The 60,948-nt window shown below is 46.7% G+C and overlaps 5 protein-coding genes across 7 annotated transcripts; 3 read left to right on the forward strand and 2 right to left on the reverse strand.

Moving 5' to 3' along the window:
- Nucleotides 1-1,165: 1,165 nt before the first annotated feature.
- Nucleotides 1,166-5,933, reverse strand: LOC112902320 (ankyrin repeat protein SKIP35-like). Of its 2 annotated transcripts, XM_025971341.1 has the most exons (6): nt 5,599-5,933; nt 5,382-5,484; nt 5,241-5,290; nt 4,475-5,130; nt 3,894-4,326; nt 1,166-2,459 (listed from the first exon to the last, which is right to left on the reverse strand). In XM_025971341.1, the coding sequence occupies exons 3-6, from the start codon at nt 5,268-5,270 to the stop codon at nt 1,665-1,667; spliced, it is 1,914 nt and encodes a 637-aa protein (XP_025827126.1). In that variant the 5' UTR covers nt 5,271-5,290; nt 5,382-5,484; nt 5,599-5,933; the 3' UTR covers nt 1,166-1,664. The 2 variants fall into 2 exon arrangements, with proteins under 2 accessions (XP_025827126.1, XP_025827125.1); XM_025971340.1 differs by having other exon boundaries at nt 5,241-5,484.
- An 8,018-nt stretch (nt 5,934-13,951) lies between these two features.
- On the reverse strand, nt 13,952-18,268 carry LOC112872446 (putative protease Do-like 14). 2 transcript variants are annotated; one of them, XM_025935521.1, is made up of 9 exons: nt 17,990-18,268; nt 17,129-17,308; nt 16,906-17,033; nt 16,203-16,414; nt 15,811-15,892; nt 15,378-15,520; nt 14,886-15,006; nt 14,615-14,707; nt 13,952-14,335 (listed from the first exon to the last, which is right to left on the reverse strand). In XM_025935521.1, the coding sequence occupies exons 1-9, from the start codon at nt 18,195-18,197 to the stop codon at nt 14,219-14,221; spliced, it is 1,284 nt and encodes a 427-aa protein (XP_025791306.1). In that variant the 5' UTR covers nt 18,198-18,268; the 3' UTR covers nt 13,952-14,218. The 2 variants fall into 2 exon arrangements, with proteins under 2 accessions (XP_025791306.1, XP_025791307.1); XM_025935522.1 differs by having other exon boundaries at nt 14,042-14,335; nt 16,203-16,330.
- A 16,677-nt stretch (nt 18,269-34,945) lies between these two features.
- Nucleotides 34,946-36,809, forward strand: LOC112902378 (F-box/kelch-repeat protein At2g44130-like). Its single transcript, XM_025971434.1, has one exon. The coding sequence runs from the start codon at nt 35,049-35,051 to the stop codon at nt 36,180-36,182; it is 1,134 nt and encodes a 377-aa protein (XP_025827219.1). The 5' UTR covers nt 34,946-35,048; the 3' UTR covers nt 36,183-36,809.
- A 6,015-nt stretch (nt 36,810-42,824) lies between these two features.
- LOC112902377 (heparan-alpha-glucosaminide N-acetyltransferase) lies at nt 42,825-45,691 on the forward strand. The gene is made up of 13 exons (XM_025971433.1): nt 42,825-43,022; nt 43,278-43,415; nt 43,611-43,692; nt 43,777-43,853; nt 43,951-44,066; nt 44,184-44,301; nt 44,383-44,499; nt 44,641-44,732; nt 44,816-44,882; nt 44,958-45,039; nt 45,112-45,203; nt 45,308-45,451; nt 45,545-45,691. The coding sequence occupies exons 1-13, from the start codon at nt 42,825-42,827 to the stop codon at nt 45,689-45,691; spliced, it is 1,470 nt and encodes a 489-aa protein (XP_025827218.1).
- Nucleotides 45,692-52,202: 6,511 nt separating this feature from the next.
- LOC112903065 lies at nt 52,203-58,983 on the forward strand. The gene is made up of 3 exons (XM_025972273.1): nt 52,203-52,732; nt 52,986-53,235; nt 58,287-58,983. The coding sequence occupies exons 1-3, from the start codon at nt 52,569-52,571 to the stop codon at nt 58,782-58,784; spliced, it is 912 nt and encodes a 303-aa protein (XP_025828058.1). The 5' UTR covers nt 52,203-52,568; the 3' UTR covers nt 58,785-58,983.
- Nucleotides 58,984-60,948: the final 1,965 nt, after the last annotated feature.

The raw sequence follows: 60,948 nt of genomic DNA on the forward strand, positions 1-60,948 counted from the left end.
CATGGAGAAGGGGGATTCTATCTATCTTGTGGAAGGTAGCTAGCCTATGTACCTTTAAACCCAACAAGCGTCCCAATCTAAGTCCATGACGGCCCACTAGTTGAGTTCCGCTCTTCTACTGCTCAAAAGCTGGCGAGGGCTTTTCCTTCCCTTCCCACCCAACGCAACATGCGCAGGAGCCGAGCCCATCAGCTGTACGCTAGGAGCCTACTAGGATCAGACCACACACATAATAACAGTTTTTAATTTCTTTTGATCTGAGGAAACGCACATATAATACGGGTTAGCATATTTTTTCCTTTTCTCCTAATCCATATAGTGCATTATAATACACATTTAATGATTTCATGTAGTTTAAAAACACCAAGCATTTTCAAAAAAGGTGATTCAACAATTTGCAATTTAACGAACATTTTAGAAGGCTCAGCATTTTGATTTCACTATATCATTAGATAAATTAGTTCGGTATTTTGTTCATCTATCATATTTTAACATTTCAAAACTTAGTTCAACAATTCATTAAGGCTGAATCAACATTTCAAATAAACTAGCTCAATATTTATTGCAAAAATGTCGAAATAGTATATTTAAAACATTGTACTAGTTTATTCTAAATGTTGACTTTTAGAAAACAATAAAATATATTCATGTCGGATACTATGTTGTTGGATTAATTCTTAATAATCCAGTGGTTTAAACGGATTCAAAAAATTGTTGACAGTTTGAAAGAAAAATGTATTTTAAGGTGGGAATCCAAAACGCCCTACATATTCACCACGTGTGCCTGTTTCATTGGTTCCTGTGCTGGGAGCATCTCTGCTCACGTGTGCTGTGGTGCGGAGCCGCGCGCGTGGATACATACACAAGAGCTCTAGGAGTCTGAGCTTTAGAAGCCCAAAAGAGATATTGGACCGACCGGCCCAAGTCGCCTGGGCCAACTGGCCCACCTTTGGTCAGCTGAACCTAGAACAATTCGAGTGGAAAACAAGATTTCAAGCCAAATCCACCCACAGAAGGCAGGTGTCGTTCGAACGGGCAAAGGAGACAAAAATCGAGTGAGACAGATTCCTTGACGCTTATTTCTCCTGTGTAAACATAATCGAGCCAAGCTATTTCATTTCTAAGAAAAACGAGATCAAAAAAACAGAACGCACAAGAGACACAATTTGAAGCTATCAAAGTTGTCCATCAGAACGAAGTTTCACATCACGCGACCAAGGCAACCTCCACTCAAGAAATATACTTCCTGTCTCTTTGTTTATGTTTATGGAGCCAGGACAGATGGCCAGTCCATGATATAAAAATGAGTCGTTAGTCAAAACCAGCAGCATGGCGCCATAAGAGCAGACTAGCGGTGTACAACACTGAAAACTCTGGATTACTTGCTCAAGGCTTATATCATTTTTTCATCGACGATTATAATCCCAGTAAAACACTCGAAACATGCCTCGACAAGAAAGCGCACACACCATTTCCCAAAATTATATACTCTCCGAAGAGCGCCTCCAGGAGAGCCAACTCAAGAGGATCTCTCAGGGTGCTAACGTCTTCAGATGTCCCCCAAGCAGAAACACGGTGGCGGCACTTAAGATGGTGCACTGACCTTGATACTTGCTTTTTTGCTGGCATCAACAGATGAGGTTCGAAAGGAAGCCTGCCTGCCTTCAAGTTTGAGTCATGAAATGTGGGATGTGGTGCTCCAAGATGGCCAAGAGCTCTCTGCTTTGGCTACCCCTATCCATTTGCCGGCCCTCGAGCCTGCTTGCAGCCTCCACAAGCTGACCTCTAAGCCTTTGCGGCAGAAGTTGCCCACTGGAATTGATGCATTCCTTGTAGAGTGGCAGGTAGGCCATGGCAATCACCAGCTCAACCGGGAGATCCCTTAGGCAGATTGGTGATTCACCCCTTTCCATTATCCTCATGAAGTTAACAAAGTGCTGTTGTGCATATTCGAATCCTGCAGAAAAAGCTGCCTCACTCCAGTGCTCGTTCATGAAAGACCTAAGCCTTGCATCCACAGCCTCATCTGCAGATTTTGCGATACTATCTGCCACAGCATATGTGGCAGCTGGGTCATTGAGGAAGTCCGAGCGGAGAAGAAAATCCACACCATGCAGGGAACCTGTGGTCCTCTCACCAGCAGCCTTGATGATTTCAATGCTGAGGGGGGCAAGAACATGTTGCGGGACAAGAGGCACAAGATAAGCAGCCACTGCAATCTGGCTACTGGAGGTGGCAGCAGTAAGGGCTAAGCAAAGCTCCATTTCTCGACACCCGTGGTTAACAAACCATTCCACCACTTGGAGGCATCCACGCTCAGCAGCCCGCATTAAAGGGCCAAGAAAGCCAACAGCATTACCTTCTTCAACCAAGCATCCCATGGTTTCAATCTTCCCATAGTGAGCGGCAAAGCCAAGGGCTAGATCCACATCAATGTCCAAGCTGTTCCTTTGAGCAATCTGAACAGAAAAACAAACAGTTAAACACATTCAAATGCTTCCAACTGCCATTGATTGAATACATATTTGCACTAAGTACAGGATAAAAATTAAGACCTCATAATGTGCAGAAATAGCTTCTAAATTAGGACGTCCATAATGTTAGTGCTTATGCTTACACAAGAAATGAAAGGAAGAAATCATCTAGTATATAAAGTTTTGGTTTTTCATATACAATGCTAAACTGCATTGCAAAGTTTTATTAGATTTTTTACATAGTGCACGTGCATCAGTGTCTTAATTTGCCCTGCGATGAGAGAAAAGGATACTCCACTTCTATGTTAGTTGTACTTCGCCTAAACGGTTGTTTAGCCCATTTAAACAGTGTTTAAACACTACACACTAGCTAGCCATTTCCGTGTAATCAGCCATTTAGCCAGTTCGAATGGACGTCTAGACCAATAATTGGCTAAACGATAGGTGGTCGACTGTTTTCATGATTCTAATTTGTTTGGGACCATATCATGGGTCAATGATAGTCAGCTCCATTCAGGAGCACCTTCCATCATGGGACTAATACGCTTGCACAACAGAAAATTGGTTGGTGTACCTATCCAACGAAAAAGATTTCCAATCAGAGTGATCATATCCTTAATCACGATTACAGGTGATGGCATTTATTCATTAAATTTCAGATGTTCTCTGAGTTAAGCATAAGACTCTGCACCAGATTTCCCAATGTGATTACCAGCATATTGACGATCACCAAGAATATCGATCAGCTCAGTCCTTAGTTAGCATCCTACCAACTATTCCTGTATCCCATAAATGTACGTAAAGAAATTTTCCACGATTTTGGAAGGTTCATAATTTAAAATAGACCATGCATGAACACTGGAGCAGATTACGCGCCATGTATGATGCAATGTAGTTATCCAAAAGTAGTTTCAGCCAATATAAAAGAAAAGAAAAGATCTGAATTACTAGCATAGCGGATATAACATATATGTTGCAAAGAAGTTTTATCCAACTGTGACCTGGTGAGATGGGGACCATTGTGTGGTGTAAGCAATTAAAACCATTTATTAGGCTGCATCTATACTGTGGGTTTAATAGAGATTAAGATCAGTGACTCTGGTTGCAAACGATATCCGTTTAAGAGATTGACATGGTCGCTCATTGTACAAGTGGTGTCCATAAAACTATGTTATTTGAAATCCAAAGAAGTACATGCAAACACGACTTACAATCAAATGGAGTAGTAAAGTTGTTATTGTGAAATTCATTTCAATTGATGAATCTGGAAATATATTGATTTTAGGCTCTCAATCTGTATAATTAACTATATATTGATGGTCAAAATTCCAAAACTCCGACCAACACATCTTACAAAACGACTTACATTTGCAAATGGAAGGAGTTAGCTAAACTGTATGAGTATTCTTTCATTATTACCTGAAGTAAGATCCGCACGAGTTCAGTGCTTCCATAACGTGCAGCTTCAAGAAAGCATTGGTTCACATTGTCTGCACCACCCTCTACCAACAACTCTAATAGCCCTTGTATTGCAGCTGCAGATATTCCTGATGCCCACCCTTGGTCAAAGGTGGTTGAGAAGAGTGTAAGAGGGAAGCATGCAGCATCAAATGCCTCTGTAAAATCCTTCCCAGTAAGCTCATTATCAGCAAGATCCAGAAATGTCTTGAAAGCAGACAACTGAAGCTGAACCTCGATGACAGTGTCGTGGTTTCCTTTACCCTTGTTTTCTCGCACACGTGAATGTAGCCCAATGCACTTTAGAGCCCATTCTGTAAACTTGTGCACCTTTGCACTAGCTTCTGCCTTCAATACCTCATCGCCTTGGGATTCTTGAAGTCGTTCATGCAATCTGAAACACAGAACAAGTATTCACAGTTGCTCAAACATGTAACATGTAAATTTGAGTGGAATTTTTGAATTCAACAAGTCTCCTGTAATTCTAGAGCACGATATTATTGTCAACATGCAACCATTGAAGGTGCTTCCAACAAACTTACTTTTGACCCATGAAGCTCACAGCATCAGCAAGGCTAGTCGACCGTCCCCTGCATGCCGATACACACGATGCGAGGAACGACGTCCGGAGCGCAGCACGTGTGAAATCCTTCGCGCCCTCGAACACAATCCTCTTGATCAACCCCACAACAGCATACAGCTCGTCCCTGTCGCTCAAGAACCAAATTGCATCCACTGCCACGCAGAGCACATCATTGAGCCCCTGTGTATCAGCCTTCCCTACCAGCCCCTCAGCACTCTCCCAGTCTTGTGAGGTCACCGCGTGCTGGAACAACCGGCAAAGCTCGACCCGGTCTTGCCTCGAGAGCTTCCTCTCCTGCTGCCTCTCACTCTCTTTGTCACTGTTCCCAAGCTCCAAATCTAGCTCCTCCCCAAAGTCGGAGCTCACCGATCTCGACTTCTTGCCCACACAACCCTTTGAGTTCTTGGAATCCTTGGGTTGCAAGGGGCTCTCCTTGGAGCTGCCATTACTGGCACCATCAACCGTGGCGCCTTGGTCGGCAACGGCTGGCTCATCCACGTCCACCTCTGAAGATGCTGGTGGCTCCTCCCGCCTCAGATTCTTGCTCTGAACCCCGGATTCTTGCTCCTCCCTCCTCGAATTCTTGCTCTGAACCTCCTTGCCCTTGGATCCAATCTTCTTGCAACGAAGGAGCCACCCATTAGGCTTCCAAATGAAAATTATTGGGGAACCGAAGAAAATGGAAATAACTCGAATCTCTACCTACGAATCGAATAACTACTCACCTGCGAATTCTTCTTCCTCTCCACTTCCATCTCCTACCCCCGATCCAACCCTGGGGAAATTCCTCCAGAAAATCACGCGCACGGATCGAGGAAACCAAATAGCCGGAGCCAATGAATGAGCACGAAACAGATCAAACCCACTTCAGGGAACACCAGGCGGATTCAGCGCAGCGCCGCGGAGACCCGAATGGACAGCAAATCCGTCTCGGCGCGAATCAAGAACCGCCCCAGCAACAGCCGCCACCTGCAAGAACAGATCGAAACCAAACGAATTAGCGGGCGGAGGAATTGGATTCCAGACGGGCAACAAAAAGGGGAGAACCAATCGAAAACGAGACGCGCGGATTCGTAACCATACCAGAAACCGATACACCAAGAACCTTTTTTTTTGTTCTTTTTCAGATGAATTAGAGGAGAAGCATAGGAGAGGAAGAAAAGGGGAGCAGTGTGGGGATGGTGATGATGATAGCAAGTGTGATAGGACGAATTGACGAGCTGATATCGAAAGGAGGGGGAGGAGCCACCGCCCGCCTGCCTGCCTGCCTCGCTCGAGCCCCTGCGACTCCGGAGCTCCCTCTCTCTCTCCTTGAGGGGGGAGGAGGAAGAAGAATACGCTCTCTCTCACCTCTCTCTCTCCCCTCTGTCGCGCTCGCGCACACAGACACACCACCACCACCACTCTCCTCCCTCTCTCTCCCTCCACTTTTCTTTCAGCTTTTTTTAGGGGTGTTGGATTCGGCTGCTCTGCAATTTTTTTCTGTGTGACATTGCATTGCAGGCCCGGTTTTAACTTTTTGAGACCCACTGAAAAGTGGAGTCCTTTCTAGATAGTGGAAAGCTCGTTTAATCCTAGAGGTACAAAACCTTATTATGCTTACTGTCATTGTGGTGTCAACCTAAATTGCAGAAATGAATGTGTACATAAGACTCCATTTCGAAGGTTATTCAAGATTAATTTTTGTTGAGGGAGTTTAGCCTCACATGGCTTGCATCAACCAATGCTGATCTCAATAACAATGCACGTTTGTTTTATCAAGATCGTCCCTTCCAAGGTACCTAGGTTGTCTAAGGAGTTGCTAAGTGGTTGCTTATTCCAGTTCATTCGCATCAAGAATGTCCTTGTTGCTGCTACTTGTTTTGTTAGTTTTCTACCAATTGCATGCATGTGGTTACTTCAAGTGCTATTTTAATTGATATATGCTGTCCAATATATGTGATTTGAGGCACTAAAAAACTATTTGTGTGTTTAGCATTCTATCAATCTTCATTGTTCTTTAGTGCCACGTCCGCATCGATCTGTTATTCTCAGTTACCACTGTTACTGCTACAAAATCTGAAATAATTGAACTTTTTTCGTAACATGACTTTCTTTCATATCAAAAGTAATCATCTGTTCATTTGTTGTCACAATAAATTCTTGTATGACAACGTAGAGGGCAGCTTTGGCCACACTTATTTTGAGGAGCATCTGTTCTTCCTTTTTGTTTTTGCTAGAGGTCGGAATAATTTACTTTTTCCATGATTCGAGTTGTTCCTCGCCTTTAAAATATAAGGTTTTCCTTAGTGCAGTTGTTGTTAATTATTAAGCTGCACTTAAGAACGGCATCTATCACAATCCTAGGTTGCATATACAAAAAAAAGCAACTGGCCAACGTCTAATGTTTCCCTATTTGGTTGATACTTAGTTAACCAACCTATGCATTGTTCTAAGCAACTCGCGGTTGCGTTTTCCGTCGACGTCTCCACCCAAAGGAAGTAAACATTTAAAATCGATGTCACAGAAAATAAATAATTCTGTTTTTCATACTTAAACCAGCTTATATTAACATTTTTCTTCACAGGAAAGCAGAAGCATCCAATCATCAAATCTGGCGCCCATCAGTTTAATATCGTGGTTAGATACACGAATCTCATAAAGTGTTGCCGCCAGTAGCCCTCGAACGGCATAAGAACACGAGGTGGTGACCAGGTGATACGATGTGCCCATCGGTATGTGCCTGCATTTTCTTTTCTGAAAAAGTATTTGTGCTTGCATTTCTCTGGAAATTTGGGTGTGGAATATGTCGAGACAAAAAGAAATAAAACAAATGGGGAAAAAAATGTGCAAATGGGGCTACGGGAGGGAGGAGGCGTTTTTCCTGCTTTACTTCGCTCTCATTGGGCTCGAGAAAGCGAGAGTCGCATCCCATCACAGGCGGGCACCAAACACACGTCCCTCTCGCGTGTGGGGCCCCTCCTTTCTTTAGGCTCCCCCTGGGCCCACCCCAATAATTACACTGCCCCTCTTTCAGAGCCTGTCATCGTCTACGGCCGAGCTGCTGTGGCGCGTCCTGCGGTCAAAATCAAAGGGTGCAAATAAAGCAAAATTGGGGGGGAATTTTCAAGAACGGAGTACATCACCTCAAATTCTTAATTGGATATCTATAGTATATCTCTATAGATTAAAGTTGTTACTACTTGTCGTCACGCGAGTAGCTGATATTTGAAGGGAGAAATGGTGTAGTACCAATAACCCTACAAAAGTTTTGTGATTTTCGTAGAAGTTTTGCTATACTTTTGAACCAGATGTTGGAATTCAATTTTTTTTATACGATGTGCCCAAATGTTTCCAATATATCAACCAGAAAGATCAAAAGTTTAATTCCACCATCCGAAAAGGTGTCACTTTTTTTGGCTTGACTTGAGGAGGTTATTTTGTCAATAACATCGTATCATGAAAACGAAATAATATAGATTTATCCTTTTGAACATAACGATATTCCATTGCAATATCGCTTGGCCACAAAAAAGAACACAAGATGTCTTTTTCCCCACAAGCGAAACTAGTAGGTTTCAAGTACCCTAAAATAACTTTTAGAAATCCACGTATATATTTTTCTTTTCCAACATTTTCTCAGCTTCGTTGTCAGTACAGTTGTTTTTGTCCCTTGCTGAAATACTCCCACACGTACATCATACATGTATTCCGTTTTTCATAAATGCTTTCCACACTAATACTACAAAACTCGCAGCAAGTTGGCATGCAACACGGGGAGGGGAGAGAGAGAGAGAGAGAGAGAGAGAGAGAGAGGGGACAGCGTCACACGGGCGCCACAGAGAAATCCCAGCTTTTGGTCTGCTGCGCCACGGATCCGAAAATCTACGAAAATCGCAAGGCCAAGTAAACATTTTGTTTTCCTTTCCCCAATTATTTACTGAGGCCTGGCCCGTGCCGCTCGCTGCCGAGGCATATTTTAAAGCGACCCTGGCAGGTTGGGTGGGGGAGAAATAGAATGGGAATCCAAAATCCCGCGTGTGGCGCACACAGGCGCATAGAAATCCAGCGAATTTTGTCGGCGAGAAAAGAAAGATACTTAGGATCTGTTTACATCTGGTGGTTAAACTTCGATTCCATCGCATCAGATGTTTATATACCAATTAAGAGTATTAAATATAAAATAATTGTAAAATTAAATTAATTGTATAAATGAAGACTAATTTACAGGACGAATCTATTTAGCCTAATTAATATATCATTAGCGCATATTTACTATAGCATAGCATTGCCAAATTATGGACTTGGATTCCTCTCGCGAATTAATCTCCATTTATACAATTAATTTTATAATTAGCTTATATTTAATACTTCTAATTAGTGTCCAAACATCCGATACGATTGTGACTAAAATTTAATCCGGGTATCCAAACACCCCTTAGGCGGGTCCACTTGAAACTCTCTAGACGAGGTTCCTGTGTGATGCCAGTTCGCAGGAACTCTTTGGTCTTGGCCGTCCATTTGCAAGGGTTTACACGGGCCGTGACTTCGTGGTGAGTCCATGCCATGCCGTGCTGTGCCATCCTATTTGAGTAAGGATGGTTATTTGAGTAAGGATGGTTAGCTGCAGACTTTATGATCTGTCTAGGAGCACTCCAACTTCAGAAAAATAGCTTCACTCCACCAACTTCAGGTTTTTTCAGCTCCATTCCACAAACTCTAGGAAAATAAGAAGTTGTTCTACATGCTTGGCTGATTGGTTGGCCCCAGCTCCAGAAAAAGGAGGCTTTGCTCTTTCTTTTTCTTTTCTTGGACGAGCTACAATACAATCGTGTACCGCCGGCGCCACCAGCCTGGTGAACATGGTGCCGGAGGCGTAGGCCTTGATGACGTCGTTGGCGACGGCGAGGGAGCTCTGGGACAGCGACGCCACCAACAAGGAGTCCGTGTAGGTGAGGCTGAACCCGCAGGCCTTGCTGGTGAGCGGGCACGTTGCGTTGGGCGCCTGCGCGCACAGAAGCGACGTGCTGGGTACCGGGCAGTACGAGGTGAGGCAGTCAGGTTGAAGGGCATTCGGGTTGAAGGGCATGGAGGCGGGGCAGCCCGCGCAGCAAGCGTAGGGGATCCACGTGGCGTCGTTACTGGTGTCCACAGCAAGCACAGGAGCTGCTGCGCCAGCGCGCACCACGCTGCCGCCCCAACGTGATGGGCATGTATGCGCGGCCCCGGACAGGTCCAAGTACAGAAGCCGCGATGCGTCACGCGATACGCATAGTTACTAGGACCGGACAGGTCATCGAACCGCTAGGGTGTTCGGTTCAATGGTTCATTGGTCCAACCGGTCGAACCATCGGTTCAAAACGTTCAGATAGAGTTAAGTTTTCTTAAAAAAACAAAAGCCACAATGTGGTGTAGCAGTATGTTTCTCCACTCCAGACCCCAAACCTGGGTTCAAACCCCTCTCCCACCTATTTTTGCACGAAATTTCCCACCCAGCGCACTCGTCCCACCTTTTCTGCGCTTGCGAGTCCGAGGTGACCGCGGTTCGGAAGCCGGTTTTCTACCGGTTTTTCAGAAAAACTGGGTGGTTCGAAAGGTTTAACCTGGTTCGATTGCATGGCTGATCTTTTACGTGGACCAAACCGGCGGAGGCTCCGGTTCTCGGTTTAACAGATCGGACCTCCAAATAACTGTAGCACTACGTGGTCCGCGAGGAACCACGCCCATGATAGGGATGCTGCCTCGAGCCTAGTGGCGAGCACTGCCCAAACGCGACCGGCCACCTGGCTGGCCTGAAGGGCGCTATGGTCGGCCAGGGCCGGCGGGATGAAGGGAGTTCGGCCCTTGAGGAAGGCGCAGGGGTTGAGGATACCATGGATTTGAAGAAATTGTAAGAGAGAAAAATAAAACTTGAGAGGGATTTATAAGGGATTACTCCACAATACTAGATGAAGCAAGACTAAAATGAAGGCCCGGAAGGGAGAAGGGGGAAAAAGAAAAAAAGAAAAGACGAGGAGCCGAGGAGGGAATCGGAGGAGCGGGGGTGGTGTGTGCGCTGGTGGCGTGGCGCGCAACGCTGTAGATTCTGCTCCCGTCCGCTGCCGCCTGTCGCGCCGGGGCTTCAGCGCCCGTCCGCGTCGCCCTCCCTCCCGCCCGATGTCACCCCACCGCCGGCCCCTGCTCTGCCCGCCTCCCCGCCGTTGTTCTTCCCCCTGGGTTCTGCAAAAAGGCGAGGAGATGATCGCCGGACGACGGACCGCACACCTGGCCCCCGGCGCGACGGCGAAACGGTGGTGAGGGAGAAAATAATTATTAAAAGGCAGGCGGCGGGTCTGTCTGACCGCCCCATTGTTCCGTTGATGCTAACCACACTCGCCATGGCTCGCCGACACATGGGCTCCGGCAGCTTAATTAGCTTCGGTTTCGCTCTTAACCCTGGCTTAGCTTCGGACGTTTCAGTGTAACTAGCGCTGACCTGTGATGAGCTGAAGCTGAGTGACAAGGTCCAGTCTCTGCGATGGTTCTTGTGGTCAATGCAATTAGGCAAACCATAGGTAGGCCATGCTACAACCTACTTCCTCCATACAAAAAAAAAACAACTCTCATTTTTCGAGAAATCAAACAATTTTAAATTTGATCAAATTTATACAAAATAGTATTAGTATTTATGTTGTAAAATAAATATTATTAGATTAAACGTGCAATATATTTTCAATCTAAATCTATTCGAAGACGTAAATGTTAGTAATTTTTATATAGATTTGATCAAACTTAAAATTGGTTGACTTCTCGAGAAGCGACAGTTGCATTCTTTTAGAAACGGAGAGAGTGCAATACAACTAGGGACGGTAAAGAGTTTTAAATTTTAATCTAGATAATCTAAGAGCCGGACTCTTTAGGTTCTAATCTTATGCAATTTTGAGCTAAAAATATACCAGAGCCAAGTTGGATTGTGAAGAGAGCATTAGGGCCATGATCCGTTACCACCCCTAGATACAACTCGATCAAGTTTGGTGCGGTGGCAAAAGAAAAAAAACATCCGATTTCTGCTAATGGATCGAAAGCGAACTGTTGGAGTATATGATCTTTTGGCCTAATATTTACAATTAAAGAATTAAAAGTCAACGATTAATTGCTAGGAAGTTACTGTGTAATTCCGTAATGAAAGAGGAAAAAAATTTCAACCGTGAAGTGGTGTGGTGTGGGGCAGATGTTTTAAACTAAGTAATGGACATTATAACCACGATTCATTTACAACGAATCACTCTTATGATTGATTCTGCATGAGTTAATTGCTATTACTCTGTTTGATGGCGTTGATAACGTCCAAGTGCATCCTCTCGTCCCAGACTCTCATGCATATCACCCGGTATCTTCTCCTCTTTCAAACACGCGAATACACCTCTCTTCCTCCCTCTGCTGCTTTCCTATATTTCCATCACCGGTGCTGCGAGCACATCTCCCGCGAGAGCAGCTGCCTCGGAACCGTTGCCCGCTAAAGACCCTGCACCTGATAGCGGGGCAATCAGATTTTTGGGCATACGTGACTGCTCACCCAAAACCGTGACATCTTCACCGGCATACTGTTCACCATCCGTCCCTGCGCACCAACTCCGTCCGTCGACATCGTCATCCGTACCTCTTCGTCGCCTGTGTACGACTGCTCCCTAAAGCTGTGCAACTACTTCCTCAACGAGTACGACTGCTTAATCAACAAGTACAACTACTCGGTGCTTTGATCGACTACTTCATGAATCTGTGCAACTACTTCCTCAACGAGTATGACTGCTTCATCAACAAGTACAACTACTCGGTGCTTCAATCGACTACTTCCTGAAGCTGTGCGACTACATCTTCAACGAGTAATACTGCTTCCTCAACAAGTACAACTACTTGGTGCCTCAATCGAGTACCTCTTAAAGCTCGATGGACTACTCCAACAACTCGTACAAGGACATCTGCACTGCACCGATTTCGTTCGACTACTTCAGTCCAGTCGAGCATGTGTGCTCCGGCCGGTAACGGTGCATCCGGTGCCTCCTGTACTGGACCACCTCAGGGTATAGACTGATACTCCTCTATTTTATTGAATTTATCGTTAAATTCTTGTTAACTTTGAACACGTGCACATGCCTTGTTTCATAAAATTATTAATAAATTGTATATATAATTTCGGAATTAAAGTATACCTGAAAATACCTATTTATCTAACACGAACAAGATAAAGCTCGTGGGGGTTCTGATTCCCTATGTCGATGCCCACTACTGTTTAGACTGCGATGAGCTTCAGGTCGTTAGGTGTTTTCAGCAGTCCTTTTCGCATCATTTCCTGTCTATTTCCTTTCTTCACATTCACAACTGTAATTTCACAACCTACACAAAAAAAAAATCGTGCTTCCGCCCGCACTTGCTCTCAAAACCCTCACGTCATTGCTCTCAAACTCTTGATCTCGGTTACGCGGTGCGTTGTGTTCTTGGTCAGAAAACGGGTGCAGTCGAGAAGCGTAAGCAGAAATCAGCCGTTCCCAGCTGAAGATTTCGTTTCTGAATGAAGTCTTTAGAAAAAAAACTGGCCGATCTCACCTCGGCTCGGTTACAACAGCGACTGGTGCTGCTAGTTATTTCTCTCAATGATTGCTGCCAATCATGCACCTACATGTCACGGCGATCCCAACCACGAGCCGTTTTCAACTTGCTTCACCTAGACGCTCTAGCATGACAACATACACACACCGCACTATTAAAAAAAAAAGAGAAACCAACATAAACTTCCTGATTCATCAGCACATAAACCTCCCGGTTACGTGTACACCACACATGACATGTTGACATGACAGCCCCCCAGACACATAAAACTAGGCGATTTTGATAGCATTTTTATAATTTTATTATATCAAGTATAGTAGAGAGATTCCCTGGGCGAAAAGACGCAGAACCGATCAGCTGCTGGTACGCCATACAGGTAGGCAAAAGTGTACATCGACCAGAGAACAATATAGCTAGCCCAATGATGAAGCATGAGAGGGACGTCCCAACAAAAAGGCCATGATGCTGCCATCCAACAACCAATGGGGACGGGCCTAGGGCTTTGGGTGCTGGACACCACAAGGCAGCAGATCTCCGTGTGCGCCTCAGTGTGTGCGCCGTGCCCGCAACAATGCCCAACCTGAAAAGAAAACCAACGAGCAGACGTGCTCCGTACAGCACTGCTCCCAAACAGACATACAAGCTGATCATTTGGCCGTTGAAGTCCTCGCAGTGTCGAGTGCAAGACCAGCTGAATTCACAGATTCCATGAAATCTCTTGACCTCGATGAAGTAGACTGATAATTACAGTGTGAGCTTATCCAGTTGCTGTTCGCTTTACTATGCAGTTTGCACATGTAAGGAAGCTATGAGAGAATGGAAATTAACGGCGGAAAATAATATTGTTACAGGAAAAATAAAGAACTGGAGATCATGAACCAACCACCATCTTTATTCCAAAGAAATAAGACGAGAACCTATTGATTATCGATTTGAAGAAATTAAAAGCCGGTACATACCATGACTGAAGATTGCACCAATATCTATTTCCCATGTATTCTTGTTCTTTCTTTTTGGGTGGTCCTGTCACCCATGCTTAGCTACATACAAAACTCAGATGGAATGTATATGTAATGAAAATTGGAGTTCCAATGGAAAATCCTCCTATCAGGTATTAGCTCAGCTTCCCAGCAGAGGATCATCTGCTGGCATCGGCCTCCTCTGGTATCACAGTTAAAGTCGCTGTCACATTGTTCGCTCTTTTAACAAGAACTTTAAATGGCACTCCCACCTTGTCCCCCATGATATCAATGATCTGCCCGTAAACACTTTATTAGCATGTTTGTACAAATATAGAAAAAGAATATAATCTTGCTCTATAACCAAGGATTTGAAAGGAGAAGAGTATGAAATTAAAAAAAAAAACTAAGTGCCAGTCCACTATTAGCACTCAGCATAACCAGTTTTTTTAATAAAAATTCAAATAAGATATTAGAACCCAATTATATGATTAATACTTTCAGGGAAAAGAAAAGTACTGTTGTGAGCATAGAAAATCGTATAAGCACACATCAGCAGTAGTTATCGTAGTTACCTCTTTGATGCTTTCAACTGGTCTGCCACCAAATTCAACCACCACATCCCCAGGTCGAAATCCTGCCTGCTCAGCTGGAGATCCTGGTGTAACCTGATTGAAAATTCATAGTGTCAGCAGACTCAGCATAGTTCAGGAGTTATCAGGATCATTTCAACAAAGAGAAGCATGCCAAACAAACAGTCATAATTCCTTAAAAGAGCACAATAGGTTATAAGAAATCAACATCTCTTCTATAACAAACAATGTCATATTATTTTATTAGACTTACCATAGGAACAAGCACTCCTTTTCTTACATCTGGAAAAGTACTTGATTTTTCTTTGAGCTGTGAAATGATCATGGGATTCAGGTCAAGCATCTTTAAACCAAGCCATGGCCTCACAACTCTCCTGCATTGCATAATAGACAAGCATAAGTAGCTCCCAGACATGAAGGTAAAAAACATGTATAGTAAATTTAAGTCATCCAAAATAAATCTACCCACAAAGGGTTAGTATACCCAGGCTTACTTTCGCAAGTAACTTACTAATTATTCTTTTTATCAGATGGAACACAAGTTGCAAACCCACATGACATTTTCTATTGCCTTATTCACACAGATAGGTTAGCAAATGAATTACATGTTTCGAACTTCCAATCACCTGATTGGTCGAAGAGACATCATACCCAAAGTATACAAATAATTTTCAAAGAGAAGATAAAAACAAGCTAATACCATGATAATAATAAATTGAAAGCAACATTTTGTTGTAAGGCATACCCATTTCTCTTGAAGTTATCCACTATTTTAACGACAGAATCAATTGGTACTGCAAAACTCAAACCATCAGCATTCCTGACTTTCATCACATTAACTCCAATAATCTCACCATCAAGGTTCACAAGAGGGCCACCAGAATTCCCCTGCAGCATACAGATGTGTCAAAAAGTTTGTTCGATAAATATTGAGAAGACAAAACAGAAGATGCAAGAAAAGTGAGAAATCATAAAAAATGTATATATGCATGCCATCACTGCAAAATTTTAATATTTATTTGGATTTGAATCTACATAATTTTTTTCAATTTATCAGGATATGATGAGGCATAGACATAGTTAAACAACAAACATTAAAGAAGACCTAGAAAAATAAAAAATTTAAATATTTTGCATACTACTTTCACATCTTAGCAACACAAAGAAAATGTTTTTGCCTGATTAATGGCGCAATCTGTTTGCAGATACTCCCTTCGTAATCCTCCAAGACCCAGATCACTGCTTTTCCGGTCAACACAACTAAGATAAAGAAAACAAAATCGATGTAGACAATATTAGTCCATAAAAATAAACTCTATACTTGCAAATGTACAAGAAACTAGTAGTCTTTATCAGTGTTTTTAAGCGTCCTTAAGGCGTCGCCTAGGCGACAAGGCGGTGGTGGCTCGCCTCGCCTAATGTGTCGCCTTATCCCGCCTTAGCCCGCCTAGGCGTCGCCTAGGCGATAAGGCGGTGGTGGCTCGCCTTGCCTCGCCTTAACGCTTTAAAAACCATGGCCTTTATGATAAGTAATCAGATGTAAGTTAAATAAAAATGATTTAGGTCGAACCTGACAATACCAGCTGTAACCGTGTTCTGAAGAGAAAGTGGACAGCCCAAAGCAACAACCCAATCACCTGGTTGAAGTCTAGATGACGATCCAAGCCTGGCAGCCGGTAATGGGGTCTTAGATTTAATCTTCACAACAGCGATGTCAGAGTGGCGGTCAGCATTAAGGACAACACCTTCAAATTCACGACCATCTTGTAAAGTTACACTAACCTGATACAATATACAACCTTTTGTGAGAGAGGTGAGTAATTATCCATTCTGCTGTAGCTTGGGGATCCAGGTCACTGAGTTTAGAACATTAACCCTAGTACTTAGTAGATAAACTATTGTTGATTAATCTATGGTAAAACGAAAGATAAAGGATTAAGTACATTAAGTTAGCTCAATTACAATCATAAGACAACTTTGAAATAAAATTCAGATCACAACTGTTCTAGCTAGGTAAGAAATAAGAAAATAGTAGCATCCACTACTGCCTCCACGGATAAATTTAGATATAACCAGACTTTATCTAGTGTCCGAAACTTTAAAAAGTACGAGCTACCAAATTTAGAAAACTAGTTGTTCAAGGTATTGAGTAGTCTAATTTCATGAATCATGCTTGACATTACTGATGATTAGTGGTTGAAAGTAAAATTTACAAAGTCAGCATGTAGGAGGCAGTTTGAGATAAACAGATAAGTTAGTGCCAAGTTAGCAACCTTTCCCCTCACAACTGCTTTTGTGCTCTGAAAATCTGCAACAACATGCGCGCATGTCAATATCGTCCCATCCGGATCTATTATAGTTCCTGATCCAATGCTCTCCTCCAGGCGCCACCCATGAGCATCTACAAAAAGCAATTCCAAAAGTTTACTGCACATAGCTACAACAACGATCACGAATTCAACAGATTCCATCACACAAGAATGTTGTCAATGTCACCTTGCATACAAGAAATGTTTACAACAGCAGGACCAACTGCAGATGCTGCTTTGGCAATCGAATTCCTTCCTAGACACCCTGGGCAACATCTTGAATCATCCGAGCTTCCAGCAGAACCTTGGCTGCTTAAGTCAGCAGGTGAAACCGATGCAGACACAAAGGAATTTAGTATTGGGAACCCTACAAGAAGATTTCAACATAGTAAAATTTTCAGCATTGAGAACTGTATCATATATCAAGAAGATGATGATTGGTTCAAGTATAGGGGGGAAAATCTACATCATTTCTCATAGTTACTTAGGGCATATTAAAGCTACTAACTGTAAGCACTCCCTAGCCTATCCTTGACACCATAGAAATCTTAACTGCAGCAATCACAAGACATTTGTGAACATAATTTTAAAACAGGTTATTTCTCGACTGGCTGAATCAAATTAAGTATTCTGTGGGCAGGAGGCAGATGATAGATGCAAATTTATTTGCCACTATCTATGATGCGACCATGGAAGACATCATGATATATGGATTTGTACACACGCGTGTCGACATACATTGGTCCATCGAATATTTAGTAAAGCTCAGGAAATATCAGAGCCCGTCCGCATGTCTCTACTTCTGAACTGAGCTACCGGAGAAGACCGTATCCCCATTGACGGATAATGCTGTTCTCTTCAGTGCGTACCGCAATCGAGAAACCCTCTACACTATCCCAGGCAATCAGACGGAAGCTCACTGAGACGCAATCGCCCCCCGTTCAAAACCCTGAACCCTCTTATGGCCCCCCAAATGTGCCCCGCGCCCCCGCGGCAAAAGTGGTTCTCGCGCACACCAGGCTGCGGAAGGGGGGAAAAATAAACGGACCTTGGTGAGGAGGAGGAAGCAGCCACGGGGAGAAGAGGCGGGTGCCGGAGCGGAGCCCCTCGGCGGCGGCGGAGAGGGCCTGGCGGAGGGGCGGGGAGGCCGAGGCGTAGACGGCCGTGTCGGGGTCGCGGCGCGCGAGGGCCCCGGCGCCCGTGACGCCGGCGGCGGCGAGGAGGAGCGCGGCGCGGCGGCCGCCCCGGAGGAGCATTCTGGAAGGATCGCGGGGCTGGCTGGCTTGGCGCACACGAGGAGAGACCAGGAGCCGGCGTCGCGAAGCGTCCTGCGGGAAGGGACAAGAAAAGAAGGAAATGGGCCGCTCCTTCTTGGTGTATGGGGCGAGAACTAGGCCCGGTCTAGGAAACCAATTTGATGAATGCAGCAGACGCACAGAAAGGAGAAGAAAACGGCCCAGGGGAATGACGGGCCAAGATGAACTGGGCCGGCCCGTCGAACTTGGCAGCAGATTGGGTTAATTTTCATGTGCAGCTCTAAACTGGAAATCGGATCTTCTCAAAAAAAAAAAAAAACTGGCAATCGGCCGATAAGTATTTCCATGACTCGCCGGCGCATACAGATAGATGAAGCTAGCAAACACTAAAAAATTGAAGTCCTTCGAAACGGCGATACACGGGGAAAGACAGATCGATGCAATAACACAATGATCTACATCAAGACTCCTAGTCTTCTCCGCAACATCAGCATCTTCCAGCGTTTGGATTATCTGTTACTTTGTCCGTTATAAATTATATCTGTTATAAATTACTGAGAAACCTTAAAAAAGATGAGGGGGAAGCAAACTATGGAGACGAAGATTTATCCTATCATATCGGTAGTCACGAGGCCGTCACTGGTCCTTGTTGAAGCACTCACTAAGAGTATTGCTTCCCAGTTACCCAATCTCTTCCGGGATCTTTTTGACTCGCCACCAATGCTCAGCCACCAAAGCTCTCGCCAAGTCCGCGGTCATCTCGATGCCGTCTCCACTAAGGAGCTTCTCCACGAAGAAAGGAGGTCTCCACCTCCTCCGCACAAAGCTGTCGTCACCGCTCCACACCAAGACTTGCCCGCAAGACTCCAAGAAGCCGACACACTAAGATACAACTTGTGGTTCACTCAAGAACCAGCACACAAGATAGCAACACCTTGCTCTTCCACTCTCTCTAGAGCTAATTCTACCACTAACACACTCAAAGCTTGTGCTAAACATAACGATGTGATCAATGATCTCTTAGGTGGCTTCGAGAACTTCTTCAGAGTGTGGGTAACTCCTCACAAACTCCAGCAGGCTCAAATGGTCCGGGGTGAGGCCTTATATAGGATAGAGGCCAGCTCATAGCTATTGCTTGCTTTTACCCAGAAAAGCATAAAGCGCCGGTTAAACTGCTCAGCACTGTCAGTTTAACCAGTCACACTCAGCCTGCCAACTGGCCGTTGAACTCCAACTGCCATCCTCTTCTGACGTCATTGCACCGACGCAATGCACCGATGACCGTAGGTTTAACCGGTGCTGAAGATTTTACTTGGAAACCCTTCTAAAACCAAAATATGCGTACTGACTAACCACAGCACGCTTGCACCGATGCTTTCTTTTGCACTGTCGGTTTAACCAGTGCCTCTATCGTTTCTTCACTTGATTACCATGTCATCAGAGTATTGCTTCCCGTCACCAAGTCTCTTTCAGGGCTCTTCTTGACTTGCCATAAACGTTCGGCCACTAAGGCTCACGCCAAGTCCCCGGTCACCTTGATACCGCCTTTACTACAGAGCTTCCCACGAAGCAAGGGTCTCCTCATCCCCCGCACAAAGCCGTCGTCGTCGCTCCACACCAAGCCGGAGGGTCGAAGACTCGCCGACAAGCCATAAAAACTCCAAGGGGCCGGCACATCGAGATACAAGCTTGAGATTCACTCAAGAACAAGCATAAGATCACAGCACCTTACTCTCACACTCTTTCTTGAGCTAATTTTAGCACTAACACTCTCAAAGCTTGTGCTAAACCTAAGGATGTGATCAATGAGCTCTTGGGTGGTTTGGAGATCTTCAAAGTGTGGGTAGCTTCTCACGAACTCCAGCAGCCTCAAATGACAAGGAGTGAGGTCTTGTATAGGCTAGAGATCCACTCCTAACTGTTACATGCTTTCCCTTAAAAAGCATAAAGCATTGGTTAAACCGGTGACCACCGTCGGTTTAACCGGTCACACTCAGCCTGCCTACTGGCTGTTGAACTCCAACTGCCATCCTCTGCTGACGTCATTGCACCGACGCAATGCACCAATGATTTTAATCGGTGCTGAAGATTTTGCTTGGAAACCCTTTTGGAACCAAAACATGCCTACTGAGAAACCGCAGCACTCTTGCACCGACGCCTTCTTTTGCACTGTCGGTTTAGCCAGTACTGTGTCGTTCCTTCATTTGATTGCCATGTCATTTGCTCATTGCAACGACACCTCCATTCTTATAGCGTCGGTTCAACCGGTGGTACTGAGTTCTTTTTCACTTGATCATTGTTTTAACCGCCAATGCACCAACCGTTATATCTAGGACCGTCGGTTCAACCGGTCAACTGATTTTAGCTAGCGCTTGTCCAATTTATCATTGCGATCATTTGGACACCTAAAATATTCTCTCTATTTTCACTGCAACTTAGACATCTTGACAACAATTTAAACCATCTTGTATAGGATTGGACCCATCCATAGAATTTAGAAATTCTACAAACTTAAGCTTACAAACTTGTTAGTCCAATTCACTATGTTATCACACAATCACCAAAATTATAATTATGATCTAACCAAATCTTATTCTTTACGCAATGCCAAACCTCGTTACATCGCAGCCTGAAGACCGCAAAGAACAATTCTGGTGATAGATGATTCCGTGAACAGCAGCAACCCTTTATTTTGACATGGATTGGGTGGGGGCACCGGCAGTTTTAGTTTATTTGTTCCATCGTCGTCCACTGCTTGTATTCCTAGCTAGCTCATGGGATGGGTGCATTTAACTTTTGAATTTGTTTCTAGAACCAAATCAAATGCGTTTGGCGCGTATTTATCTGTAGTCACGGCGTCGATGAACGGCGATAGAGACAGGATCAAGAAGGAGCTAGCTAGCGAGGAGACGACCCGGCCTTGAGAGCGCAAGCAGCTGAGTGATCTCATCGATCCTTGTGCGTCGTACGTCTGGAACGAAAGCGACTAGTGAAACTTTACACAAGTCTTTGCTTAAAAAAACTTTACACGTACAAGTTCTGCACAGCATATATATATATATATATATATATATATATATATGTGATAAACCTATTTTACAGGCGCTTGTAGCTATTTCTACGTATGTATCTCATGATATAAAAGATATCAGGGACGTATAGAATATATATATATAGCAGAAAGTGCGCATCCTGTGGATCACTGTCAGAGGTCAATTACGCCACTGAAAGATAGATAGTCGGATGGATATGGATAGATCGAAGGATCAAGATTGCCAGGTCATACTTGGCTTATCGTGAAACAAGGAGACGGCAAATAAACCCTTTTAAATAACATCAGGCGTATTATCAGGTTTTCATTTTGTTGTCTGGGTTGGAGCCCACATGGATGGGTCCCATGTGATGCTCGTACTGCAGGAACCTGCAAAAGTGTATGTACATAGCATAACAATACAAGCAGTATACTGACGGATACAGCAGCTGCCCCCTGCTTCCAAAGCTCAAGGCTGTTGCAACACATAGAGCAAACTTTCATTTCTTAATAATTTGCAGATCTTTTCCCCCCTGGGTGATTGTGATGCATATGGATCCTTGGTTGTTTGTTTAACCACAGGAGATAACATGATTCCATGATCGGAGCTAACTAACAATGACCTTTCTCTTTTGGATTTTCCAGTGGGCGCTAGCTAGATTGATTGCTGGTTAAACTGTCGGCGGTGGGGCCGGGCCTCTGATACTTCCACTACATCCACCAGTGTGTTGTCTATTTCAACTATACTGCTCAAGTGACCGTTCTAGAAGCAGAACTAGGCCTGGGCTTCTGGATAAGCTAATAAGCTGAGATGTCACCGGAGGGGTCATGCATCACGAAAGGCAGAGAAAACCATCTAACGAAGGTCTTAATTTGGCCGGGTTGATGATCAGGAACCTGGTTGTGTTGCGCTATACATGCCATGATCATGCCCCTTGGAGTGTTGCTGCTTTACATCTCAGCGTACTTCTGAAAAAAAAACCAAAAACTTTCACGTTTTCTGTGATCAAGTGGCTTGTTGCTGTGATGCGGGCCCTTGTGAGTGCACGTACCTTTCAGCAGGATGCATGTGCTAGCTCTAGCTTTGCTGTCGAAGTGCAAGCTTCTAGAAGCAAAGCAAGCCATCATCAGGAACTGATATGATGGCCCCTTTTACCAGCTAAAAATAATAATGACGTGGACGGATGAGTCAAGAGCACGATTATACGACCGTTCTGGAGCAAGATATTGTTGCGTTAAGCAAGCAAGCATCTCAGGCATGCACGGTTCTAGAAGCAAATAAAAGCAGGCGACACATGCATACCCGGACAGGACTTGAGCTGCAGGAGATGGACTGAGATGCATGCCACCATCAGGAATTGAGGGACAGGTTTTGAGCAGACCGATGGGTCGAGCGAGGGTCCTACTCCTACCCACATTTTGTTGCATATATAATTAGATAGCACTAGCAGGCTGCTTTGTTTAGTGCTTCATCATTAGCATCCTCCTCCTCTTTTGGTCGCGGCGCTTTAGCTTTACTCCTCTATCTCGGCGGCTTGTCTTGTTTGGTTCAGCTCAACTCAGCTCTAGTGACTAGTGGCCTGGTGTCCCTGGGTGCGTACCGTTCAGGATGCACAAAATGTCTGCCCGACGCTAGCTAGCTACTTTTAGCCGTTGGAAAGTTGCATCGGAATGCTTCTGGAAGGATAGCTAGGTCTACTGGTACTAGGTCGAGGCACATCAGACATGGCCACATGGGTCGTAGCTAGACGCTTGCGGACGCCCCTCTGATCGATGGAGCTCCAGCGCCCCAGGCAGAGGCGTTCAGCAGCATGCAGTCTTCTTCTTCTTCTGAGGATGATGATGATCTGAGAACAGCAGAAAATCAGAGAAACGGGATTAATCCGCGAGAACGACGTGCGTGCAAATATAATCAGAGAGTGGCGACGCGTGATGATCGATCTGATCTGATGGCGAACGATCGATCGGACTGCGCGGGGTACGCCGGTTGCGTGGTGGAAGGAGTACGTCGTCCAGGGCGTGATGGCATGGACGACGGGAGACTAACTCTGTCAGTGTGTGATCAACACGACGGCAGCCGGCAGCGGGCAAGGGATGATGATGTTCCCTGGACGGCGAACACCATCGCCGTCAGTGTTTGGCGCTTCATCAGAAAACTTAGAACTTTTCGCCATGGTTGGATTTCTAGCTCGATTGCACGTCCATGGAAACGGATTATTCGTGTAGGTTGTTGTTTGTCCGGTTCCAGTTCAAGCGGATCGATCGTCGCGAGAGCTGCTTACTGTTCTTCATCCACGACATGGTCATCGTACGTGGTGGAAAATTAAGCCAGGGACGTTTTGTTAAAAGGAAAACGAAATGTGGCTGCGGTGTGGATGGGCAGTGCCGGGGGAATCAAGAGGGGCAGGGCTGCCTCTTGCACGGAGCCAGAGACGAGACGACCGACGAGGCGACGACACACACTTGCAGCTCGCTTGTCCGCTAGTGGCCAGAAGAGTCAAGGTTCATCGATCCACTTGTCCCCTTCATGCGTAATGCGTTGCGCCGATCCAGTCCTATCCAGAACAGTAGAACAGACGAACAGTACGTACGTGGAAGATGGGGCATGCGATGGCTGGATGCTTAGAAAAAGTGTGTGCACGGTGGTCACTGTCGAACGCGAGATAAATCAACGAAGCATGAGGGCACCACTTCTTCTTCTTTTTTTTTAGAAAGCCATCGTGACGACGACTTTGCTGATAATAAAAAAAATAGTTACATCGGTGAAAAAATCGGTGGAAAGTAGTAGTGCAGTACACCTAGCAAAATGGGAACATTCCCCTAGCTTGGATCGTATTCTACCAGAGGTGGTGAAAGATCTTAAAATATAGCTCAGATAATTTAAGAGCCGGGTTCAAAAAAAACTGAGCTTGTATTTTATAAAACTTTTAGCTATTCTACTTTTAGCTAAGAATATATAAAGATCAAATTCAACTGTGAAGACCATGATTCAATATCATCACTGATTCGTCGTACTGGATTTACCACCTGGCTAACTGCACCGCATCTGCAGGAACAAAAAGGAGCATCTGGTTGCTTATTTCCTCTCTAGTAAAGCAAGGGAAAAATATCATAATGGGATATGAGAGCGGAATTGCAGTATCAGTTCATCTATGACGTTAACTGCTGCATCAAGTTTCCCACCACCTACAGTAAAAATTACTAATGCAGAACTAAGTTATATAGAATGCTCTCCTCGTAGGTTCTAATGATTAATTTTATCTCGAGGAACGGCACTTTTAGGGACCGCAATGATATTTGGTATTTATAAACTGGGGCTTACAGAAGACAATGAGCAAAAGATAATACTTCCTCCGTTTCAAATTATAGCTACGTTTAGATTTGTTCTAAGTCAAAAGTTTTAAATTTTAACTAAGAACTACAAAAAAATGAAGATTAACAAGATAAAAAATAATATTAGCAGATTCATCATGAAACCAACTATCATAATATGCAATTGTCTGTACCCGAAATTAAATATCTTTATTACTCGTCAAAGTTAAAGGTATTTGATTTACGACAAATCTAAATGTAGTTGAGGGAATAGTCTTCCTCTATTTTTCTTCGTTGTGCGTGGAGGTATGGCAACAATGCGAAACCGGCATACTGATAGTTTGCTGCAATCTAGAGCTATGTAGCATTAGATACAAGACATACCTTTCAAATAAGAAGGTTTTTTTAATAAGCCAATTGAGGGCTAAGCTCTAGAATGTTTTTTCCTTTAAAGAGCAGCTCTAGAATGTAGTGTGGAACTTAGGGGGGAGGGGGCATTGGCCCCTCACCGCCCCTAGATTACATGTGAAGGTTTGCAATATGAGCTCATGTGCAAGGTAGTGTTGGAAATAAATGGCTACTGCTACTGCTAACGCTGGTATAATGATTACCATTTATTCCGCATTAGATTGATTTGTCATGAACTAGGTTATGTTAAGATCCTGGGTAACGTGCTACTAATATTAAGTTTTGGCATTTCTAACAGGTAGTGCTCTACCACAAATTTTATGAATGTATAAATCTTTTCTTAGCCACAAATTGTATGAAGGTATAAATCTTTTTCACTTGCATTGTGTTACCACGCGCAACTAAATCACTGGAAAACAAGATGTCGTATTATTTCTTTCCATCCTAGTACGGTGGGTCGTGAGAGGTCGAAAAAATGGTACAATCAAGGGTAGAGCAGTCATTTGCCCCTTAGTCAAGTTTCGGATAAGCGGTGCTCAAAACCCCTCCCCGCCATGCTATTCGCGTGCTACATTTGCCCTATTTATTGCACGCGATGTTTTACAAAGGTAACTAACTAGGCCCACCTGTAAGGCCCGCGTAGCATGTGCCCACTATAAAGAAAAACATGGAGCATTGGCAAAACTAAACTGAGGACATTCATAGATATCTGGTAGCGAGGCCTAAGCTTAGGTGACTTTATTCGTGTGGTTCCTGTCCAAAAATGAGGTTCTCGTTCCAGCGAACGGCTGTCAAGTCTTGGATAGTCCTATCACAATATGGATATAGATGGAAAAATGTATAGAGTAATTATTGCTAACTAAAATCTATCACAAGTGGAGACAGATTAGTATCTATTTATATGAGTATTGTGTTAGAATAATGATAAATGAGGGAGAGAGAGCAATAATTAAGCAAATTTGATTATTAGATATGGGCTTTAATTTTTTTTCATAAATTTCTAATTCTTATGTCTGTTAAGGTTAATCACCATGAGGCAGCACGAGTTGATGGACTAGTTTTTATAACTTAGACTAGTCTTAGTGAGGGTTTCATAAAGAGTTTTATGGGCATTAAATTTGATGCCACGCATGAACAAATTTGCTAACATGTTAGGTTATTATGAGGAGATAGGAAAGAAGTTTCATGAGATGAGTAAGTAGTTTCATCCCCATAATAATTATTTTTGAGGAAAACATGATATTTATCCAGCTCGGTTATCAAATTCTCAGTCTTGATATCAGTACAATAAAACTATACATTGAGATTGCCCTTAAAAAGTCTCCCGCTCCTGCAAAACCCACCAGCACGTACTGTATCTCTTTCTATGCCCAGCTATATTCATCCAAATTGCAGGACTTTTCATTTCTTTTATACTTGGTAGAGAAAAGGTAAAATAATATGAATATATATTTTGAAAGTTTCTTATTTAAAGGTAGGAACGTTTGTTATGCGATTTCAAAAAGTCTTTGGATTCTACGAATCCGTCCATGGCAAGTCGGCCAGCCTGCTCCGGCCGCGGCACCCACGAAACCTGGGGCACGTATGGCGCCACCTCGGCGGCTCGGCCCCCGTTTACTTATCCCCGTCCGGCGTTCGTTCCTGTTGCTGGACGACTGTTCCGTCGTCCCTGACGGACAAGGATCCTGTGATCCGCGCGCGTTGATCCATTCATGGCGACTTGGAGAGAGACCGAGTTGCAGCCGGAAGTCAATTTCAATCAAATCACGGAGAGCGAGGTACTGGCCGGTCCGCCGCCTGGTCGCTGTCTCGCCGCACGCCGTGAACCATTGAACCCGCCGCGCCGCCCAAGTAGGCCGGCCGGGCAGCCGTTGGCTAGCTAACTGCGGGGAACGGACGCCGCCGGCCGGCGCAGGCCTTGCTCAGCGCGGGTCCGCCGACCGCAACGCGCGTGTTAGATAAATAGGTATGTTTGGGTATACTTTAATTTCGAAATTACACATACAACTTATTAATAATTTTCATAACTATGATAAGTGAAACAAAACATGTGCATATGCTTAAAGTTAACATGAATTTAATCAAAAATAGAAATATCAGACTATACCTCAAGGTGGGTCCAGTGCCAGAGGCACCGGATGCATTGTTACCGGCTGGAGCAGACATGCTAGACAGACTGGTCTGCCTGAAGTAGTCGAACGAATTTGGTGCAGTGCATATTACGAGTTGTTGAAGTAGTCGATCAAAACACCGAGTGGTCGTACTTGTTGAGAAAGTAGTGACACAGTTGTTGAAGTAGTCGCACAACTTCAGAAAGTAGTCGATCGAGACATTGTGTGGTTGTACTTGTTGAGGAAGTAGTCGTACTTGTTGGGAAGTAGTCGCTCAGAGCTTTAGGAAGTAGTCGTATGAAGACGTACGGGCGACGATATAGACGGATGGAGTTGGTGCGCAGGGACGGATGGTGAACAGTACGCCGATGAAGACGTCACGGTTCTGGGCGAGCAGTCGCGGATGAAGACGTCACGGTTCTGGGCGAGCAGTCGCGTAAGGACTCTTCCCAAAAACTTGATTGCCGCGCTATCCCTTGCAGGACCTTCAGCGGGCAATGGCTCCGGAGGCACCTGCTCCCACCGGAGATGTGCGCGCAACACCGGCGATGGGAATGTAGGAAAGCAGCAAAGGGAGGAAGAGAGGTGTATTTGCGTGCGCAGGAAGAGAAAAAGACACTTGGTGATATACTTGAAAGTCTGGGGATAAAATGATGCAATTTTTATCATCATCAATGCCGTCAAACGAAGTAATAGCGATTAACTTGTGCATAATCAAGAATGAATCACGAGTATAATAGCCATTACTTGGTTCAAAATATCCATCCTGCACCACAGCACTTCACGGCTAAAGTTCTTTTCGACTTTTATTACACAATAACTTTCTAGCATTTAATGGTGGGTTTTAAATTTTTAATTACAAATATTAGGCAAAAGCTCACGTATTCCGACAGCGCGTGCCGGTGCGGCACCCTGGCGAGAGAACCACCTGGCTATCCTTCCGATCAAGCATCTTGACCGTTCACATGCTGGCGCGCCTGCGGACGCGCGGGTCTTAAGCCCGCGCTGCGCCGCGAGGTCTAAGCAGCGCGCGGCCGGGGCACGCCGTGGAGAGATCGAGCGAGCCTCCGCCCGGCGTGCGCCGTGGACGCAACCAACAGGGACAGCAGCTCGACAAGCAAACCCCGCGCGTCGCTGACGTCCTCCTCAGGTCGTGGATAGATTTGCAGGCACAAACTAAACGAGGTTAAGCACTTGATGGCTGTGGACGCCCTGATGGCTCAGGCTGATCATCCTGCAGAGCGTCCACACCGATCAGGAACGCCGCTCACTGCTACAGAAAATTAAACTAACACCGCTCCATAATGCAGCAAGGACTTTTGGGATGCTTCCTAAAGGTCATTTCCAAATTAAATTAAATTAATGGCCGGCGGGGACACGCGCGCCAATTTCAGTTTAAATTTTTCCATCCACTGATTCCTTCCTAGCTAGCTCGTGCGATGGGTACGTTAGTTTAAATTCTGCAGCTCATTTCCAAAACCGGATCTATCTATGCACTCGACGTATAAGATAGGAGCGGTTACGTAGGTTGGAAGGACAGAATCAAGGAGCTAGCAGCGGAGGCGAAGCTACACCCACCGCCGGTAGATCTCTTTACCTCAATTTTCCATAGCATAGCATACATGAAAACGAAGCTGCACTTCTTGTGCATCATTACCTTTCTTGCTCTAACGGGATTCTTGCGCGTCACTGTCAGCCCGATGTCGATGACACCACTGCAAAAAAAAAAAGGATCGAAGATTCAGGATTGCCAGGTCATCTGCCTCATCCTGAAACAAGGCGACGACGCCACTCCTATACCTCAAAAGCATACACGCTGTAATACAAGCATATATACGAACAAATCAAACGGCTGCTCCCATCCAAAGTGCAAAGACTCTTTAGGTTTTGTAGTATGCTTTCTTGTGCTGCCTACCTAGGTTGTCACCTTGTTTTCAGCTTTCAAGAATAAGTTGTCGATCGTCGGCTTTTTTCTAATCACATAGGGGCATTCTATTGGGTTGTAGATTCTCCCCCCCCCCCCCTCCCTGAGTGATGCAGGACTCCTTGTCCTTGGTACTTGTTTAATCTGCAGTAGATAGCATGGTTTCATGATAAGAGCTAACTGATGACCTGCTTTCTCTTTGGATTTTCTAGTGCGCACTAGATTGATGGTTAGTTTAACTGTCGGTGGTGGGGCCTATGATGCTTCCATCCTATCCATCACCCTGTGTTTTTAATGTCAACTATACTGCTGGAATGGTTCTAGAAGCCAAACGAGAGAGAGATCTTTGAGCTTCTGAGATACAATACATGTCCCCAGTTGAGTCATGATCACTTTTAAGACAAGACCGGAGACCTTCCGGCCCAGCTTGCTTTACTGAGAGTATAAGAACATACCGGGGATGCCAGTTTTACGGTCAATGGAGTTTCATGAAACTCGCACCAGTTTTAAACCAGTTTTAAGCTCACAAGCTTAGACGGACTCGACACTCTTAACACCTCCCAACACTCTTAACACCTGCCTCTCTAAACCCCGGACAAAAGAAGACACCAAGCTAAGCAGATGAGCAGCACCTGCCGCTCCCTTTCTTTTCGCTCTCAGTTGCTGGCATCAATTCGCCAGGATGACAGCCGATGCTTCATTTGTTGCACCACCTCGGACACCTGAAGCCGTTGTTCTCCCTGAGTCATGATCACGTTTGAGATCTCATTTCTTCTGGATTATAACACAAGACTGATAGACCCTGTTAAGGTATACAATAGTACAAGGGGCACCGTTTAGGGCCATTCCAACGCCTCATGGTTGGCCATGTACTAATTGAGGACTGATCAGAAAACAAACTAAACGAGATGCTCCCACACAAAGTGCCAAGAATCCTGCTGCGCTGGCGGGTATACCAGATATTGCCTACCTGAGATGCTGCGTCGTTTTCGTAGTGGATCCACTTCCACTGTGTTTTCGGTGGGTTTTTTATAAGATAATATGATGGACTTTCTTCAACACGGATTTTGTTGTATTTTCACGTACTCATTGTATCCGAGTCCATTTAGGTTACGACATAATGTTGTTGTTTGGTTCTCATTATATACGTCTCAAGTTCACTTGTCGAGGATACATGTTGGATCGAATCAAAATTTCTGGTGGAAACGTGATATGCTTTAGAAATAGGTGAAAATTCTGTTCCTAGGCGTTGCGCGTGGCGGCCCTGGTGCGTGGAGCGTCTCTCGGCTACATACTAAGCAGAAATGGTTCTAGAACTAGAAAGCAGGACAAGGCATGGTGAGGCTTCCGGAGAAGGTGGTGATAACAGTAAGGTGAGATGTCACCGGATGGGACGATGGGTCGTCATGCATCACGAAGAAGAACGCCATGCATCCGAGGACGGAAGCTGGATCGGGGACGCATGCATGTGTTGGTGGTCGCTTTGTTTCAGCTTTACAGGTCACCACCTATATCCTAGCTCGCTCCTTTTCGGAGTGTTGATTGCTTTACACCTCGATCAGCGTCCGCCTGGAGAGCTCGGACTTGCTGGTTTTCTTCCTCCGTTTTCCTCGTCAAGAGGCGTCGGCGTCGCACGCATCTGTCGTCTCCCTCACCACCATTCAGGAGGATTTGTTCGATCAGCAAAAGGACAGATGATCATAGGATGCATGATGCGCTGCCTCCGCTTTCCGGCCGTGTCGATCGAGATGCTGGCCTCGATCCGCTTCTAGAAGCAACGGGGTTACTAGCTAGCAGGCAGGTGTGGGAGGAGGAACTTTCTGCCAGCTAGGACGTCGACGGCGGAGCGTGATGAAATGTATGGTTCTAGAATGGGGACTGCAGGTTGCATGAAGATGGAACGAACTGAACCCGCGTCTGGTCAGCCGTGGCGGATATGTCTGCACGTGCCCCGCGTGTTTCCGCCACCGCTGTCGGGACGTACCTCGCGGCAACTAGGCTTGTTAATACGATGATGATGGAGGAGCAGAGGATGACCCTGCGCCCGCTGGTTTCGTTTCGTGTGCCCGAGACAAAAAAAAAGGCACCCTGCTCGATCTCTGCTGCTCCAGGAAGTGAGCAGCGGGACAAGGCAAGGCGGAGAGTTCCGCGCGCGGCGCCGCAGGACCCGAAAGCAGGGAGGATCGGATCGGTGTGCTGCTGCCTAACCCAGCAACCCGTGTCCCAAAAGCAGCAGCCACGGACCGACGGCCCACCGATCCGTCCACGCGCCCGCTGTCCTCCTGCAGGCTTCTAGAAGCTCTCCGCCGGCCGGGCTCTAGGCACACGCACACGGCCAAGCCCTCGACCGGCCAGCAGCAGGCCGGCCCCACGTACGTGGCGTCGTCATGCCCTTGGCGTGCGGGAGGAGGGAGTGCGCCCAGAACCAGTGAACCGCTGGCCGCGCGGCACCCACCCGCACGCCCGCCCAACGCCGCCCCAAGCAGCAGCTGCGTACCGTCGCTGCGGCTTTGTCCTGACGGCGCAACGAACTGGCAACAGGAAGCCTGAAGGGAGGCACCGAATCTATTCCACGAGCAGTCAGCAGCAACGAGCAAGACGAACGGAATACTCTTATCGCCTGCGGCCGGAGATCGAGGAGAACGCTTCTGCAAGCGCACCGGCACGGCACCGATCCCATGTGGTGTGGGCATGCATGCCCTTGGCGTGCGCGTGCGGGAGTGGGGCCGGAACTGGTGAGGGAACCTCTGCGCCCAACTCTGCTCCAAGCAGCAGCAGCAGCAACCAGCAAGTGGGATGACTGATGAGGCCGGCCGCCGGAGAGCGGAGCACGGATTGCGCTGCTTGCTTCGGATCCACCCCTGGCCCTCACCGGCTGCCCGCGACGGGTCGGCGCGCGCGCGCACCCCACCCATGTGCCCGCCCGGGCCTCCCCCCCGCGCCGATGCGACGGATAGGATAGCGACGGCAGGCGACCGGGAAAAAGCGCCTGTCCTCGGAGCTTGGCGCGATCGCCGGGCGGGTGGCCACCGTGCCGCCGTGGGGCGCCAACGCCGATGACGACGTGGCGGACCACCGCGCCGGCCGCTGACGCCGACGCCTCTCCCTCCGGCCTCGCTAGCTCACTGGCCCAGCCACCCCACCCCACATGCGCTCCTCGTCGTCCTCGATCCTTATCCTCATCCTGCTGTGCTGGAGATGAAATCTCTCACTGCTAGGACGGACAGGCGGTCCAGAGCGAGATGAGAGACGCAGCGAGTGGATAACGCTCGCCGTGCCACGACCACCGGATGGATGGGTAGTACCGCGTGCTCGTCCGCGTCGGCACCGGCCCGTCACGGGGCTCCCCTCCCTGTCGCGGTGCTTCGCTGGCTCACTCGGGCTCAGCGGAACGCCCGCGGCGGATGGGATGGGGATGGCATGGCCTGGCGTGGCCCCGTTTTTCCACGGGAAAAGCCGGCGGCGGCGCCCTCCCTCTTGTCCCCGAGCCCGTCCAAATCCAGGAGCGCGCGGCCAGCCAGCGGCAACATGGAAACATGGGGATCGGGTCGGGGAGAAAAACGCGCGCCTGCCTGCCTGCCTGCCGTCCCAGTCAGCCGAACAAACGAGCTAGAGCTACCTAGGTAGTAGCGATAAGGATTCACTGCCGCTGCTGTCACCGTCGGCACGGAACACCGGCGGCGACAGCGACGCTCGCGAGGGAACCCCCCATCCGTGGGGGAAAAGCACAAACCAGCGCGACTCGCTCGGGTCGCGGTCGGCCGGCGCGGTCTGGGCCGTCGGATCAACGGAGCGAGCTCTCATCCGCCACCAATGGCGCCGGAGTGACCTGGCGCCGCGGCGCAAGCGGTGACTCGGCCCCGTGGACTTGGGGACCGGCCGACCACTCTGCCGCCTTGGTCTCCCTCCCTCCCTCCCTCTCTCTCTCTCTTCAGGATATAACCGGATAAGGTTCACTCGCTGCTGACGCTGACGGAGACGATGGATCGATCGAGCAGGCAGGCAGCCATCCGCGCGCTGCCTTGCCTATTGCCTTGCCTTGGGGACCAATCAATCAAACCAGCAACAGCAGAGCATTAGTATTAGCTTGTACTACCACCACTTGCCAACCGCGCGCGTGATGTAGGGATCGGGAGCATCCATGCATGATCCATGGCTCGCCGGGCGGGACGGATCCGTGTTCGTGCCGCCGGGATCCGACCGAGGCGGGGGCGTCAGGAAAGAAGAAGAAACACCACGGCGGCCTGCGGATTCCGTTCCGCTGGCGCGCGCGCGGGCAGGGTCAACTCTCAAGTGCTGCCGTGCTCCGCGGGCGACCTGAATGAAACCCCGGCCTACTTGCGCCACAAGCCTGCCGGCCGCCGGCTTTGCCCATGGGTTCCGTTTCTTCTTCAACCTTCTCACGCGGAAACGGGTCTAATAAGCCTCTAATGATACTTATTTTGCACTATAAATGGTAGTATTATTCTGTATAAATTTGCTCAAAGTTGAAATTGTCGACTCCTTGAAAAAGCTAGAGTTGCGTTCTTTTGTAGACGGCGGGAGTAATATCTTAAGTGCTGTATCGATCACTCATCACTGTCTGCTGTGTGCTTGTGTTATCGTCCCATTCGCATCCAGAGAGACGGTGTCAGCATGGCCGGCTGTGCGCAGCCGGATGAGATTCAGACCTCACCGCATATTTGTGCACAGGTCAGCGTCGCCTTTGCATATATTGCGCACCTCGCGTTGATCCACTTCCTCTGGATGACCACACCTCTTCTCCATTTCTTTGATACCAAATTAAACACAATGTGCATCAGTCACAAACTCGTTCTTCCATACACACATACAGAAGATCAGGCATCCTGGTTCATCATCAGCTCCATCATCTTAACAAGGACGCAAGCATCTCTTCCCATTTCTCTGATACCAAATTAAAGACGCAGATTTTCTTTTGCATCTTTCCGATCCCCAAGCCAAGATGCAAGCTTTCCCACGACGATGAGCGGCTAGAAACCGCGCGGCAGCCGGCAGGTCAGCCGGCGACACACAGGCGGCGTGATGCATGCGGTGACAGTTGAGAGAGCATCCGCCGCCGGGGCGAATTCGTGCTGCCGAGGTGCCCCATCAAGAAACACAAACGCGGCCCCCGTGGATTTTCACGGTCAGCTCCCTTGCTTCGCGGGCGACGGCAAATCACGTCTTCCTTCCGGCTTACCTCAAGGCTGCATCTTGGACCGGTTCCAGTTTCTAACGGCGTTGCCTGATGGCATCAACAGTGTTCATACGCCAGAAGCCACATCTCGGAAACGGAAAACGAAAATGTCCCTTTTAAAGTGAGGCAATCCTGTCCAGAGAGACTCCGTCGTGGCCCGGACTGTGCAGCCGGATGAGATGACGGCAAGGCAAAGAGAGAGAAAAAAAAGGTCCTCCTTTCGCCGGCGCCAAAAGGTCACTTGCTGTTACGCAGGACGACACAGCGTCGCTCTCACCGTTTTCTTTTAACCCGCAGCTCGCGTTCCCAGCTGCTCATCGCAAGGCAAGATCAGTTTTACTTTTACATCTCCCCAGGCCCACCGCCACCACCTTCACCTTGTTGTGCTCATCTGCACGCTGTGCACGAATCACAGATCACTCTTCTGGACACATGCCAAGAGTGGTTTCAGTCCACTACATCCAGTCCCATCATCTTTCACTTTTAGGATGCAATGCAGGCTCCTTTTCTTTGCATTTCTTTTGAGACCAGAGAAAGATGCAAACTTTTTCTTTCGCAGCCAGCAGCATAGACAGCATCAGAAACCGGCAGAAAACACAGCAGGTTTTGCCGAGCTGTATTCATCTATCGCTGTTACTTTTAATAATATGTAGGCGCGCCATCAGCATGCGATTTTTATATCGGCCTAGCTGTGCCGTTCGGTCCAATCGCCGCGCGCCACGTCGCGCCGCCACGGCTCTATATAACCGCCTCTCCCCCCCCGAGTGTGAGGCGCATCGCATACCATTTTCCCCTCCCCCTTCCAGAGGAGAGAGAGAGAGAGAGAGAGAAGGAAAGATAAGCTCAGCTCGCAAGCAAGAAAGAGAAGATGCGGAGCCCACGAGGAGGCGGCGTGCGCGCCCAGGAGCACGTCGATCTGATCCCGGGCATCCCCGACGACGTCGCCGTCGACTGCCTGGCGCGCGTGCCCCACGCGTCCCACCGAGCGCTGCGCCGGGTCTGCCGCGGCTGGCGGAGCGCCGCCGCCGCGCCGGCCTTCGCCTCGGCGCGCGCCGCCGCGGGCGCCACGGAGGACCTCGTCTACCTGCTGCAGTTCGGGAACCCGTCCGCCGCCGACGACGGGGGGCCCAAGGACGACGGCGACGGCGACGCGCCGGCCAGCACCCCCGCCTACGGCGTCGCGGTCTACAACGTGACGACGGGCGAGTGGCGCCGGGAGCGCGGCGCGCCGCCCGTGGTGCCCGTGTTCGCGCAGTGCGCCGCTGTGGGGACCCGCGTGGCGGTGCTCGGGGGCTGGGACCCGCGCACCTTCGAGCCCGTCGCCGACGTCCACGTCCTCGACGCCGCCACCGGCGAGTGGCGCCGCGGCGCGCCCATGCGCACCGCGCGGTCCTTCTTCGCGTGCGCCGAGGCCGGCGGCAAGATCTACGTCGCCGGCGGCCACGACAAGCACAAGAACGCGCTCAAGACGGCCGAGGCCTACGACGCCGGGGCCGACGCCTGGGACCCGCTCCCGGACATGTCGGAGGAGCGGGACGAGTGCGACGGCATGGCCACCGTGGCGGGCGACCGCTTCCTCGCCGTCAGCGGGTACCGCACGGCGCGGCAGGGCGGGTTCGAGCGCGACGCCGAGTGGTTCGACCCCGCCGCGCGGGCGTGGCGGAGGCTGGAGCGCGTCCGGGCGCCGCCTTCCGCGGCGCACGTCGTCGTCCGGGGCCGCGTCTGGTGCATCGAGGGCAACGCCGTGATGGAGTGGATCAGCCCCCGCCGCGGGTGGCGCGAGGTCGGGCCATACCCGCCCGGGCTCAAGGCCGGCACGGCGCGCGCCGTCTGCGTCGGCGGCGGCGAGAAGGTGGTCGTCACGGGGGCCCTCGACGTGGAGGGCGGAGGCGGACGGCACGCGCTCTGGGTGTTCGATGTCAAGACCAAGAGCTGGACCGTGGTGCGTCCGCCGCCGGAGTTCGCCGGCTTCGTCTTCTCCGTCGCGTCCGTCCGCATCTGAAGATCTGGATCTCGGCCCCCAGCCACGATCCGCCCCCATCGACCAAGAAAAGGAACAAAAGAAATCAAGGCTACTACTACTAGTACGTGTGTTTCCGTGCACCGTGTCCGCCATTGCTGGATCTGAGATCTGCGCGTCCGCCATGGATCTACGCATCTGCTTGGATACTAGTATGCCCGTGCCATACATCGGAGGAGTTGAAGGAAGGAAGGAGAGCCCCCGATCGACGCCAGATCCACGGATCGAGCCGTGGGTGTAAAAAATCCAAAAAAGATCCGTCCTTTGTTGCTGGTGGTGAGTGTTCCCGATGAGATGAGATGAGATGAGAGACGAGTGTGGTGTTTTTGTCCCGAGGTGAAGGACGCAGACTATTTTCTTGCTGTTCTTGTCCTACAGCCATGCGTTGCTAGCCGAGTAATAACAGCCACTACTGTAGATACTACTACTGCTATTGTAAGATCCAAGCTCGGCTCTTGTGATCCAGATCTGATTCATGGCCGCGGCCGATGAGCAAGCGATCTGCTTCATAAGCAGATCTCATCCCAGTTCTTCCATTTCCGTCGCCGGCGGCTCGCAGGCGTTGAACTTGAACTAAAAAAGCCGCCGTTGAACAGGATGCGGTTTTGCCGGGAGGGCATCTCGATTCCCATCGGATATTGTTTCTCTCTTTTTTCTGACTAACCAGCGGGCGACCTCGATCGCGATCCGGCTGGCGTCCGTCGGCATCAATCAGTGAAGCAGAGTTGACACCGCCGCGCGATTCAGATTTTTTTAGTCGGGAGGAAGAGGAGGGGGAAGTGATCAAGTGAAGCTTCGCCTTCGCCAAGAGCCAGGCCAGCCGCCGTCCGTCCATCCATCCACCTGTATCGTATCATCACCACCGTTATCCTCGCACGTCGCCGTCCGCCATTACAAATTCCTCCTTCCCAGGTCCTAAAAGAAGGGGAAGGAAAGGCCGAGAAGCCAAGCAAGGCATCCGTCCCATCCCATCCGCAGAGATAAGGCCGCCACCCGCCATCGGTTTTGGCGTCCGAGCTGGGGCCCGCCGCTTGATTGACGCCGACAGGCAGCGAGGCAGGGCTGGCTGGCCGGACCGCCGGACTCGACCGCCGCCTGTCTTCTTCTCCGCGCCACCGTCCACAGATCTGGCGGTACGTTCCGACGACGGTTGGGAGCTGGCGCCGCGCCGTGCCGTGCTGACGTGCCGGAACGCGAGCGGGCGGGCGAAAGCTACGGGTAACGGACGGGCGGACGGAGGCTCGGTTCGGCCGGCCAGCGGATCCCGGAGCTGATCGGTCGGTGGCGGGCTGTCTGGTCGGCGGAGGACCACTGCCTGTTGAACCCATCCACTGTTCCCGTTCCGGGCCAGATTCTCGCGAGAAGATGAGAACACGAGCTAGCTTTCGGGGCCGATTCGCAGCGCGGTTCGTGTTGTGCAAAAGGATCTCGTTCGTTAGCCTCCAAATCGGCCAAGATCTTGCTGGTGCCTCGCTCGAGATCATGAGTAGCAGTGGCAGTGGGGGTGCGTCCTGGCAGGCGGGACGGGGAAGGTCGAGGACGAGGAGGATAAGGACGCCAGGCCGGCCGCCATCGATCCATGGTCCATGCGGTGCGGTCCACTCCACACCCGCGGTGGCGTCCGCAGCTCGCGAACCGGCCGGTGGAAGACGACGAGAGGGGGTGAGGTGGGCCGTGCGCGGCGCGGTGTCTGTAGCGCCCGGGCCAGGGCCACCGCTGGTGCCGGCGCTCTGAGCCGGTGACGCGGCTGCGAGCCTGCCTGCCTTGTTTTTGCTTCTGCGAAAGCTCCGGCGAATGAACTTCTCCTGTAGCAGCAGCAGCTAGTGGGTGTGGCCTCACTCTCAACGGCTCCACTTGTCAGTGAACAGTATGCTCGTTCGTATTTTTTAAAGATGGAAAGTGTTTTTCCCCCTACTGCAGGGCACTAGTAAATGTATTTTTATATGGAAAATGCTTTTTTGGTCATAGACAATTTTTTTTATTTGAGAGGAAGTTTTTTTGGATGGACGATGGTTCATGCGTTTGGAGGGACCCAGCGGCGTGCGTGAGAGACTGAGGGGCCGGCAGGCCCAGGCTGAAGCACCGTGCTGCATTTGGCCCAGGCCCACGTAAACGCATGGGGATGAGACGTGAAGTTGGCAGGGGGGGAAGAAAAGCGAAACAAGAAACATGTGCGAAACGAGTTCCTTTTTTTAACAGAAATCTTCAGACGTTAATTACTTGGTACAGTTTGCCGCGTCAGATCAATGGCCACCGGTTCACCGTGATCACATGCAGACACGTCGGCACCACCTATTGGGTGTACATATACCACACACAGAATCCATTACCGGCCCAGAGCAAGTGCTGGGCTGCATAGTGGAGAAAAATTTCTAGTTGGGCTGGGCTGCTTATACTACAGTAGCCAGGAATCAGCCCAACGCCTATGCTAAATGAGATTATTGTCAATTAGCTAGCTAATCATTTCCAAACAGAGCCTAAACAGAAATGAAACATTGGGCGTCAATGGACCTAAAACAAATTAAGGGGTGTCGTTGTTGACATCTCTCCTGGACCAGCAACAAACTGGGCCGAGGAAATAGCCAAAAAAAAAACCTGGCCCACTACACACCACGCTGCAAAGCATCCTGGCAGTTCGTTCAAATCTAGGTGAATCAAGACCAATATTTAGCGGGTGATGCTTAGACATTCCGAAATATAAATAGCATGGACCAACTTTTGGCCTCGCTTAAAGTATTGTGATCTACATTAGCGAAATGCATAAAAAAAATCATAAGAGGTGGATTATATAGTTGAGGGGTTATATAGACAAAAATTAATAGTTTGGGGTGAATTAGATTTTAAACTTGCTATCGTCACATCATTGTCCACGTGTAATACCACTTAGGTGAAAAACCATCTCTAAAACCACCTAGGGGCTAGGGGTTATTTAGACCGTTTTGGATAGTTCGGGATGTAGAATATCCGGCTTTATAGTTAAGGGGTTAACTACACCAACCTCAATAGGTTGGGGAATAAAGCAGACTTATTCCTATAATTTACCCAAGTATCTGTGGTAATTTTGATCTTCCCGGGTTCAGAAAGACACGGAGCACAGTACAGCTAGCACAAATGGAGAATCTCATGCAGAAAAGTGAATTTAGGTCTACTCTCTTATAATGTATATCATTGAAGCAACAAAAGTTTGATAATTAGAAAGCATTACTAAATAGAAACCTGGCGCAACAATTTTTGGAGCACAAAATTTTTCATACTACTAGAATAATTATTCGTAAAAAGTTAAGAAATTTGAATCTTGAAATACGTGCCCGTCTTACATTTAGGGACGTAAGGTGAAATTTGGGTTCTGGATATATAAATATCTGTGAGCAGCTCAATTAGGATCAAATCTGATACGGCGTATTAGCAGCCAGCAAATGCACCTAAATACATGATACATTATTAGTAGTAGCCCATAAATGCATGCCTATTTTCGTAGGATCAAATCTGATATACAATAAATGCATTGATTGCTCAGGACTAATCTGGCCGCACCTCTCGCCTATATAAGCACGCGAAGGAACACCAAGAAATTGACCAGCTCTCGTACGCGAACGAAAGCTTAGCCTCTAGCTCTCGATCATGGCGTGCTCCGTGAAGACCCTCGCGTCTCTCGCCGCGCTGCTGCTGATGGCGCTCGCCGCCGCGGCCGCGCCGGCGGGCAGGCGCGGCGGCTCCCTGCTGGAGGCGGAGGAGCGCTGCTCCGAGTCCAGGAACTGCAAGGCGGACACGTGCGGGGCGACGTGCGCCGTCCTCGGCTTCGATGGTGTCGGGGTGTGCAAGGTCGACGGCGGCGGCGTCCCCTCCTGCTGCTGCGTCCCGAAGCCGGAACCCTCCGCCTCCGTCGGCGTCTACCAGCTTGCTCATTGATCCTCCGATCCGTAGGAAGGATGCCTGATAAATGTTTATCAGGCAACTGATTTTTTTTTTTATGATGGATATTATTCAGCGCGTGATTTCAGTGATTTGTAAGGTAGGGAATGTGTGGCGCAAAGTCTTGAATGCATGCTCATGCCGAATGAGGAGCGCGGTTTGTAATGCATCTTTCAACGGATGTCTTTGTGAATTTTTCATTATGTGATACGGCTGAAGATTCATGGGCCGTGCATCCTTGCTATCAAGATTTTTTTGTGATCATCGAGTAAACAACATTAGTTATCTAATCTAGTAAACTTCATGCCCCCTTGATACCAATATTTTTTTTTCTGATAATCGAGTAAACAACATTAGTTTATCAGGACTATGCAGAGACGGTACCTCTAAGAGAGTCGGGTTGTGTTTGGATCCACCCAACTAAAATTTAGTCCCCCCATTTTAATCTTTTTAGTCTCTAGGGAGCCAAACATAGTGATTAAAAGAGGGACTAAATGCATTAGTGCTCAAGGGGTGGTTAAAGGGGACTAAAAGTCTTCCCTCTCTCTCATTGTGCAGCTGCATTAATGAGCTTTAGTCCCTCCATCCAAACAGGGTAGGGAAAGTTTAGTACAGGGATTAAAAGGATCCAAACAGAGCCTCAACCGTGCTGGGTTGACTGGCGTGATGCCGGTGTGCGCGTGAGGGTGGATGGATCCCGATGTGTGATGGTGATGGCGGCAAGGTCCCTTCCCAGTGGAGTCCAATGGCCGGGTGCCATTCTTTTTCTTTTCTTGATTTTTTTAATTCAGAACATTTATAGAAATGTTTTTCAAAACTTTTCTCGAGAGGTTATTAAATAACTTTTTCACACTGATTTTCTAAATATTTTTTGGAAAAGATTTCTAAATAATTAAATTAAATTTATTACATATATTTTGATAAGTTGTTGAATTAAAATTTTTCTAGAAAAGTTTTTGAATAATGATTTTTGGGAAAAAAATAAAGAGACATTTTGCAAATAGTTTGCCATATTTTTTTGCTTTTATGTTTTTTCTTTTGTGAGTACCAAAGCGATGAAGAAGGTGGAAAGGGACTAGGAATAGGATGGTGAGTGGGGAAAGTTTCAAAAAAGGGAAAAATTCCAACTGACATGCCCGGTTTTAGTGTGCTGTCTTTGAAATTCCACGCAAGCTCTGCTGTTGTGTGAAGCATTGGTGCCAGCTAGGATCGTCTGGTACAATTTTGGGGCCTGTGGCACGCCAAAAATTAAGCTAACTTTAGTACCAAAGTAAAACTGTAGTAATAATAATGCAATACATTGTATTTGTATATCATAATTTGACTGGTAGACCAAAGATTGCACCTACTGCTTGAAAACGTGTGTTCAAACTCTTGATATTGCATAATCTTCACTTGAAAAGGCATCATTTACATTTTTTTAAAATGAAAATTTCAATCACACGCCTGTTGATGCGATGAAATCTGAAATGAGGTAAAAAGAACAAAATTAGCTGTGCATGTAAACTCATCTATATATATTATTCAATAAAATAAGTGAATAACAATAGGTTATGCATGCTGTTCTGATGCCCTGATGATTACTTTCCTCAACGAAAAGAAAACAATAGTTGTCATCGTCCAGAACATCTAGATGATAATTCTGACATCACTGCTTGGATGTTAGGGCACCTAATACTATTGTTTATCGTCACACTTCCTTGATACAACTCTGGATTCACTCGTCTGAATCCAAATGGAGCAACACCGTCAACTATACACGCTCCAAAACAATAACAAAGATGCGTAGCGGCGTCCAAACGCAGCCGGCGTCTGTCAGTGTCAGCTTCTTCCACACGGCCGGACTGATTTTCCAATGTCAGTACATACACACCGCTCCATCATTGCAGATGATGTATTTAGAAAACAGAGTTTGCATGCTTACCATAGACCATCCTGTTAAACATTTAAATCTGTCACTTATCTTCCTTACTTTTTTTAAACTAAGAATCTTCGTTTGGATGCATTGCAACACTATTTAATCAGTTCATAGTCCTGATGAAGACTTGGCCTGTTCTCACAATTAATTATTTTCAGAGCTCCTAACACAACGTTTCATCAGAGATGTTGTCACACATCAAAATAGTGACGTTTCTAAGACATTAGTCTTGTATTTAACACCAGGATGCAATGCATTGGGAGTATCCTTGAATCCTTCCCTAGAGACAATTCTATGTATATATGGCTCTATGAAGTCATTGCTAGAATTAAGGGCCACTACACAACTTACCAAGTTTACGCTTATGACCTCAATACTTATATTTTCATGTGCAGGCTATACATGGTGGAATCTGCAAGATTCTGACACTTGGAAACAGAGGACATGAAGCCATTCCAAGAAAACATGCAAAGTGACAAACGCCGTGGAAAACATTTACGTCACCTACTACAGGACGGCAACCCAACGTTAATGCCAGGCTAAGCTAGCTGCTAGCAGCTAAACTAGCTATCAAATAAACAACATTTTGTGGACAGCAAGAGAGACAGTTCTTGTAACTAGATGGCTGTATATATATATACAAATGTGACATACTTGAACTTTCATTCATCTTATCAAGTATATAACCCACCTTGATATCAATGCTACAACTAACTTTCAAGTTGTAGCTAGAATCTTATCAAGTTAAACCTGCACATACTTCCCAACACAAGGTATAGACGGTGCCGGTGGATATGGAGAAGGGGCAGGAGATAGCAGCATCAGATGGCGAGAAAGGTCCAGAGCAGCACGCCATCGACGTTGGCCATGTCGAGCATGCTGGTGGCAGAGGGGAGGACACCGAGCAGAAGAGAGTGGCTGTGGCTGAGGAGGTGCAGAAGAAGAGCAGGAGAGTGGCAGCTCTTGATGCCTTCAGAGGGCTAACCATTGTGGTACATACACCCATCGGCTCATATCTCCTTTTTTTGCTTTCCTTTTTTCTAAAAAAAAAATCTCCTTTTTGCTTCTTTAATCTGAAAAGTTTAATTTTGTTTTGTCATACACTTGCACCAACATTATTGTAGAACAAACAAGGATAGGGACTTTGAGAGTAAACTTTTTTTTATAGGATCCATTTAGCTTTCGTTTTATGAAGCAAAAAATGTTTAAATGTTATCGTATAAATCGTTAAGTTTCGTTACTTGCAGCTCATGATCCTGGTGGACGATGGCGGTGGAGCTTATGAGCGGATTGACCACTCACCGTGGAACGGGTGCACTCTGGCAGACTTCGTCATGCCGTTCTTCCTCTTCATAGTTGGTGTTGCAATCGCCTTCGCATTGAAGGTGAGTAAGCACATACACACCTGAATTGACACTTGCATAATGCAGAGGCCCTTGCACCGGTCGATTACTTGTCACAGATGTATTAAGTTGCCAGAGGAAAATAACAGGCTTCAATACTCTGAATCTCTTGCTCTGTTCCAAGTGAATGCTTCACGCTAGCAGAGAGAACTGATCATCACGTGAACATGATTGCAGAGAGTTCCAAATATCGGCGCCGCGGTGAAGAAGATTGCTATCAGAACACTGAAAATGCTCTTCTGGGGTGTGCTTCTCCAAGGTAATTCTTCTATTACCATGATTCTTGTTGCAGCTCTTATTCCACTTCATGTTTTGCTTGAAAGATTTGATGATATGTACAAAGGTGGATATTCTCACGCTCCTGATGACCTCTCTTATGGAGTGGACATGAAGAAGATCAGATGGTGTGGCATCCTTCAGGTTCAGTTCATCCACCAAAAAAGAAAAAAAATACCACCTACTTATTCTCTAGGCAATAACTTTGAATTCTTTCCTTTGCTTGACATTGGCTCATCAGAGGATAGCTTTGGTGTACTTCGTGGTTGCTCTGATAGAGGCATTCACCACAAAAGTAAGGCCCACAACGGTGCGGTCTGGTCCTTACGCCATTTTCGATGCGTATCGATGGCAATGGTACACAATTTTTATTCTTCCTCATAGTTTGACTAACGCTGTGACTGCACGTCTTTCCTTTTTTTCTGTCGATTCTGAAAATGATGAACATTCCTGGCCCTTTCTGGAAACCAACAGGTTAGGTGGTTTTATCGCATTTGTCATATACATAGTTACAACATTCTCGCTATATGTCCCGGATTGGAGCTTTGTTTACCACAACGATGGCGATGTCAATGACGGCAAGCAATTTACGGTATATCTTGCAACTTTCCCTGGGCACAGCGTAATCACTGAAATTTGTCGTATTTGATACAGTACTTGCTTGCTCCTGCAGGTACAATGTGGTGTGAGGGCCAGCCTGGACCAAGCCTGCAATGCAGTTGGCTATGTTGATAGGCAGGTTTGGGGGATTAATCATCTCTATTCACAGCCAGTTTGGATCCGATCAAAGGTACAACACAATTTTAGTATTAGTCATTGGCAGTGATATTTTTTTCCCCTCCAAATCACAATACAATATTTTATTAGCTACTCTATTGCACATTTTATATGGCTAGAATTACAAAATCTGTTCTGAATTTACCTTGTTCAGGATTGTACATTCAGCTCACCTAACATGGGTCCCTTGCGAGCTGATGCACCAGCGTGGTGCCTTGCGCCTTTCGAACCAGAAGGCTTGTTAAGGTGGAAAGCTGACAACATTAACAGATGAAGCTGAATATTTGCAGTCAACAATTCAAGCATCTGACAATCTTTTCCGCTTTCAGTTCAATATCGTCAATACTATCAGGGACAATCGGGATACACTATGGCCATGTCCTGATCCATTTCAAGGTCATTTCTGAAAACTCTCTTCGACCTGTGAGTTTTTAAGAAATGCAATGTGGTCAAAAAGTTTCTGATTTGCAGGGTCACAAGGAGAGACTGAAGCACTGGCTTCTGATGGGCTTTTCGCTCCTCGTGCTTGGCATTCTCCTACACTTCACTAAAGGTACTTATCCATGCATATTTACTATTTGCAATCCCTGAACTCAGGTTTACATGCATTGATCTGCTCTTGCAGCCATCCCAATCAACAAGCAGCTCTACAGCTTCAGTTATGTCTGCTTCACTGGCGGGGCGGCAGGAATTGTTCTCTCGGCTTTCTATATACTGGTGTGGTTTATGCTTACATTCTTTCACAAGAAACTTCTTCAATTCCATTTTACAGAGAATTAGTACAAATAAAAAAATTGTTGCATTCATTTTTTGACGGACAGATTGATGTCTGGGGCCTGAGGACTCCATTCCTGTTCCTGGAGTGGATCGGCATGAATGCCATGCTTGTGTTTGTCCTGGGAGCACAGGGAATATTGGCTGCGTTTGTGAATGGATGGTACTACGAGTCACCAGATAACTCTCTGGTAAGTAACAAGGTTTGTCTCCGTTCTTGTTCCAAACTGCTGCGAGTAACCTACTGAACTCTTGATTTTGTTTCTTTGTTTGCATTTTTGCAGGTCCATTGGATCGCGAATCATGTGTTTGTCAATGTCTGGCATTCACAGAGGCTGGGTACTCTGCTGTATGTCATATTCTGTGAGATTGTGTTCTGGGGTGTGGCGGCAGGCGTCCTGCACAAGATGGGGATTTATTGGAAATTGTGACTGGTTTTGATGACATATATGTAAAATTAAAGCATCTACAAATATGTGTATTGTTTGCACGGTCGTAAATCGGCTCGTTAATTTCAGTTTTGTATGATTGATGGGAAAGCGACTCAAGCATTGATGCCGTGCATTCTCAAGTTTCATCATGCCATGTATTCAGAAGAATCCCCTCTGCCACAGAGATACTGCAGTAAGTTCTGGACAGAATTGAAAGGAACTTGAAATTCTATATTCGAAAATATAGCAAAGAAATTGAAATTTTCTGTGCAAGAGTTGGGAAATGCAAATGCTAGTTCACTGCAAATCTGCGATGAACTGCCCACAGCGCCGATTGACATCCAACGCCGATGGCCCACAATGAAGGAGTCCATCTGGTCGTGGCCTCCGTCTTCCTGCGGGCCACCGATCCAGTGGTCTCCTGCCGCCGATTCCTTGCTGCCACCGGCCCGCCCCCTCCCATCCATAGTTTTAAATCACCGGCTTAAGGCATTTAGCGGCAGGACTGCCGTTACGGTATTTAGCGGGCCGTAGCCGGTTTTAGCGGGCTAAATGCCATAGCGGCTACCTTTTCTAACCGGTATAGCCGACTATAGCGGCGGCTATAGCCAACTGTTTAAAAACTTGTCCTACCCCGGCAGCGCTATGAAACCAGGGCACGGCGGCACCTCCTCGCCTCCTCCGTGGTTTAGTTTAGGTACGTTGCCGTTTGCCCACCCCATGCTTCTTTTCTTGTTCCCCGGTTCTTTGAACTTGATCAGTTGATTTAATTTAATAAATTCTGGTTTGTTTAAATAGTGGTAGGATTAGTTTTCCAATCATGCCTACGGAATACCCTAGTGACCAATCGGATGCATAATTCCCAATGCCCTATGATTGATCGGATCATACGCCCATCTACAATCCAACGAAGCTTTGATTCAGAGTTCAGGTAAGCTTTTCCCCCCTCCGAGGTCTTGTATTCATACAAGCTGCCTTTTCTACTGGTTGATTCAGAATTAGGCATGTTGTGAAGGGAGTGCATTGGGTCAATTTTCTGCTGAATCCGGTTAACCATGGTCCATTGGCGAGACTGGGTTCAAATGGAAGTGCCAAAAAATGGTGGTATAGTGGAAGTACCACAAAAAGACTTCCATCAGAATATAACAGTTTATTATCCAATATCTCATAATGTAACAGTTAAACCTCGAGTCTGAAGAACATGGGCAGCCTACGACTATGCCCGGGGATCTCAGGACACGCCAGCCTATCCTGCTACCTTCTCTATGCTTGGTCATAATCTGCTTGCAAGCAACCACAAATGACAAGCCCATCGAAGACAGCGATGCCAAAATGAATGGCAACACAGCCAATCAAGTCCAATCCTCCCTGCACGGCTGCACAACGTATGCATCTTGCGTGCTCGCTCTTATCTGAAGCACTTCATATGATCATTGGACATTGATCGCTTCATCATCCATGTGCAGTGTGGTGTGCCGATATCCACAGCTATGCTGTGCATTGGAAACTCGTTCCTGCTTGAAACTGATAAACTGAAAAGACGGCATTCTGATCGCCATGTGTCCGTGGTACGCCGTTCTCCATCCGTTCTCATCCAGCCAACCATGCCCGTTTTGTCTTCAGTTATTTTCAACGTGGCGCGATGATCTGTTGTTTTGTTCTTTTGCAATAACAAGAAGGGCTCGTTTATCAAGTGTATGGCGGATGCACATTAATCTCAAGGTGCTTTAAAAAACTCTGCATGTTGTCTAGTATCCGAGGCAGGCACTGGATGCTGAACAACAGTTATAATAACACGAGGCTAGTTTGGGACTACCACTGTACCACACCTTCAGTTTTGCAATATCTGTTCATATTGGCCATGCTCATACACAAATAAGACAGCAAATAAGACAAAGTTTTGAATCATTAATTTGTATCCTGCTCAACATATAGTTTTGCTTTGTAATCAGATAGAATGTGAAAATGTTACAATGATCTTCCGCAAGATAAAGATAAAATATTGTGCAACAAGGAGTATCTCTACATGAGTGCAGAAAATATATAGGTTGCAGTGTTTCTGAACTGCATGCCTGAACGTTTCTCCTTTAAATCCCCCCTTTTTAGTTTCAAATTTATAGGTTGTAGTGCTACTGGAATGCAATGAGTAACTAGCGATGACAGCGTGGACTGCAACTGTCCTGATGGACTGCCAACCGTTTACTGTCAGACCTTTGATGGGGTGAGCCCTGCTGGGAGCCTGTCGAGGCCTTAAACTGTCATGCTACCACCAGCTAACATTAGTGTCAGAGCGTCCAATCTCTACAACATGCATGCATGCATGTATGCTCTGACCTGTTACTGTCAGGCTCCATTTGCACACAAGATATACTTCTTCCAGAAATAAATATACACTGTGAGATCTGCAGGTTCATAATCATTGAGCAGTCAGTTAGCATGATGCTTGCATACCGTTGCAGGGAAGATAAACTGTCGGTCAGTGTTCTTCTTCGAGGGAACAAGCATTGAGCAAAACTAAAAGAACGGCCTGCTGCATCCATGGACCAAATGGACCCAAGGAAATAAAAACTTATCAGCTCCTGCAGCTTCACCGAGTCCGCCAAGTATAGTATAGCCTCCTTATCCCTGTATTTATGTATTATTCTAGGGGAAAAAAATTCAATGGTCATGTTTTCTATGGTTGGTAGCCAACAATCGATTGCTCACTAGAGACAATCTGACTAAGAGGAAAAAACTTGATGACTTATCGTGCCTTTTCTGTAATGAAAAAGAGTCAATTATCCACCTGTTCTTTGATTGCTGTGTTGCTAAGCTTGTTTGGGGGGAATTTCGACTACCACTAATTTTAATGTGGGTACTGATTTTGAATCAGTTGCAAAGTGGTGGATTAGTTCTACCAAGCATGCTGCTTTGAACGTTTTCTGTGCTGCCACCTTATGGGCGATCTGGAATCTAAGGAATGAAATCTGTTTACAGGGTGTGGCGTGGCGAGACGTTCGGATGCTGCTGATCAGGATAGTGAAGACTTTGCGGAGATGGAGACCGGTATGCAGAGAAAAAATCTTTATTTGGAAGAGTGGTCTACTTCACCGGAGACGATGGCGACACAGCCGATGGCGCTTGGGTGGGGAGCGTCCCAGCTGATGGCTTCTTCTACAATGGCCTACAACCATGCAGAGGAGCAGGACCCCAAAACGGTGGAGATTCCAAACGTGCAAGAGGCTCAGTTGCGTGAGCAGACCTCTGTTGATCTTGTGATCCTTGAGGATGTTTAGTCTGTCGCTTAAACTTGAAAGCGGTTGCTTCTTGCCTGAACTTGAACTTGCGCTTGCATTCCTGAACCTTGTATTGAACTATTTGTTTCTTCAATGAAACAGGGGATACCTTCTCTCTAAAAAAAATCACTGAGACTAGATGCATGCATGGTAGTAATCTAAAACAAATAATTCACACTCGAGTAAATCTAGAGTCAACTTAAGTGATGAGATACAGTTGGCCGGCCTATGATGACCCTGCGTCCGCGTTTATATTCAATCGTGGTCACCAGCTGCAGGTCAACACAAGGATAGAGCATCCACATGGAGAAGATGAACACCAGCTATGAGTTATGCATCCACCCCCAAAGGTCAACCTGGCTAGCTACCAGCAAAATGAAGTGGCTGCAACAGCTAGATAGCTTGCCACCAAGTACTCCGTTAAGTCAACACATCAAAATATGGTGATGGAGCTGGATTTCCATTAGGCATTCAGTGGGATATTATGTTTTATTTTTTATTTTTAGTACATATAATTTGTGGGTGAGTGGTGTGATCCAGGAATACAAAACCATTATTTGTCTGCGTTAGAAAAAAGAAGCAGTCCTGGATGCTTTAGTTGCCACTATATGTGGCGAGGAAACTCTTTCATATATGGGATTTTTCCTTTAGACAGTTCCTAATATTACACTCAGACAAAGTTGTTTTCATAACTTAATTGCATATCTACCTGAGTTGTGGCATTGATATCTAATTTGGAGAACTTGGAATGCCTCATTATTACGCAATCTCCATGTGTCTTTGGTCAGTTACATACTTCCATTTGACAAAGGGACCTTGACTGTTCAAGGGAAGGAGGGGAATCAAAATGTGAAATGGGGTCCCTACTGAATGGGATCATCGCCCATGTTTACAACAAAACTGGATGGAAATGCAGCCGTGATCACTAGTGGACTTTAATCTAGGATCTGTTGAAAAGTGAAGTGACAATGACACATAGTATGGTCATGTTCGTAAAAGTATCTCTTATGTCATGGTGAACATAGATGGTTCACCATGGTTTTTTTTCACCTATGAAGTCGCAGGACAAAAATTTCTTGTACAAGGAGTAAAAATGTTTGGTAGAGTTTCAGGTTTTAGAAGTAGCAGAGTAGACCATACGTTGACTGATTTTTTAACTGATGACTAAACTATATCAAATACGTGTAGTTGGGGAATACAAATATTGGTAAATCTAAGTTTTGATGCAGGTTGACTTTTGTTGTTACTTGTTAGTAGCTCATTCTCTAGTAGTACAGTTAGAGAGGATACCAAGGTGGCTTTTTCTGGGTGCTACAAGAATCTGACAAAGTGCATTCTAAAAACCTAAATGAACTCACAAATGACGCAAACCTCAATGGATCAATGAAATGGGTAAAGCAGTACTATTATACATGGTCAAGGTCCTTGGCAATCAACAATAAAAGAAACGTGTTCGGTTAACTTTAGGCCTTGAAACACAAAGACTTGAGTAACAGTGCACAACATGTACATCGCCATCATCCGCAGCATTCAAGTCAGACAACCCAAGTCCAAGAGAACAGATTCAGAGTAAATCTAAGCAGAGTCATCCTCTGACCCTCCAGCTGGGCACCAAGGACAGCAACCAACAAAGGCTTCAGTTTCTGGTACGGTCACTTGAAAAACAGCTCTGCAAGATTTTCAACGCTTTCCCAGACAACAGCTTCTCGTGCTATAGTGCACTGTTTTGAGTATACTGCCCCGTAATCCAACTAAGACTCTGTGCTACTGTTGCCTCAGTCATGGGCATGGCTATCACATAGTCAGTGACCCACTAGAATGATGTCTCTTAAGTCAGTTTAACTACTGTGTCCGTGGCAAAGGAGCAAGGTTATGCTTCTTTTTATACGCATTTTGACATTTTCCAATTTATAAGGCTTTACTATATTTTTGTGTCACATCGATGTAATGCTCTTGAAGATCAATAAAGCTTCCTTTATCTAAAAAAAACTGTCTTATTTGATCAATCAAATTGGCAGAATATCTTTGTCTCCTCACTAAAGTAGATTTAACCTTGATCCACCCAAGTTCTGAGTTGTAATTGACCGGGTCGAATGCGTGTGTTTATTTTTTAGCAAGAATTATCTTGATCCCTGTTTCTTGTTAAAATAAAACACTAGCATAAAAGCTTATCCAATCTCACCCTTCTTAAAGAGGCTTGTAGGAAACATCATTTTGAACTTTCGGCCAAAGCATCTCACTTTCATGCATGGGGTTGGGTGCCTGCCTACTGCTACCTGTTCAGTACCTTGAACTATACGAGCGATTCTTCATCGAAAAAGGTCGTATTGGTCCTGCTTCTTCTGACGTGGCATGATTACTCCGCTTGGAGCCTCGTTGGCACACATGTATGCGCAATGAGAAGCCATTATGCCCTAAACCCCACAGGAAGAAGGACAAGTGCCCCAAAAGCCATCATTTAACCCCTTCCTTTCCATCACTTTTTTTTTTGCGTCATCAAACATAATTTGGTCACCTAATGAAAGCTCAATTCTTTCCTTTGCAGAGTAGGGTTGCCAAGATCATGCCAACATGCCATGTGCTGAAACCTTCCCTCTGCTTCATCTCTTTATGATCACCAAAGGCAAAGAATCCTTTTTCTTTGGCATTTGCACTACGGTTACAGCACTCACCCACTGAAAACTTACAAACAACTTCTGTACAAAAAGGTTGCTTAAACACTGCATATGGTCTAGAGTAATTTTGTTACAGCACTCAACCACTGAAACCTACAAAACAACCTTCAGTACAGAGGTGCTTAAAAACTTCATTCTTTTGGCTAAAGAGATTTATTATTGCACACGCAACAATAATTCTTCAAGCAAACACAATAGCAAACCTAATCTCCTGGGTACACAAACAATGGGGAAATTTCAGCGTTTACCACACCCAACTCTTATGCCAACCTGAAGATGCAATTCATTTTTATTTTGGCGCCAGATGCAATCCCTATACTGCCTCTCTTCCTCCAATGGAAAAAAGAAGAAGAAATTTTATCCCACCTTGGACTCTTTTGCCCTCATTTCCTTCCTGGCACTCTTTTATTCTCCATCTAACAAAAGGCAATAATAATGCCTCCAATTCGTTGAGGACCGTTATGAGTCTGAACAGAATTTCCCTTCATCACTGACTGACAAGCCCTCCATATAATATGCACGGCAAAACAAAAACACAACCCACAGCCTCCATGTGATCCTTCCACAAAACAATTGCTTGGTCACCATGGCAGGTACCCCACCATTCCCCTTCCCCACCCATTTACCGGCCATGGTGGTGGTGCCTGCCGCGCTAGCTTCACTGCACCACCGCCCCTGCCACTCTCCATGTGCCCCAATCACTGCATCTGGCTCCACCTCCATTCCATCCACCCCCTACCTCCGCAGCTCTCCCCTCCTCCTCTCCTCCTTAAACCCACCTCTCAAGTCTCCGTTCCTATAAAGGCTCACACCCTGCGGCTCCGTCCAACGCGCACCTTTCACCTATAAAGCCAGCTCCGATCCCCCATTTCTTCCCTCAAAGTCTCTATCAGCATCTCAGTGAGAAACTGGTTAGTTTCTGTGTTGATGTGTTCCATATTCCCGTCGCATTCGGTCGTCGGCGTGTCGGCGTCGCAGGCGCAGGAGGAAGAAGGCGGCGGCGGCGGCTTCCGGAGCCCGGAGAGCAGAGCCAGCATGAGCAGCGGCGGCTCCCTGACCTCCCCTTCAGCACCTGTCTGCTCCAGATCATGGTACCTACTGTGACCAACTTTTCTTTTCTTTTTCTTTCTAGTTACCCAACATGTATAGGTCTGTTTGGTTCTATCATTGCCTACAAACAAACATAGTATGTAGTAGTATAAAGTAGTAGAATGATGTGGTCAATCTCTCCTAGATTGCTGACTAGCAGCAGGAGGAAGAAATCATTAGTCAATTGATAGGACCGTAGTGTTCAGAATGAAGCTTGCAATCTGTTGCTGACGGAACAACGAATTGATGATGAAGGTCTATAAGCGAGGACTCGCTGCGTCGTTACGTGAGCTACGCGAGCGAGAGCTGCATACAGGAGCTGCTGGCGGCGTCGGACTCCGGGCGCGGCGGCGACGACGGGTGGAAGGTGCTGGTGTACCAGAACGGCGTGGAGATATCGAAGCGGCGGGCGGGGCCGGCGCACGTGTTCCGGAGCCGGTGGCTGCTGCAGGACGTCTCGCCGGAGCAGTTCATGGCCGTCGCCAACGCCGTCGACGCCGCCAAGGTACTATACGATTATATATTCTCGGTCGTCCGCCATACCATGCATTGTTTCGTGTCAGCTGGTAATAATCTTGTTAAGTATAGTCTTGGGTTAATCTAAGAATAATCACCAATATATGGAATCCAAGGCAAAATAGCAAAGTTACTTGCTGTTTGATAAGGTTTTCTCTCTCTCTCTCTCTCTCTCGCAAACCACTGGTACGTAGTGGCTTCTTTAATCCGGGTCAAATGGTTGAAGATCGAGGTGGTTACGATAAAGGGTTTTCGCCTGCCGCAAACAGCTGGCGTAATCAGTTCCGCCTTAACAAAAAGCGACAAGCTATAGGTTGAGTTTTGTCAGTCTCAAGTACTAGCACTTTATAAATGTGGTGGATGTGATTTGGCTACAATCAAAACCGCCTTTCGCTAATGGCAACGCAAGTACAGTTAACAACATTATAAAAAAAAAGTACTGTTAATAGCGACGCTAGAATTATAGGCATTATAGATTTTAGGGTCAACTGCATGCTCAGCCAAAAAAAAAAAAGGAAAAAAGAAAGGAAAGAAAAAATAATGCGAGAGCTAGCGTTTCGGTGGTAAAAGCTGGCGGTGACGGTGGATGAAAGTCTCTGTCTGGTCGTAGATGGGCGGTAAAGCAAACGGCCCGTGACTGGCCGGAGCAAACTAAAACGCACCGCCCTCGTGCCACGCTAGCTGCGACGTGAATCCGTGATTCTCAAAGCCTTTTTTTTTTGGGTAGTAGTGATGAATGAAAAGGGAGCTAGGTAGCACCGTGTCCATGACTCCATGTACCGCGACCGTCTTAGAATTAACCGTGCAGCAGCGCTATTTATTATTTACAGCAAGGTAAAACTATTTGGTTCGCGAGACAAGCCTTGTGGTAGTGAAAATCCAGCTGCTTCGTACCTATAACTAAGGCTATAATGCTACCAAGAACACAGTGGAGGCCAAGCCGGATCCTAGCCCTCTTCCAGTGAAAGTTTCTTTCTTGTCAACTTTCGTGCATGCATGTACATATGCAAATACTTTTTATTTCTTAGCTAGCTCACGCTCCGCCGCTGCTCAGCGGCCTCGGTCACCATGCGGGGCACATTAGTAAGTTGCATGTGGCCTGTTGGGCATCTGACACGTGTCCCTCTGGTGGTGCTAGCTACTAGTCACTCACTGTGGCCAAAGAAATGTCAAAGAAACAGTGGCCACAAGCAGGGGTTCTCTTCGATCCTCAGTCTCAACACATGGAGTGATCAGGCAGGCAGGAGCATGGGTTGGTGAGCCCCTGCACGCATGTGCCCGCACGTTGGGCCACATGCGTACGCGTTGCGTTGCACTTGCACCCACCCCCTAACACAAACCTAACGCAATCAAACCCCGTGTTAGATTAAGACCCTGTTTGTTTTTTTAACGGACGATGTGTTTATATTGATATAGCAGAAAAATTATAAGATTATATCTCTAGAACGTCGTAACTGGATAAAAAAGAGAAATTAAAGAAAATACAACTAAGATACGTTAAACTCAACATTCCTCAAACACTTAGGTTGGTCGGGTGGGGGCAGCGACACCACCAGACACTCCCTATTTGTTTTAGGCTTTTAGCTACATAAATTTCTAGCCTTTGTGATCCCTAGCTACTTGAAGCAAACAGGGAGTCCTTGTTGCCACGAGTGTGATGGCCGCAGCCACGTATGTACTGACCACCAGCCAGGCTGGGGATGGCCCCGATCTGGCATTCCAGCCTCTTTACCACTTTGGGGCCGTACCTAATCCATGCGCTGTGGTATTGTTAGTCCTTGTCCTACGATGATTAGCTGCCAGATCACCACAGCTTGCAAAGGTTTGGAACGTCAGTCTCAAACCTCCCGTTATCTTTGCGCACGGAGATGGAGTCAAACCCAGGCCTAGTCAAACCTCGTCGATCTTCCAAGAAAAATAGCAGGTTAGAGAAGTGCCGGCAATGGGCCAGTATGATGGGTCGACAACTCATGGGCCAGTGAAGCTTAGCGTAAGTACAACACAGCTGCTGTTTTTTTTTTATCACACACATAGACAACTAAATAGACAGCTTGTACAACAGTTTAGACAAGTGCTGTCTATTTGGCTGTCTGCAAGATATTTAATTCATCCTTTAACAAGTAAATCATGGTGATCTAGTAAATAATTTGATCTTTGTAGCCATTTTGGTGCTTACATGAGAGAACGTATGATATATTAAATAATTTGCATGAGTCTCTTAGAGAAGCATATATATAATATATCCTCATATGAGAAGGTTCTTAGAAATACATGATATGATAAAAAGTAATACTTTGATTAACAACATGAAGCTCTAATTTTCTGTTTGCCCATAACGTGCCATATATGCTCAACCAAATTATTCCTGAGTTGTCTATGTGTAGAACGATCCCGGATTGCCGAGTTTCTATTAAGCACTTGGGCAAAGCATGGGTTAGGATTATCATTTTACTCACTTCCGGTGGTAGAACAATGGTTGCACTCGGATTCTCATTCAAATCTAATGGAGTTCTAACCAACTCCTTCTCATCTTCGACTATCATATTATGGAGGATAACGCAAGCTCGCATTATATTAACAACATCATCCCGATTCCATAACCGTGCAGGATGATTAACAATATCAAAACAGGATTGCAACACGCCAAATGCACACTCGACATCCTTCCTTGTCCCTTCTTGACATGGTGCATATAATTTGTGTTTCTCTGTTTGAGGTTTAGATATTATCTTCACATCCTTCCTTGTCCCTTCTTGACATGGTGCATATAATTTGTGTTTCTCTGTTTGAGGTTTAGATATTATCTTCACAAAAGCTGCCCACTCCGGATATATTCCATCACGAGATAGTACCCCATGTAATATTGGGTTCCATTTACATTATAATTCAACGAGATATTACCCCGTGTCACTATAGGCCCCAGCTGTACCGAAAAAAGCATGCCATATACGAAGATCACGTGATGCTACCGCTTCAAGGATTATTGTAGGAGTTTTTATGTCTCCACGAGTAAACATATCTGCCCAACCTTTTGGGCAATTCTTTCACGCCCAATGCATACAATCAATACTTCCGATCATGCCTGGGAATCCATGGGACTCATTCTGTTGTAGAATTTTCTCTAGTTCATCACTTCTCGTAGGATGGAGGTACTCGCCACCAAAACATTCAATTACCCCTTCGGCAAATTTTCCTAAGCACTCCAAATATATGCTGGCCGCAACCTTTAGTACCTCATCAAGTGCATCAGCCGGTGTGCCATATCCTAGCATTCGAATGGCTGCAGTACACTTTTGAAGAGGTGAGTGGCCATCTCGACCAGTTGCATCCACTCTTCGAGTAAAAAAGGAGACCAATCACCGAGAGTTCTAACTATTCGTAGAAATGACCGGTTGCATCCACTCTTCGAGTAAAAAAAAGGAGAGAAATCACCGAGAGTTCTAACTATTCGTAGACATAGAGGCTTATTTATCAGAAACCTCCTACGAAACTGCTCGTCGGTATATATAGGATTTGCAGAGAAATAGTTGGCAACAAGATCATCATGACCAGCTTCTCGAGGCCTAGGTATGTACCTCCGTGGTCCACTTTGATGCTGACGACGACGGGGTGGTTCAGAAGATGCTCCTTCAATATTGGCCTTCAATTTATCGCCAATCTTCCTTCGGAAAGCTTCTAGTTTTTCATCCTCGGCAAGGAAGTCATCGAGTGTATATACCTCTGCTGGATCAATTTCTTCCGGTTCAGCATCATCGCCAGATCTTCAGGCTCCAGGTCTGCATAAAGTTTGTGAAGCCTCCAGGAGGTGTTGGATTTTGGTCCCTGCAAAGGTTTACATTATCTAAGAATATTGTCTAGTGCAATCCATTCTAATCAGCAAAACCCTATCAGCACAAGCATATCCAATTTATTTCTTCAGACTTACTATGGCAGATACTCTAACTTATCAAATTTGTTTCTGTCATTCTATTTGATTGTTACCTAATGCTGGTTCATGCAAAACTTACTGCATTGTCAAGATTATCATGCAAAACTTATCATGAGCAATAGTGACAAAAATTGAGAGCAACACTGAGGAAAATTGGGGACGAATCAGTACCATGTTGCAGGATCCGAAGGTAGCATCCATGGTTGACACATCGGGCTACCGCCGAATAAGCTGCCGGCGCCGTCGAAGAAGCAGCTTCCATCGGTGAAGGGAGTAGCTGCGCCATATCCACTCGCTCCGTTCTGCTCCGGCACATGGGCGGTGCGGCCGGAACTCACCTGCTCCAGCGTCGCCGCAACTCCCCCGTGGCCTTCCCCTTCTGCGCCACCGCCGTTTTCCTCGCCGACGACGCCGCTGACCCCTTCCTGGACTGCGCCGCAACAGCTTTCCGCTCCCGCAATGCATCCGTCTTGAGCAGCTCCCGCGCCGCCGCCGCCGCCTGCTTCTCTTCCTTCCGCATTGTGCCCGCCGCCGCTTGTAGATAGGGTTGGATTTCTTGGTATTTTGGGGGTATTTCAATGGCTCTTGGAGGAGGATTTTGGGGGAGGAAAATGGCGCGAGGATTTGCCACGCAAAGGGAAATCCCCCACGCGCGCCGCACGCATCGGATCCCCGCAGCCGTCACCGACCGGCAGCGAGCTGTACAACGGGCGTGAGAAGTCGTCGACTCCTCTTGGAGCATGCGCTCCTGCCGTAGTCGAACGAGACGACGACGACAACGCTCTCTGTCTTGTCTTCTGGGACCACGTCGGACGATTTAGCTTATTTTAACCCAAAATGACGGCAGTCGGCTCGCCATAGCACTTGCCCTTATGAGCCCAGCCCAATGTGGTTCCTTGATACTTCTTCCTTCCTTGATTAAGCTCAGCTATGAGAAACTTACATGAGCTTTATTTGGAATTTCATCGAAATTATTTTATAGGAAACGGTTTGATCGAATTCCAGTAGGAAAAAGTTTCTCTTGTTTCGAAAGTGGCTACTTTATTTAGCAACCAAATTTACACTGGAATCGGAGGCCTCATTTTGATTGTTTTTGTTCGTCACAAGTGCAGCAGTGGGAGTCGGACCAGCTGGTGGAGGCCTCGTACATCAGGGAGCTGGGCGACGACCTGAGCATCATCCACCTCAAGTTCGGCGACGCCTCCTCCGCGCGCCGGCGCCGGGACCTCGTCGTCTACCAGCGCCGCCAGGCCATGGACGACGGCACGCTCGTCGTCGCCGTGGCGTCGCTGCCCAAGGAGATCGCCGCGGGCCTGCTGCCCCCGGCGGCGGCCAAGGGCGGCGGCAGCAACCCCGTCGTCGGCCGGGGCCTGCTGCTGCAGTCCGGCTGGGTCCTCGAGAGGCTCGAGGGCGCCGACGACTCCTGCGGCGCTGGCGGCGCCTCCTGCGTCGTCACGTACGTCGTGCAGCTGGACCCCGCCGCCGGGTGGCTGCCGCGCTGCCTCGTCGGCCGGCTCAACAGCAAGCTCGTCATGATCATCGCCAAGCTCAGGAGGATCGCGCAGGACACCGTGGCCGCCGCCGCCGCCGCCGCCGCCGGCGACATGTGATGCCGCCGAAGTAAATACTACGGTTTTTGGTAGGAACGTACGGAGTGCATGTCCAGGGATGCTGATGAGCATTAATATAGGTGCTGTCATACTATGTGAGTGAGAATGTGTGTTTGTGTGTGTACGCACGTGTTTGCAAACGGCTTCGGAGTTGTAAAAGCCAGCTGCAGTTCAATTGTCTGCTCTTATACAATATATACGGAGTAAAGTAGCATCGATTTTGTCATGCCAGAAAAAAGTTTGCTCGCAGTCAACCTGACTCATTTTTTTATGGGAACTAGGGCAGGCAAGGAGCCGGTCTGAACATTTTATTGATGCTAAGTTTGTTGCATACAGTGTTTTGGGAAGAGAGGTAGAGAGGGAGGAAGCAGCTAGGCTAATCAAGGTAAACTGCCTATGTAATTCTCCCATCAAAAGATTGCTACTACATTTTCATCACGGGTCCTTCGGGACCAAAGCTGGATATCAGGTGCAATCACCCGGATGCCTTGCACGGTGGAGTGGTGTTCTTGTCTCAAGACAAACGAGTTCCTTGCTTTCCAAATGTTCCAGAAGATAGCAATAGCAACAGTGGACCAAGACTTTATTCAGGGTGTAACGATCTTGGAACTTCGAGGTAGACCAGATTGCAGCTACAGACTCTAAGTGAGGCATAAAAACCCAGCCAAGGCATCTCCAGATCCTGGTGGCGTCAGGGCACCGAAGGAAGAGGTGTTCCTTGTCTTCAATTTGATTGCAGCGCGCACAAAACGGTTGATCAACTATGTTTCAACAGTACAACAGGGAGCTCATGATCCATATACTATAGTTCGGATCTCAAATTCTAGAAGTTATGCAAGAAAAGAGTTGCGAAAGCTACATAGGTCTTCGGGTTAGTACCTGTATCATATTCATTTTGGCGGGTGTTTTTAGGGTCATTTTGGCGGTTTTTATGAAGCTGCTGTGCGCATAGACCAAGAGGTCGATGGGCCAAACGAGTAGGCTCTTCGACAGCCAATCCAATTGAAAGAGGGCTTACGAAGTGATGAAGAATGGCGAATTTTTTTTAAAAAAGGGTTAAAAAGAAATTTAAATTCAAAAAAAGGGTGCCGGTTTGGGAAATTTCGAAAAATGGGTACCTCCCGCCCAATGAAAGGGCGGGATGAGGCATCCCGCCCATCCAACGGGCGGGGGGTCGGCGGGGGGAGGAAATCCTCTTCGCAGGGGCCTTTTTGCGAAAAGTCAGGCGACATCCCGCCCTTCCAACGGGCGGGATGTCCTCCGAGGGGCCTCCCGCCCGTTGGGAGGGCGGGACGTGGGCCTCCCGCCCGTTGGGGGCATCCCGCCCCCCCAACGGGCGGGAGGCCCACGTCCCGCCCTCCCAACGGGCGGGATGTCCCCCCCCCCACTATTTAAGCCCCCACCCACCCCCTAATTCTCATAAAATTCATCAAAAATCAGAAAAAAGAAAAGGAGGAGAGGAGAGGAAGAGAGGAGCGAAGCGGCGAAGCCCTGTCCACACGTCGGTTTGGAGGTATTATAATCGTATAATTATTAATTATTTTTACGAATATTTGTTAGGGTAGTTATACGTAGAATTAAGTATTTTCAATAGTTTTTAGAAATATTTGTTAGGATAGTTCTATTTTAAATAGTTTTGAGTATTTTAATAGTTGGTAGATATATTTCTTAGGCTAGTTATATTTTAAATAGTTTTTATAATTGCAGTAGTTTTTAGATATATTTTTTAGGGTAGTTATATTTCGAATAGGTTTCGGTATTTTGAATAGCTTTTAGAAATATTTCTTAGGGTAGTTATATTTTGAATAGTTTTTATAATTGCAGTAGTTTTTAGATATATTTTTTAGGGTAGTTATATTTCGAATAGGTTTCGGTATTTTGAATAGCTTTTAGAAATATTTCTTAGGGTAGTTATATTTTGAATAGTTTTTATAATTGCAGTGGTTTTTAGATATATTTTTTAGGGTAGTTATATTTCGATAGGTTTCGGTATTTTGAATAGCTTTTAGAAATATTTCTTAGGGTAGTTATATTTTGAATAGTTTTTATAATTGCAGTGGTTTTAGATATATTTCTTAGGGTAGTTATATTTTAAATAGTTTTTATAATTGCAGTAGTTTTTAGATATATTTTTTAGGGTAGTTATATTTCGAATAGGTTTCAG

Source organism: Panicum hallii, chromosome 8 (assembly GCF_002211085.1).
Source record: "Panicum hallii strain FIL2 chromosome 8, PHallii_v3.1, whole genome shotgun sequence".
Classification (NCBI taxonomy): domain Eukaryota; kingdom Viridiplantae; phylum Streptophyta; class Magnoliopsida; order Poales; family Poaceae; genus Panicum; species Panicum hallii.

Excerpts from the sequence above, each read along its gene's own strand:
- LOC112902320 (XM_025971341.1), bottom strand. The coding sequence starts at position 5,270 with ATGGAAGTGGAGAGGAAGAAGAATTCGCAG. Across the intron at positions 4,327-4,474 it reads GTGAGCTTCATGGGTCAAAA|ATTGCATGAACGACTTCAAG; the intron begins GTAAGTTTGTTG and ends TCTGTGTTTCAG. Across the intron at positions 2,460-3,893 it reads TCGTGCGGATCTTACTTCAG|ATTGCTCAAAGGAACAGCTT; the intron begins GTAATAATGAAA and ends TTTTCTGTTCAG.
- LOC112872446 (XM_025935521.1), bottom strand. The coding sequence starts at position 18,197 with ATGCTCCTCCGGGGCGGCCGCCGCGCCGCGCTCCTCCTCGCCGCCGCC. Across the intron at positions 15,893-16,202 it reads GTTACAGCTGGTATTGTCAG|TTGTGTTGACCGGAAAAGCA; the intron begins GTTCGACCTAAA and ends TCTTTATCTTAG. Across the intron at positions 14,708-14,885 it reads AAGGAGTGCTTGTTCCTATG|GTTACACCAGGATCTCCAGC; the intron begins GTAAGTCTAATA and ends ATTTTCAATCAG.
- LOC112902378 (XM_025971434.1), top strand. The coding sequence starts at position 35,049 with ATGCGGAGCCCACGAGGAGGCGGCGTGCGCGCCCAGGAGCACGTCGAT.
- LOC112902377 (XM_025971433.1), top strand. The coding sequence starts at position 42,825 with ATGGAGAAGGGGCAGGAGATAGCAGCATCAGATGGCGAGAAAGGTCCA. Across the intron at positions 43,416-43,610 it reads CAATCGCCTTCGCATTGAAG|AGAGTTCCAAATATCGGCGC; the intron begins GTGAGTAAGCAC and ends ACATGATTGCAG. Across the intron at positions 45,204-45,307 it reads TCTCGGCTTTCTATATACTG|ATTGATGTCTGGGGCCTGAG; the intron begins GTGTGGTTTATG and ends TTTGACGGACAG.
- LOC112903065 (XM_025972273.1), top strand. The coding sequence starts at position 52,569 with ATGTGTTCCATATTCCCGTCGCATTCGGTCGTCGGCGTGTCGGCGTCG. Across the intron at positions 52,733-52,985 it reads CCTGTCTGCTCCAGATCATG|GTCTATAAGCGAGGACTCGC; the intron begins GTACCTACTGTG and ends TTGATGATGAAG. Across the intron at positions 53,236-58,286 it reads ACGCCGTCGACGCCGCCAAG|CAGTGGGAGTCGGACCAGCT; the intron begins GTACTATACGAT and ends TCACAAGTGCAG.